The sequence below is a fragment of the Lygodium microphyllum genome, chromosome 27, assembly GCF_053477565.2.
Source record: "Lygodium microphyllum isolate KBCC chromosome 27, Lygodium_microphyllum_v1.1.10, whole genome shotgun sequence".
Classification (NCBI taxonomy): Eukaryota; Viridiplantae; Streptophyta; class Polypodiopsida; order Schizaeales; family Lygodiaceae; genus Lygodium; species Lygodium microphyllum.
The window spans coordinates 3,741,671-3,813,759 of NC_141161.1; the positions used below are offsets into that span (position 1 = coordinate 3,741,671).

Consider the following 72,089-nt stretch of genomic DNA (forward strand, 5'->3'; position numbering starts at 1 on the left):
GGCACAAAAGCCAACAAAGAATGCTGAGCAAGAAGATCTGGGGCCACTGGATGGCCATGAGTTGTCATCTGAAATGGAAGGCAGTGGGTGTGAACAGCAATTGGATGAGCCAAAAAGAAATATTGACTCTGATAATGCGGTTATTGTAGCTCTTTTTGCAGCAACATCTCATGATGCACTGCAATTTGTGGCGTTGAGCGAAAAATCAATAGGTGTTGAGGGGCAAGATGACATAAACCCTGATGCACTGCAATCTGTGGCGTTGAGCGACAAATCAATAGGTGTTGAGGGGCAAGATGACATAAACCTTGCTAAGGCTGGAGACCTTGATTACACATCCAATGAAACAATGATAAATCAATAGGTGTTGAGGGGCAAGATGACATAAACCCTACTAAGGTTGGAGACCTTGATTACACATCCAATGAAGCATCGGCTGCAACAAAGAAAAAGGACTTTGTCCTGTTGGAAAATCAAATCCCTATGTTCTTGCTTCTGGAGGTCATTATAATAAGCATGACAAAGGACAACAATGCGTAGGACTCAAGTGCAGAAGCACTCGAAGTATCATCTGCAGTTGATCTTCACAATTGTGGTATCAAATTCCAACCTATAGTACCAGGTTACATTAACTCAGTCAGTTTCGATGCTAAGAAGGCCATTTTGTATTTTCCCAAAATAAGAGTGGGAGATGATACAGAGAGGTTGTTTAGAAACCTAGTAGCTTACAAGAGCCACTTAGTAGATAAGCTTCCTCTCTCTCTCTCTCTCTCTCTCTCTCTCTCTCTCTCTCTCTCTCTCTCTCTCTCTCTCTCTCTCTACATTTCAACATCAACATTACTTTTGGATGTTGATATTGCCATGCTTCATGATTATCTTCCTCGTTCGTTATTCCATTGATGAGCGTCTATATTCTAGCTGATGATACATTGTTTCGTTTATATTCTTTCCAGCTGATGAGGGTCTATATTCCAGCTCATGACACATTATTTCGTTTATATTCTTTCCAGCTAATGAGCGTCTATATTCCAGCTGATGACAAATTGTTTTATTTATATTATATTCATGGGGCCCCACATGTGTTATGTTGTCTATAGAGCGGCATTGCGAACTGTCTCTATAGACCTTGTGTTGTTCTAATATCACTGTAATGTTTTTCTTTAAGTTTTGATGTGACAGATATACTGCTTACATCCCAAGTTCAGTTGCAGGAATTTCTTGGAGATTTTATCTTTTGCAGTGATGTCACTTATCCTTATTTTACATGTTGTATATTTAGGAGTGATAAAGCTCTTTTGATGCCTTTGAATAGACTGTTGTAATTCAGGAGTGATGTAGCTCCTAAGTGATGTAGCTCAACAGAATGTTGTAATTCACAAGTGATGTAGCTCCTTTGATGCCTATGAATAGGCTCTTGTAAGTTCAACTTTGTAATTTTATATTTTGAATATTAATATAACGGTAGGCCTATATAGAGATGTGGGTTTTTCCCTTGAGCCCTCGAGGGTTTTTTCATCTATAGTAAGGGACCTTTATTTGAGTGGGGGTGTTAGCTATATATAGTCTGTCTATATATAGCGCCTGTCTATATATAGCACCCCAGGTCCCCTCTATATATTCCTATCATGTGTGCTCAATTGACACACTTCTGGGGTTCCACTTTCGGTGTCTCGTGTCTCTCTTCGCCTCTCTCTTCCTCCATTCCTCATCTCCCACTTGATACTCATTTGAATGTAATGGAACTATCTGTTTGAGCCATTGTGAGTGTCATTGCCCATCTTACACAAGAGTGTCTTTATGAATCCAAGCTTCCATCTTGGAACCTAATTCATTTGTGTAACAATTAATCTATCTAAGTCCATGTCATCATGAGTAGTGTCTTCATCTTCCATCCTCCATAGCTGCCATGCTCTAGATACGTGTCTTTTAGCACCTTGCTTTATCAATCAAGAACAAAGCTAAATGTTCCCTAGCCTTTAGTGATGAGTTTTGGCTATCACAAAAGGGATTTGAAGCTTCTTCGAGCTATAAATAATACGCTATAGCAATGAAAAGAATATGGTAGCTTGCTATCCTTAGAGTTTTTAGCTCTAGTACTGACTCTACAGTCTTTGGGGTGCATATCACTCCCTATCATTTAGGAATGATTTTTCCTTGTTTGAGAACAAGTTTTAGGAGGATCTGAAGTAGAATATGAGTCGTTATTTGTTGCTATAATGAATAGTAAATTCAAGGATGAGGTGGTATTTTGATACTCGTAAAGGGATTTGACAAGGTTCAAAGCTTCCTACTGCTTGGTATAGTGCTCGAATGGTAGGAGCTACCTCATGCCACATAGATGCATGAATAGAACATGAATTTTGAAGCCTACATGAATTTCTAGAGCTTACGTATAACAAGGATTTGATCTATGCTAGGGTATATTCTAAGTTATAAACTCATAGGTTTTGGGCAATCATCTCATCATAATTGCTTGATTAGTTACTTATAGTGCATGCATCAATCTTGACCTATTGTACAAGTTATCAATGAAAAGGCTCTGATTTGGCTTAAATTGGTATGTTTGGGATCTTGTAACTCATAAATTTTCTTTCTTTTTTTTCTTTCTCTCCCTATTCTCCACATACCTTTTGCCTTAACCCCTGTGCCTAGGCCCTCAACCGTACATGCTTCAACTGATATGAAGGCTATCAAAAGGATTGGAGATCTAGTAGATTCACAAAGTTTTGCTTCTTATGTAGAAAGTAATGATGATATGAGACAACTGCTATTACTACTACAATAGTAGTGGCAACAACAACAAAGATCAAGACTTTGATAAGCTTGTTATTGTGGCCATAAATCCTTTGTAGGCAATTGAGCATGAATCAAAACTATTTAATGGTCATAATGTATTGGCTTGTAGATGTATGTTACAAAAATGGAATTCTTGGGGGTTCCATAGTATGCATGGAGCTAGTACTTTGCTCATCTTGCTATGTTGACACTGAAATATTGATTTGTAGATTTATATAGGAAAGATTCAAATTGGACTAAATTTACAAAAGCTTTGAGAGAAGAGTTTTTTCCTGAAGACATCGGTTTAGTCATGTGCATGGCATTTCTAGATTGGGTTGAAAGATCCAAAAGAGATCTTGTAGCTACTCCTTTGCTCTGAGAATTTGAGAATTGGAATCCATAGTTGGATTCTATTAAGCAACAAACTTTAGAGGGTCAAAAATTAGATTCGCTTTGAAAAGCTACAGATCCAACCTTGTAGGAAAAATTTGGGGGACCATTTGGAAGATGAGACAACAAAAACTTGATTGAAAACTGAGTGGTTGCACATAATAGAAGCTATCGATATGCTTGTTAAGATGGAAAGAACCAAGAAAATGGGGAATCTAGTGTAAGAAAAACTATCTTGTATCATCAACAAACATCTTTTTCATATTCTATGCGACAACAAGGAAAAGAACACTAGAAACAAGAAATCTTCACGCAACTTCATAGAAACAATTCTCCCAAGGCTTTAACTTGAATAAAATTGATTATGATATTCATATTCTTCATAGAATTCATCAAGAAACCACAAAAACATAAGAGAATACACCACTTTGAGTGGAAATCATCACATAGTATTCTTCTTCAAAGGTTCCATCTCACAATCTCTCACTCATAGATACATTGTTTTGTAGAAATTTTGTTCTCTTTCACTCACACACTCTCTCTTTCTCTCTCATACATGCTCTCTCTTAATAATACAATGAGATAATCAAGAATAATAATCCATAACCCCTCTTTGGTCGTGGATACCCGTCCCAAGAGATATATTTGGTATGAAAGGTCACCAGAGCCACTACAGTGTCCCTTGTTGAGAGCTCACTATTGTCATTGTCACTTCAGTCTTTATGTCAAGTCTTCAGCAACTACTTCTTCCACTTCTTTGACCTATTTTGAACTTATATTCATCTCTTTACAAAGCTTAAAAACTTCCCCAATCTACACATTCATCCCTTATCAAACTTACAAAGGCATACAAAACAGAACATAATAGAGAAGATGAAGCTCTACGCAGAGGGTTAACAAATAGTTATCAGAAATCCTTTAGCTCAACTTAAATCATTCAAAACCATCAAGAATCAATCAATAAGCTTCCAAACACTCTCAAACTTCATCAATCATCATTCTAACCCCTCATACAAAAGGAAAAAAGAGCAAAACAGAAGCTCAACATACCCAAACAGAACCAATTAGACACTAACAGGACATTAATAGAGCATCTCAAAACATCATATCTCCACTATAAAACATCATAAGCTTCCAAAACCTAATCAAACTCATCCAAAACACTTTTGAACACTTCCAAAACAACTAAAAATCATTAAAAATCCGTAAAAAGTCAACAAAAAACACTTTAGATATCCTTTAGTTATCAGACATCCTTTAGCTCAACTTAAATCATTCAAAACCATCAAGAATCAATCAATAAGCTTCCAAACACTCTCAAACTTCATCAATCATCATTCTAACCCCTCATACAAAAGGAAAAAAGAGCAAAACAGAAGCTTAACATACCCAAACAGAACCAATTAAACACTAGCAGGACATCAATAGAGCATGTCAAAACATCATATCTCCACTATAAAACATCATGAGCTTTCAAAACCTAATCAAACTCATCCAAAACACTCTCAAACACTTCCAAAACAACTAAAAATCATTAAAAACCCATAAAAAATCCACAAAAACAACAAAAATCAACCAAAAAATCAAGTCATCTCAACCCTCAACATATCCCCACACTTAATTAGGGAGTGTTCTCGCAACCTAGAAAAAAGAGAATAGAAGTTCAAAATATAGCTTAACTTGATCTTCCTTAGCATTTTCAAGAAATGCCATCCAAACATGACCCCAATTCATAACATGTATCTAATAAAGAATTGCAAAGAAAGTAAAACACCTTTATCCATTATCACAGCTTTGAAAGATAAAATCATAACAAACTTTAAAGGATATAAGAGGTTTTTTTTCTTCCACCATAAGAAACCATTCCATAAATAGAATCACGAACCACCATTAGTCATCTTCTCAATCAACTTTATATTTATCTTCAACTCCAAGAAAAGGGGATAAAATATCACATATACACCATAAAATATATATAAAACTCACATGGACACAAGATAACGTAGCCTGAATGGCACATGCTCCCAAAAACTAAAGAGCAAGGAGAAAGATTTTTATTAAAAAGGATCAATACATCTAGGAGAGTATTCATAGGCTATGTAGGATGAATATATTTTTTCTTGAACTTCATACTTAGCTTGAGACTTTCTAGACTCTTGTTCTCATCCACAAAATGTAGAGGCACATTTTGAAGAAATTGTAAGCAACACATCCTTTCCAACAAGATAATAAACCTAGTAGGAAAAGCTTGTGCGAAATAATAGAGAACATCCATCTAAGCACTCACATCCTCATTTGGATTAATCATCAAGTTTGGAATACTCTTCCTAGTATTCAACTAAGACTATTGATGCATAAAAGCAAGATACTAGCAAAAATGAGACGTCAAGCATATTGAAGTATCCTTAGAAGAAGTATCTGTTGTAGCAAATTGTAGATAAGAAGTGGAACATTGCGTTGAAGTATCCAAGGAACCAGGAATGATAGGCCAATTAAACACTGGTCCTGTTAAATAATCATTCAATGTCCACTGCGGTCAACAGAGGATATCACTATTATATCCAAGAGTATCCATCACTAACTGGGGAGGAATATTAATGTAATCAGATGGAGATGGTAGAGGGGTAATAGGAGAATAATGAAGAGGAGGGTAAGATAAATCATAGAATGAAGATATTTGAAGAGGGTGGGAAAGAAGGGAAAGAAAGTAAAAAATTCTGAAGAGAATCTGTTGGAAAAATAGAAGGAGTAGGTTGAACAACAGAAGTGGATTCAATAGGAGTAGGTGAGGATATAGGATCACCAATAAAGGGGCATGTAGTTAAAACTGGAATGTGAGGGGAAACTATAGGGGTAAAAGATAAAAGAGGGATACTATTTGGATTAGATTGGAGAATGCAATATACAATGGTAATCGATAGGAGATTAAGAAATACGATAGGATGTTATAAGGATCATAAGGATAGATGGAACAAAGAAAATCAAAAGCAGAAAATAAATCCGCAATGAATAAATGATTGTTAGCAATATGGTTTAATAGTTGGAATCCCAAGGGCTAAATATCTGACTTGTGAAATACACTCTGTCCTCGACAACGAGGTTCTAGAACATCATCCTCCAAAGGAGGATGCCAAGCATAGCCTTTACACCACAATGTTTGCTAATGATAATTCTTCAGGCCATCAACCAAATTCATTTCAGTTGAATGGACATACATGATGGCCTGCAAAATCACATCTCCATAAAGCTTCATATCCTCCTCATCAATCATAAGGCATATATCTATGGTGCAGTTAAGTGGTTGCATGAAAATTACACCACTCATTTTATTAGATGACCAATCATTATTAAATTAGTATGTTAATGCATGGTGAGTCATTTGTGTATCCCAACCCCAACGTATATCTACTTGAATGGATTGGGGATCTCTACAAATGCAATTCATTTTTAAAAAGTTACATGATCTATGGAGCAAAGCACATGCACGCGTGACTTTCGGGATTTCATTATTAATTAAAAATTAATTGGATGTATAGTGCATGTGCGTGTGCACTTGTGAATGGATTTTAAGTTAACAAATTAAGTGAGTTATGGTGCTATGTGCTCCTGTAATAGCGGGGTTCTTTTTATAAATTAATAGCCCGTTCTTTTTTTATTAAAAACTTAGGATGTGCATTCTGTTAATTTTGTGGGTGCAACGGTTGGTTGATTTTTAATTACAATTACATGTGTGTGACGGTGCATGTGAAGGAGGGAAAGAGAAAAACTTGGCAGTGTGTGGACACTCGCAATGTCTGACGTGCAAAATCCTACTTTTAAACATTCCAAAAAAATAAGAAAATCCTCATTTGCAAATAATAAGGCGGCCAAGTGGTAGTTGGCCTCCTCGAAGTTAAGAAAAACCAAAATACTAATATAAAAAGAATGGGAAAAAAAGGGTTTTGCACTCGGGTAATTATATGTTGGGATTTTGTTTCATTTTGTTTGCTTTTTTTTTAATTATAAAAAAATATTTGGGTGTATATGTTTTAAGTTGGGTTTGGTTTTTTTTTTCTTTGTCGATTTTGGTGTTTGTTTTTTATTATGAATAAATAAATAAATAGATGTGAGTACCCACATGGTAAGAAATATTAGAAATATGAAACAAACTTTTTGGAAATTTTTAAGGCATTAAAAAAACTATTTTTGGAATTTTTCACAAAGTTTCATTGGTGAAGTTGTTTTTTTCTTCAAATAAATCCTTTCAAATATGTTTTTTAATTTTTATGCATTTTTAAGGAGCCATAATCATAAGGGAAATTTATTTGAAAATATTAATTTTTTTAATATTTTTTTCAAAATTTAATGAAATTTTTATAACATAATGAAGTTTTTTACTTTTATGTTTTTAAAATATTGTAACATTTTTCTATTTGTTATTGATTTTTTCATTAACTTGAAATAATCCAAGTTTTTGAAAAATTTTGGATTTTTATATGATTTTTCTATAATTTTCTTTAATTTATTTGAATTTTTATTGATTTTAGACAATTTTTAAATGAGTTTTAGTTTTTTTAAAGAATTAAAAATGAGGAAAATATGATATTCAGTCAAGGACAACGTGGGTTGAGTGTGAACAGCTGCAAGCTCTCGACCACGCAGACAAAATCGCATGCTCGTCCTCGCGCTGTCGCAATGCGTAGGGTTGAAGGTCACCACAGGGGTTTTGCAAGAGAAGAATATATGGGGATTCAAGAGCTTAGACTTCGGAGATGCTAGAGAGAAGAGAAGGGTTGAATGTTTCAAGCCAAGTTCTTGAAGATAAGAGACAACAGGGTGTAGGTAGATTCAAGGAGAGGAGTAGACGGAAGAGAAGGGATTCGAAGAGATTGAAGATGTAGAAGAATACTCCCAAAAAGAATTAGAAAATATAGAAGAATACTAACAGAGATGAAGCCTATCAGTTTCTTTCAGCATTATGAGAAAATATAACTCTAATAGATAAAAATGTGTACAAAATAATACCTTCCTCTATGCTGCTCAGATCGCCAATCTGATGCTTCCAATGGCTCCGAAAGGGGGGTTAAATACCAGGACACCTGGCCAGAATCCTGCCAGATCACTCCTTCATCTCCCACTTTCGGAGTGCTATTCACTGCTTGAAAACAGCGATCATGCGTCGCGCGATTTCGCTAATCTCTTTTTTTACATAAAATCCTCTCAAATTGGCTGAAAGCTACATGCTTTCTTTTACATGTCCTCCTAATCTAGATGTTATCTATAGTTTTATAAATTTTTACAAGAGAGAATATCTAGAATATAAAAAATTGACTAAAAACTTGGCCAAAAACATCTAATATTTTGAACCATGGATACTGATACTAATGTCTAAAGTGGCATTGGCTCTCTAAATCTAAAAGGAAGCCACACTCTAGATTTTTTTTTTACATGGTGTGTGCGTAGCGGCACGACATTCACCCCCTCCTAACCTGCACATCCTCTGGCATGTGCCAAAGTCTTACGGATTTGCACTGTCAGAAGAAGTATCTTCTGCCATGTCAATGTCTTCATCTTCTGCCTCTTCAAGTCTTACGGATTTGCAGTGTCAGAAGAAGTATCTTCTGCCATGTCAATGTCTTCATCTTCTGCCTCTTCTTCTTCCTCTATGTCTTCATGCTCTTGAATTATATTCAAGTCTTCTAACTCATATGTTGAACTTTCTCTTCGTTTGAAGAGCTTGATTCTTTTTCCAGCTATGGGTATCTTCATGCTTGTTCCATCCAATTTAGCCAATGAATATGTGGCATTGTCATGAATGACCTTTACCACATATGGGCCAAACTAACGCTTTACCATCTTCCTAGAAGCATTGTATTGATTGTCTAGGCTACTGTCATAGACAAGCACCCAGTCATTTTCTTGAATTGCTCTTGGTCGAAGTCGATGTCGCTTATCAAATCTTCTTTTGTTCTTTAGTCTTGCTGTCTTTAGCTTCTCAATAGCTGCTTGAACATCTTCAGGCCTTCTTTCTAGCTGCCATATGCGCAAAGTCGGCAACTCTTCTCTACTGATGCCTTCCTCCCAAGGTAGAAAACTCCATGTGAGAATAGATTCTTCAATTGGCATAATTGGTTGTTGTCCATGCATAAGTTTAGATTGCATATAGCCACTCACTGAACTATGAATAGTAGTCCGGTCAGCCCATAATGCAAAAGGTAGCATTTTAGGCCATTCTTTGATCTTTCCTCTACAAGACTTTGCTAGAGCTTTGAGAATAGGTTGATGACCTCTCTCACTCTTTCCATTGCCTTCAGGCTGTTGTAGCTAGGATGAAGTTAAAGCCAACTTAATACACAATTGAGCAAAGAAGTTGCGTGCCTCATCAACATCTAACTCTCCTCTATCTGCGTTTATTTTACCCACACAACCATACCTACAAAACACTTCTTCAAGTAAAAAATGACAAACAACTTGAGTGGATTTGGTTGTTAAGGCTTTGCCTTCAACTTGATTGGTTAGATCCTCTCTTGCAAGCACTAAATACTGCATATTCCATATTCCTGTAGGCATGGTTACAAGATCAATAACCCATCTATAATGTATAGACAAAGGATAAGTCCCTGTTGTTTTCAGCTTTAGACTAGTATATGTAGTAACTGAAAAGGTATTTTTCAGTAGCCATGGAATGAAATTCAGCAAGTATAGATTCTTCAACTTCATCTTCTTCCATCAACTCTTCTTCATTGTTATATGTCCATACAGTCTTGACTCCTATAACATCCCTCGTGCTTCCCCCTGGCCTCCCCCATGAGAACCCCCCCTTTTAAAAGTTTTTCAAAATTTTTTGAATTTTTTTTTTCTCTCTCTCTCTCTCTCCCATTGCCATGTGCATGGCCGAGAGAGAGAGAGAGAGAGAGAGAGAGAGAGAGAGAGAGAGAGAGAGAGAGAGAGAGAGAGAGAGAGAGAGAGAGAGAGAGAGAGAGAGAGTAGTGAGAGAAGGGAGGGCATGCAGCCCCCCCAGATGGCAGGGAGCACTGTCTCCTCCCTCTCCATAAGCCATCTCCCCCCCACCTTAAAAAGGCAATAAGCCCTCCCCCCCTCGGCCTAGAGAAGTGCCCCCCCTCTGTGTTGGTATGCAATGGCCCTCGTCATCCTAGACAGCCCCCCTTTTTTGTCGTCTGCAATGAAACCCCCCTGATCAGCACGGAGAAGAAGAAGAAGAGGAAGAAGGAGAAGAAGAGAGAAGAGAGAAGAGAGAAGAGAGAAGAAGAAGAAGAGGAAGAAGGAGAAGAAGAGAGGAAGAGAGAAAGAAGAGAAGAAGAAGAAGAAGAAGAGGGAGAAGGAGGGAGAGAGGGTAAGAGAGGAAGAGAAGAGAGAGAGAAGAAGAGAAGAAGAGAAGAGAGAAGGAGAGGAAGAAGAGAAGAAGAAGAAGAAGAAGAGGAAGAAGGAGGGAGAGAGGGAAGGAGAGGAAGAGGAGAGAGAAAGAAGAAGAGAAGGAGAGGGAGAGAGAGAAGGAGAAGAAGAAGAAGAAGAAGACGGAAAGAGAGTAGGAGAAGGAGAGAAGAAAAGAAGAAGGAGAGGGAGAGAGAGAAGGAGAAGAAGAGAAGAAGAAGAAGAAGAGAGAAGAAAAAGGAGAAGAAGAAGAAGAGGAAGAGAGAAAGAGAAGGAGAAGAAGGGTAGAAGAAGAAGAAGAAGAGGAAGGGAGAGAGAGAAGGAGAAGAAGAGGGAGAGAGAGGAGAAGAAGAAGAAGATGAGAAAGAAGAAAACTTGAAGAGAAATCAGAAGGCCAAGCACGAAGAATCATTCGCGGCCATCAAGAAATCAAGGACACTTAGGGTTACGCAGACGCATGAGACCGGAAGTCTGTGGATGGCTCGTGACACCTAGCAAAGACGACATTGACCACCCCCTCGAAAATGGTGTCCTCTAACCCTCCCGCTATTCTTATTGCTTATTGTTCATGGTTTTCTTCCATACTTAAAGTGCATGATTATGAAAAGTCAAGTGCATGAGTTGCATGAAATATTGACTAGCCTAGTACATGAAAGATTGTTGCACAAAATATTGCAAATACGGGATGATTGTATGGGAGTCAAGTGGACAAATAGAATGGATCCTACATGGATTGACGCACATGAACTGATAAGGTTTTTATAAATTTTTACATAAAATGATAGATGATGACACCCAAAAGAAGCATAAAAACAAGGCACAAAAGAATCCAAGCATGCATTATATTTTCATTTTTTGTCAAGAGAATAATACTAGATTGTTACAAAATCACTAAAATACACACCTATATGAGGGGGCCACATCCACACACACCATAATAAATAAATGGTATACATAAAAGTGTTACGTGCATGCATTTGTGAAGGGTAGGAATACTCAAAATTAAAGGCCAAAGGCCTTATAATATCAAATGTATCAAAGTTTCAAAGAAATAATAAAATATGAAGGGGTGTGCTTTTTGGGGAAGAGGTGGGGTGGAGTGCACGAGTGGTTATGTGCCTCTTTCCCTTCCCTCTCTTGTCCAATGGCACATTCTCCTTTTTGGTGGTGCAAAAAGTTGTTCTCTCTCCTCTCTCCTCTGTATTTTGTGCAGAAATTCTTCTTTTCCCTTTTGTTCTTGCATAATGGTTGAAGCTATGGATGAAGATGAAGATAACGAATCAGTTGATTATTAAGTGGAAGATTTATGGTTTCTTTTCAGTTTTGAGATTAATGGCTCAGCCATGTGCATAGATTTTACATGCTTCTACCTTGGTTTCATGTTCATTTCCTGCCATGGGAGGGTTGCTGTCATTTTGGTGCGCAGCCGGGGAAGAAGCTGATCTCAACAACTACAATTGCTGAGAGATTCTATGGATAGTAGTACGAAGAAGAAGAAGAAGCAAAATCAGGAAGAATAAGGAAAATAGATAAAGATGGTGATGCAATCTGCAAGAATGCAATGTTTCTCTACATATTTCGATAGCCACAATTGAATAGTTATCTTCTGTTGTTGTGAACCTGCCCACAAAATTCATGCTGTCTTCAAGAATACGATTTTTCTTTCATGGTCCCTTGCAATGAAGATCAAGCAAGGGGTTTGAGAGTAGGCGATCAAAGTCCAGGGAACCTATGCAAGAATTGAAGCATTCTTTAGATGTTGGAAGTGGGGTTGAAAGAGCAAGGCAACCTGAATCATGACATACACGAGACAACCGCGCTGAACTAGAACGTAGGCGTTCAAAGTCAAGAGATGCTCTCAAACGCCATGGATGTGGGGAGGATCGGCTTGACCGAAAGAGGTCACCGTCCAGGGACCACAGGAGCAGTTTGGATAGGAGGAGGAGATCCTTGTCGAGGGACCGTAGGGATGGCTTGGACAGGAAGAGGAGGAGATCATTGTCTAGGGATGGTAGTAGTAGCTTGGACAGGAGTGGGTCGATCCCCTGTGCGTGCCTACCATCAATGAGTCTTCGTGTTATCGCAGACAACAAAATCCTGTGTGCTGATTGCCAAGGTTTCTAGATTCCTTCACCCTTTGAGTGATTGGGTTCTCAATAGGATGGCGGCCATGGAATCCTTCCTGGCGCCTAGATTGTGACAATGATAGATGAAAGCAACCTGCCCACTAAAAATCAGTGCCCAGGTGTTATGCATGTAGCACTCTTTGAGCACAACATCGATGGCCCACAAACTAATGGCCAAGAAGATGCAGAAGACAGCACCCTTTCTTACCAATCACAACCTCTGAGTCGATGTGCCGAGTGCCTGACCAAGTTGTTCATATTCAAACCCCTCTTTTCCAAATTCCCACTCACCAAGTCATCGTGCTTCTAGCATCAGACCTGGGGTTTCTCTGTGCTCATGGTCCAAACTACGCAATTTTTTTCACCCGTAATATCTCCTATGTGTGCGCTTGATGTCTACTGGCAAATATTCCCTTTTAAGCAACACATGCATTGGAGATTTCCACCACCATGCTATGACAATACTCCTCATGGAACAAACACAATCAAGGTAGACAAGGAGTTTGTGCTAGCTTCTTCAACAATCAATCTGGCACCTGGCTCATCTCATCTAAAGATGCTTTCAGTCTGGGAGATATAGGAGATCATGTTGTTGATTCAAAAGAAAATGTTGCTGCGTGTATGGATACGAAGAGTGATGATGCTCCGTTCATGGATTCTCCTTCTCAAGATCAAGGTTTCCCTGCGTACTCTGTGTCCTCTCTATATTATGGAGGCTCTTCTATTTTCTACACCTTTGCGACACCCCTTCTCTATGTGACACTTCAACCACATTGGCGAGTGACCTAGAGCACTCTCGATGAATCGACCTTGCCAGCAGCCACCCTCAGGAGGCAGAGGGGGTATGCTCGTGTGGCCACCTAGAGTTGGACTCAGGGATGAAGATTGCAACAAAAGCATGAGACAGAGAGAAAGAGAGAGAGAGAGGTTTGTCATTCCTCATTACCAACCCAAGCAAGCAGTTTCCATGGCTTCCCAGCACCGCGAGCACTCCTCTGAGAATCAGAAGAAGGCCCATGAAAGTGCTGTTGGATACAACGTAGATGACACCACGAATCGAGTTAGCGAGAAGGTTGGTCTCCAAAAAGACACATAGACAGAAGGAGAGAGAGAAGGCAGGTATTTGTGTGGCCACCCCTATCGAGCAGCACAAGACCAAGGAGAAGAAGGGCGGGTCCGTCTTCATGGTCGACTTTCTGATGGGCGGGGTGTCAGCCGCCATCTCGCTCAGGCGGGGTGAAGCTACTCATACAGAACCAGGACGAGATGATCAAGTCGGGCCGCCTGAGCGAGCCATACAGGGGCATCGGCGCGGCTGCTTTGCCCAGACCATTAGAGAAGAAGGGACATCGTCGTTATGGAGGGGCAACCTAGTCGATGTGGTGCGCTACTTCTCCAGTTAGGCATTTCAATGATGAGAAGAAGCACCACATAGACACAGGGACATACGAACAGAAAGAGAGAGAAGGGGGGCACAAGGCATAGGCAGAGGTAGGGCTTGTTGAAAAAGAGGATGAGCAAGGCAACCAAAACGACCTCCTCTTCCTCATTATCCAAAAGAATCCACTCTTCTTCCATTGCCCAACTTTCTAGAATGCCTCTTACTTTAACCCAAGATTTGGATTCTGCACCCCTTCGTCCTCTAGTTGCAAAACCACTCACAGGTTTGAACCTTAAGGTTATCATAATTTTAAGACAAACTCAACTTAAAAAATTAAATAAAAACTTCATGTGACACTCGTTCCCACACCTACTACAATCCTCTTTTTATTACACCGGTGAATTGAAAACCTTAGTCCTCTTTTTATTTTAATCTTTAACTTTAAAAACAAAAATTCACATAAGTGATCATTCCCATGCTCTACTTTTACTTGTCTCACATAGTCAAAGCTTTGTGTGGCTAACCTTAGCCTTGCCTCCTCCTTAACAAACCCTCCCATGGGCCTCATATATTTACCCTCACCATTTTGCCAACACAGCTTCACCCCTCTTTTCCTTATTATGTCCACATAGCCAACCCTCAATGCCCTTTTAAAGAACAAATAATGTCACCAATCTAAATTGAGACATAACATTATCAAAGAAACAAAAAGCTAAAAACATCAAACCTAAGCGCGTCTTCTAAAATTCTAAAAAATACCCTTGTTATACCTATCCCTAGCAATCACAATGCAAACCCTTTTCCAAGGGGATAACTAGCTAAAACAATTTTATCATCGTAGCTAAAAATGCTAACAAAATGTCAAGTGTGTTTGGAGCTACATGATGGGATCATCTTTCTTTTCCTATGGGATGGAGAAATTGTGCTTATGATCCCTTGTTGAAGACAGAACCCTATCCTTCAACAAGTATGCAAACTTTTCAGTGTGGGAGTATAGTGGAGGTAGGAGTTCCCTTACTCGAGTGGTCATGGATTTGGAGTCCCATACCCTACCATGGCTAGGCCTTGTTTTACTAACAATTTTGGAAGTTGTTTTTTGATAGACAATGGTTCTTCTTTGGCAAGGTTCACGAGGACGCTTCACATTTCAGTGTGGGAGGAATATGATGACACCCAAAAGAAGCATAAAAACAAGGCACAAAAGAATCCAAGCATGCATCATATTTTCATTTTTTGTCAAGAGAATAATACTACATTGTTACAAAATCACTAAAATACACACCTATATGAGGGGGCCACATCCACACACACCATAATAAATAAATGGTATACACAAAAGTGTTACGTGCATGCATTTGTGAAGGGTAGGAATACTCAAAATTAAAGGCCAAAGGCCTTATAATATCAAATGTATCAAAGTTTCAAAGAAATAATAAAATACGAAGGGGTGTGCTTTTTGGGGAAGAGGTGGGGTGGAGTGCACGAGTGGTTATGTGCCTCTTTCCCTTCCCTCTCTTGTCCAATGGCACATTCTCCTTTTTGGTGGTGCAAATAGTTGTTCTCTCTCCTCTCTCCTCTGTCTTTTGTGCAAAAATTCTTCTTTTCCCTTTTGTTCTTGCATAATGGTTGAAGCTATGGATGAAGATGATGAAGATAACGAATCAATTGATTATTAAGTGGAAGATTTATGGTTTCTTTTCAGTTTTGAGATTAATGGCTCAGCCATGTGCATAGATTTTGCATGCTTCTACCTTGGTTTCATGTTCATTTCCTGCCGTGGGAGGGTTGCTGTCAATAGACCTTCGCATAGAGCAATGCCTAAATTAACCAATAAAAATCACGATTTGCATCTGTATAAAAATTAAACACACAAAATGTTAGTTTCCATTGATAGGATGCAATTGCACCGATGGATAGAAACCTAGACTTTCATATACACAAGTCACATGAGATCCGGTGCATTAGGAATAAGTATAATTGCCTGCTAATTGATTTATTGATCTTGATGTAGACTATCGCAAATGGATACGTTCCTAGATTAATAGAAGTTGGTGACCTAACTCTAAATGGACTGTTGACCCAAGTTATGCTTGATTGTTTGAAAAGGATATCTCCAAGTGAATATCGACTGATTGTGTTGGTAAGAGGAGAGAATCTTACTAAGGATAGGTGGGTCATAAGCAAGGTGATTGGTTGATGTGGTTTTGGATGCTAATCCAAGTTGTTTGTGATTTATGATTTCATGGCCGGGTCTATGATGACTGATTGCCATGGGAACAAAAATGATTTTTTCCTAGTTAAAGGATGTTAGGTTGGTTGTTTCAGCTTGATAGTTCCCGAAAGGATACTTGAGGATTGGCCGTGGTTTTGGATGAATATCCAAGTGATTACATTGTCATGGAGGGAACTGTAAGGATAAATTGCCATGGGAACAAAAGGAATGTTTTCCCTGGTAAATGCTATTAGACTGGTTGCTTCAGCTATGGATGATTTCCTAAAGGGATAATTAAGGAAGGATGGCGCTACCCCCCACGAACCGCCAAACCCTAACCAAGGGGGTTATGAATCCACGCCGAGAATGTGGACTGAACCCACCGCGAGAGGTCTCTCCATGGAAATTACTTGGTGTAGGAGGATGCTTGGGTGCCAGGGGGGCTCTGGCCGTAAATCCCAATGCCTCCGGACCTTACAAAAGTGTTCTACGTGACTCTAGATGGGATCTCGAGGCCTTGATACTAGTTACAAGTCAGAATCTTGGTAGGATAAACCTTCAGGTTTTTATTGCCGAGAGGCGGAAGGATTTTTCTGTGGAGGCAGAAAGAGACACTTAATTCTCATGTATGGGCAGGAGACAAACATTAATTTGAAGATAAGTTAAGGAAGTGTTTGATCTTGTTTTATCTTGTCTTCCTGTCTCAGTGCCCTAAATTACGTAAAGGAACCTGTGATTAATGGGTTAATTAAGAAAGCTGCTTTTATGTGTCAAACATAATGTGGTAGGTAATTAGATAACTAAAAAAACCCCTGAGAGAAGCGTGGTGGATGTGACCAATGGGTCTATCCTACGGAAGGGTGGTCTCGGTTAGCCAAGAGCTTTCCCCAATGGAATTTATTTGATGCAAACGTTAGTTAGAAAAGGACCCTAGAACTTGTAAGTTGAAACCCTGATTCATACCATTTTAGGGGACCGGAATGGGACTATGCCCTATGGGCAGAGAGGTCGAGTGATGCCTCCCTCTCGTTTCCCATTCTATTTGAACCAAGTGTGGTATGAGTCTTCTTTGGTCCTGTTGTATCTGCACAAGGTGGAGCTGTTAGAAAATCAAGCTCTTTCATGTGTGTTGGACACAGCTAGTCTAGCTATATTAGTCAGGTATATTAAATAAGTCGGTACTCTAGTCTTTATGGTTGGTGTGAATGGTCCTTCGTGACTCGTAAATACTTGACTTATGTTCTTTCAGTAAATGAGAAGAATGAAGAGAGGAAGCATGTTGCTTCACTCTGTGTGTTGCTCTCTATCTGCATCTATGAAAGCGAACATGGTATCAGAGCCATGAATGGGCTCACTGGTGGAATGCACTGGAAAAGAAGACTTGAAGCTTGAAGACAAAGTGTCTCTATGAAGAAGAAAGGATGCCATTGTTACTCTATCAAGGTATATGTCAGGGTTTATGCATTCTATCTATGCAAGAGCTTGCTATAGCTTGTTGGGCAGTCTCTCAGGGCCTCACTGAGTACTAGGGTGTGCTCTATGATCATCATTGTCATCGAATGCTGCTACTGCATACTCCAGATAGGTCTGCATGTTTGCGCCTGTTGTGGCTGAAGACATATCTGACTGCAAAACAAGGCATTGGGAGCTTATCAAGCAATCTACATCTTGCATATACACCTTGGAAGGTGGTTGAAGGTCTTGGCATACTAATACTTGGATGTGTGCTTAGTTATGAGTTACAGATCTGATCTACAAATCTGAAACAGGAGTAGTCCAGCTGTAAACAGTGATAGGGCAGCTTGTATTTGATCTTGGTTGGAGCTTGAAGCTCTTTGACATGCTTTGTGGACTTCATTGAAGCCTAGATGCACTCTGGAAGACATATGTATCGGTCTTCATGCCTTTGAGCTGAAATTCCTTGAAGAAAATACTCAGATCTGGAAGTGTAAACAGGCTGAAAAATTGTCAAAATCTGTGGGCAACAAGCATTGTCTTCATTTGAAGCATTGCATTACATTAGTTGGTGTCAATCGGATGTATGACTTGAAATATGTCTTATGGTTACTATGCAACCTAAGATGAGCATTGAATGCTCTTGAAAGACTGAAATATGGAGCAGAGAATAAATGTAATAACAATGTATGGGCTGGGCTGGTTACAAACAACTGATGCATCTTCTGACTTGGTTCCTTCAAGACGGGTTTGACTCCTTGAAGACGGGTTGTCTGTGGTTACCCGAATGCTCATATATTGAATTGGTCATCAAGTACTGAATGTATGGAATGTATTTGGAGTTCTTGGACTCAAATACACGCACTGTGATTGAATGTATTTGATTGATTGAAACCTGCAGCCAGATTAGTATGCTTTTGTACTTGCAGTACATGTATACAGTGTCAGATTGACTTGTTTGGAACCTCGTATGTAGAGGTTAACATCTGAACTGCTGTAGGTGTATTTTGGATCATATACCACTTAGTTTTGGGCTTGAAACCACTGCTGGTCACTCACAGATTATAGTTTTCAGACTGCATGTATGTACCCTGGTAGTGAGGTTGCAGGAGTTTAAACTGAAGCAAATACATAGCATATGTATTGACTATTTTACCTACATGTTAGGCTACTTGTTTGTGGGCTATTTTGGGTTGTCAGTGGGCTGCAATACCCTGGTTTTTTACTACAATTAAATGCAGAAAACTGTCATAAACAGTTGCGGGCTGAAACTGAACTGTTAAGAAGACCTTGGTTTGCAGGTAGTTAGGCAGTGTCTACAAAATGGCAAATGCAGATAGAACTGATAGCATAACCCAGATTGTGGGGGAAAAGCTTGATAGCAACAATTATGCAATATGGAAGTTCCGCATGGAGAACTTTCTGATAGACAAGGGATACTGGGACTTAGTGATAGGCGTTGAGGCTGAACCTGAAGTTCCAGAAAGGAATCCTACAACTGATCAAAGACGAGCGCATTGAGCTTGGACGGAAAGAGCTCGCAGGGTTTTACATTGGCTGTCATTATGCATCTTAGATGCTATGGTGATGCAGATCATGAACTGTAAGTCCCTAGCAGATGCATGGAACATATTGGCCAAATATTATGGCACAACCACAAGTGCCAGGAAGATACAATTGAAGTAGAAATTCAATAACATGGAGAGAAAGAGCAGATCCATATAGGATTATGTCACAGAGGTTAAGACCATAGCAAATCAGCTGGCATCTGTTGGTTCACAGGTTGAAGATGAAGATATGGTTGCAGTGACTTTGAATGGCTTGGGTCTTGAATACAATTCTTTTGACACTTCAATGTCTGTGCGGGCTGAAATGCCTGACTTTAATGAGCTGGTTGCATTATTGATTTATGAAGAGGTGAAGCTTGGCTTAGCTACAGGGTCAAGCAGTTCAAAGAATAAGGATGCAATTTTTAACTCGAATCAGCATGGCCATGGTAGCCGTGGTAGGGGCTATGGATCTGGCAGAGGAGGCCAGCGGAATGCATCCTATGGTAATAGCAATCAGCCATCATCAAATGCAAGAGGTGGTGGAAATTTTTGAGGCAAGGAGAGATCTAACTCCCATGGCAGAGGCTCATGGTAGCAGCAACGTTGGTCTGACAATCCGAACAAGGATAAGGATTGTCATTATTGCGAAAAGTATAGGCATATTGCAAAGGACTACTGGAAGAAGCAGGAAAACCAGAAGGGCAAACAGCATGGACACTATGCTACGTCCAGTCAGGCAGATGACTCTGGTGATAGACTGTTTGCCATGCAATATGTCAAAAATAAGGCTGCTGAAAAATCATATGTCAGTGAGGGGGAGATATGATGTCTGGACAACAAAGGAAAAGAGAAAGCTACTCAGGATGCATCTGCTATGATGACACCTGGTAGAATGACTTCTGGCTATGAGTCTGGTGATACTTTAGACAACAAACTTGGTATTCCGACTGTCTATACGCCTGGCACAAGGCAGAGCAGGTATATTTCGCCTCATGAGAGAGGGGAATAGAGTAGTGCACCACAGCTTAGATGATCACAGAAGGTCAGATACCCTGTTGACAGGTTGACATACAATGGCTACTCCGTAAAGCATTATGCTTACATGACAAAAGTGATGGAGGTCAAAGAACTAGGTACATATGCTGAAGCAGTGAAAGATGAGAACTGGTGTGTAGCCATGGACGAAGAAATGAATGCATTGGCTGAAAATAAGACATGGGATTTAGTGCCATTGCCTGAAGGGAAAAATACAATTGGCTGAAAATGGGTCTACAAAATCAAATGCAAGTCAGATGGCAGTGTGAAGAGATACAAAGCCAGGCTGGTCGCAAAGGGGTATGCCCAACAGTATGGACTTGATTATGAGAAAACATTCAGCCCTGTTGCCAAGATGGCAACCATACGTACTGTGATTGCCTTGGTTGCTGCTAAAGGCTGGAAATTGCAGCAGATGGACATTAAGAATACATTTCTTAATGGTGACCTAGCAGAGGATGTCTATATGGTTCAGCGGGAAGGATATGTTCACCCTGATTTTCAGCATTATGTATGCAGGCTAAAAAAAGCATTGTACAGGCTGAAGCAGGCTCCGAGAACTTGGCATGCTAGGATCAATAACTACTTGCAGAGATTGGGTTTTGTTGTTGGCAGGGCTGATCATAGCCTATTTACAAAGAAGACTGACAGTGGCTTGGTAGTGCTGGTCATATACGTTAATGATTTGATAATCACTGGTGATGATGACTTGGGCATACAGCATTTAGTGAAGATGCTGAAATCTGAATTTGACATGAAAGACCTAGGAGAACTAAAGTATTTCTTGGGCATTGAGGTAGTTCCAGCTGAAAATGGTTTATGGATGATGCAGAAGCACTATGCCATGGAGATGCTGAAGAAGTATGGCATGGCTGAATGCAAACCGTTGGATACACCTCTTGATCAGAATGTCAAGCTAGACATGAACACTGGGGCTGAAGTAGAGGATGTGACTATGTACAGGCATATGGTTGGCAGCTTGATTTACTTGACCATCACTAGGCTCGACTTGAGCTATGTTGGAGGGCTCATAAGCCAGTTTATGCAGAAGCCTAGAAAGCCGCACTTGGATGCAGTTAGACGCATTATGAGATATGTTAAGTCCATCGTAGAGTATGGGCTGTTCTATGTCAGAGATAAGCCCTTGACATTGATTGGATACACGGATGCAGATTGGGTAGGTTGCTCATATGACCGTAGATCTACGAGTGGATATGCATTTGGATTTGGTAGCTGTATGATTAGATGGAGCAGTAAGAAGCAGCCTACGGTTGCTTTGTCGAGTATTGAGTCAGAGTACAGGGGTGCTGCATTGGCAGCATGCGAGATTTCATGGCTGCTCAAGCTTATGGTGGGGCTGATTTGGACATACAGGTAGATGCTCCAGTGAAGTTAATATGTGGTAATCTGAGTAGTGTACTCCTGGCTATGAATCCAGTCTATCATGCTAGGATGAAACACATAGAGGTACACTACCATTTCATCAGAGAGATGGTTCTTACAGGACGAGTTGATCTTATGCATATAAAGACAAATGAACACGTTGCGGATTTCTTTACCAAGTCCTTTGGTAAAGATAAATTCTGTGGTTTTAGGCAGATGCTTGGTGTACAGATGGTGTCTTGAGCTTGAGGTGGAGTGTTAGTAAATCAAGCTCTTTCATGTGTGTTCGAGCTGGACACAGTTAGTCTAGCTATATTAGTCAGGTATACTAAATAAGTCGGTACTCTAGTCTTTATGGTTGGTGTGAATGGTCCTTCATGACTCGTAAATACTTGACTTATGTTCTTTCAGTAAATGAGAAGAATGAGAGAGGAAGCATGTTGCCTCACTCTGTGTGTTGCTCTCTATCTGCATCTATGAAAGCGAATAGAGCAGTTGCAGACTGACACTAGAAGGCTGTTAGGAAGACCCGACTACAAGGAACCCGGACTTCAGGTCAATCCTAGTGGGAACGGCCGGATAAGTTCCGCTGCGAGGCAGACTCGAGAGACCCTAGTTGGCAAACCCCATGTCATTCCTTGGGAGTGCCGGGTGGCATCTTCTAGATATATCTCTCGATGGACTGCTAAGACATGTCCCGCGATTTGAGGAGTGGGCACATTACAACTCCTGATTTGGAGGTAGCATCATCTAGGTGATCAGCAAGCTTCTCTTGTAGAAGAGGATCTGCAGCCTTAAGGAATAATTCAATCTTCTGACCTTCCATACTTTGTTGGTCTTCAACATCAAGTTGTCCAAATTTACTTTCAAACTCATGGTATAGAGCTGTTGTAGCTAAACCTTTGTTGGGTTTTTCAACCCATTCAGTGAAACTTTTCTTCATCACTAGGCCAGAGTCTTCTAAGAAGAATTCTTCGCACAGGGCTTTTTTGAATGCAGCCCAATCCGCATCTTGTTGAAAAAGACCATGGATTCTTTCTTGAAGACCATGCTTGGCTAGTCTGGCAAAATAACAACTCCATGCATGTTGTGGTACACCAAAGAAAAGCATTTTTTTCAACATATAAGCGAATAAAAATAGAGACATTTTGACCATTAAATTGTTTTAATTCATGCCCAACTTCCTCTAGGGCCTTGATAGTTGTGGAATCAATCTTCTCTTCGTCTTGCCTTTGTCGTTGTTATTGTAACATTTGGATTTGTTGTTGATGAGTCTGCTGCAATATGCACATCATTTGTTGTAGAGTATCTCCTGAAGAATCCCCCATCTTGGAGTTCTCTTATACTGACCTTCATGCCGGGTTTACAAATGTCGCAATGCTGTTGAAGGGTTTTCAAAAGCAAAGTCACAACCACAGAGGTTCTTGAGAAATTCCAAGATAGAAGATCAATCAAGCGAGATCAGGCTATGCAGCAGTAAACTCTAGAATCTTCATATTGAATGCAAAGATTGTTGATTTAACATGCATCTGAGAGATTTCCCAAAAGAAGAAGACCAATTCTAGTTTGCACAGTGCAGCTTAGTCTCAATTAAAGCTTCGAACAATGAGTCCTGCTAAGAAGATGCTTAGGTATGTCCAAAACCACGCATATACATAATGTCAAAGTGATGTAATGAACAAGAACTAGAAGATTTAGGAGTCCATTCCTAATTATTGCTTGGATCCAAAGTGCAGGAAATCTAGATTTGAAAGCAAAGAGGAGGCACTTTAAGACTCCAATCGTGCAAGATGTTTTGCAAAATTCCTCAATCCCGAAGGTCTTTAAATGCAGGCGCTTACTTCCTTAGGTGCTAGAAGAGATTAGGATGATGACAATAAATCTCATGTCACTGTTATACCTATCTCAATCTGAAAAATTCTCATAGCTGAAGACTTGCTTGACCCTGCTTACACCTTTACTAACAGGCTGTGTGGAAGAAAGTATCTTGGGCATAGCCTCTTAGAGCACCAAAGATCCATCAGCACGATTAACGAATCACAAATACATTCCAGAAGAAATCAATGGCATAATGTATCCCTCTTACAGAGTCAATGAGCCTCCATACATCAGACCTTTGCCTCAGTTCTTGCCTTGCCCACACAAAGAACAGCCCTTACGTTACTAGTGATACATAGATACATCAGGCAAACTTGGTGCACGGCAAATAAAACTGATCTCCTCAATGCGATTGTGTCATTGCCAAACCCAGCATATATAGAACCTGTGCAACCACTACATTGTGTGCAGACTGCCCAAGCCTGTGGACCAAACTTTGGACTAGTACCAGCTAAAGCACAAACCCCAAGAGGACAAAAGTTCATGCGGTCCTTGCAATCACGTAGGTACCCAATGTCGCGCTCAAGCTGTTCCACATATGCCAGTAGAAGGTGAGAAACAAGTATCGGTTGAGCCCGTTGAAGGTGTGTATAACTAGGTACAATTAGATCTTGGTACTTTGTAGCCAGCTTGATTAAAGCAACCTACAGTCCAAAATCTGAGCTAAAATAAGATCGATGGCATCACGGAACCATAGTCGAACATCTGTGACAACTTGATCATTTCGACTCCTTCCAGTATGCAACTTCTTTGCAAGCTCATCAACCAAGTGCGTGGGCTAGAACAAACTCATCCATTGTCTCATAAAGATTTATGAACCTACTTGGAGACCTCTCCGTCATTCATCTTTCATGTCATATGGTGTTTGAGCTTTTTTCCTCTGCCCCATTTTTCTGGTCTAGTCCCCTTCTTGATCGCTCTCTTTGCCAGATACACTGCGCTTTTCTTCCCCCCCCAGGCGGAATTTTTCTTCTGGTGTCTTTTTTCAGCATACCACACGCCGTTCTCTCCTGCTTTTTCAAAAATAGCAGGCTAATTTGCTCCTTCCCCTCCAGAAATTCTCATGCTTGCCTACAATAGTCTTCAAGCTCTATGTGGCAAAGGAGCAAGTGCATATGTATCATCGTCTTCAACTATAACAAGGATTTCATCTCCTTCACCTAACTGGTAGTCATCTAAGGGATTCAAATTTATTTTTCCCATCTGAGCTGCAACTCTTCACACCACAAGGTGTAGCTTCAGGAAAACTAATTAAAACCTCTCCTTTGAACAATTTGCCATCTAGTTATGGCCATCTCTTGAGGTAGAATTTAGCATTATCGAAACCAAGAATATTCTCCTAGATCTGCGCAAGGCTCGGTTGACGAGCACATTGGATCATCAAACGCCCAATGACATCATGAGCAACAACCATTTCAACCACCTCCCCACCAACTAGCTTTACCAATGGCTCATTATCAAGGTCACTCAGCTCCACTACTATGTGGCCTCTTAATCCCTCTTTGACTATTGTTAAACTTAGAACTACTCGCAAAGCTCTTGCATCACTCTGATCCCCATTTTCAACCTCAGCAAGCACAGTAATAGAACGTGCCTTTGAAACAAACACCTTCTTCAGATCTGCCATTATAAGAGGGCTTCCACTGCGACAAATGACTGATGTCCCCATGAAATCAAACTCAAGCTTTGCAATGTCCATTTTCATTTCCTCCTTGTCTCTTTCAGTAAGAACTACTACTACACCTCCACCCAAACTCTGATTTGCAATAGTTAGCTACTTGAGAAGGGATCCCTATGGCCAAATTTTATGCTGCTAAGTTCCTTAAGGTTTCCAAATTAGAAACTTTACTGAAAATTCCGTGGTCTTCTTGAACTCCCTTGTTGATACCATTTGTATCTTCAGCATAAGCAAACAACTTGAAAAGCTCGGGAAATCCATACTCATTGCAAATCTAGAGCCCATTCTCCTTCTAAATTGTTTGTAAGAAATACTAGATTCACTCCCAAACAGCACTTGTCTCTTCTATGAAATTGAACATGAACCAACTGAAGGTAAAACATTCAGGCAGAGCAAAGCACAACGTCTAAGTATGTACAAAGTAACAAATGTCACACACACAAACTTTTTGGTGGATTCCACACCATGGATGCGCATCATACGACATCCACCCCCTCTGATACTACGCATCCTCCGGATGGGCCAACTACCCATGATCATTGTCGTCAAGATCCATGTACAGATCAATCTCTTCATTGTGTGTTTCCGGTATATCAGCAAGGTTATCTGTCATATCATCTGTCTCTTCTACTGGAGTTTCTTCTTGTTGCCCTTCTCTTGCGAATTCTTCCAATGCATAATCCTCATCATCTCTTTTCTTGAAAATCTTGATTCTTTTTCCTACAATGGGCACTCTAAGCACTGTCCCATCCAATTCTGTCAGCTCATATCTTGCATTGTCAAAGTCCCAAACCATCTTTTCACCATCTTCCGAAGTGTAGTATGCTGATTTTCAAGGCTGCTATCAAAGACTAATACCTAGTCTCCCTCTTCTATTGCTCTACGTTGCAAGCGATGCCTACTATCAAACCTGTCCTTATTTCTAAGTCTAGTAACCTTCAACCTATCAATAGCTAGCTGAATATCCTCTAGTCTTCTCTCCAATTGCCAGATCCGAAGAGCTAAGAGCTCCTCTCTCGTCAAATCCTCCTGCCAAGGTAAAACTGACCAAGTCAAAGCACAAGTCTCAGTCGACATAACCGGTTTCTGACCATACATCAACTCTGCGGGCATATATCCTGTGGTAACACTGTGAGTCGTATGATCAGCCCACAAAGCAAATGGTAGAAGTCTCGGCCATTCTCCAATCCATCCTCTGCATGCTTTGGCTAATGCTTTCACTATTGGCGGATGCCCTCTTTCACTCTTTCCATTTCCCTCTGGATTGTATGTTGTAGTTAGAGCCACCTTGATTCCTAGTTGGGAGAAAAACTCCCTAGCTTCATCTGCATCTAATTCACCGCGATCTGTAATGATCTTACCCACACAGCCATACCTGCAGAAAATTTCTTCCAATAAGAACTTACACACTGCACTAGTGGTCTTCGTTCTCAAAGGTCTGCCCTCAACATGATTGGTAAGATCCTCTCTAGCCAAAACAATATATCTCATCTTCCATAGATCCATAGGCATAGCAACCAAGTCAACTACCCACTTATAATGAATGCATAGCGGATAGGTTGGATGAAGCTCATCTCGATGACGCAACATGGAATACATCTGACAGCCTCTGCAAGTCTCTACAAAGCAAGAAACATCTTTGTACATGCCTTTCCACCAATATTTTTCCTTGATTTTCTCATAAGTATCCCACACTCCTCTATGACCAGCCCAAGGACTCTCATGAAACTCTCTCATCACCTGTAACTGGGTCTCTTTATTGCAGACAACCCGCAAGGGTAATCCACCTCTTTTCTTCGGGTGCTTCCAAAGAGATCTGTCCTTGAGAAAATAACCATAAGCTTTTCTTCTGATCTTCTTGAACTCTTCATCTATCCATTCATCTTTTTTGCTTAGTGTACTAAGGTACTTGCCAATCTCCAACCAATCTCCAACATAGAGTTTCTCTATGAAAGCCACAATATCATAGACATGGCAAACATGATCAACCATAGTGGCTGAAATTTCTGCATCATCCTCTTCTGCAAGTAGTGTCTCCTCATCATCATATCTAGCTCTAGACAACATATCTGCCCACTGGATTATCCTTCCCTACTATGTGTTTAAATTTTGGATTTAATGACTTGATGTATGCGATCCGTCTCAGCATAGCTATATCCGGAGTAGAGCAACTCGTAATCATACCTATCAATGGCAAGCAATCTGTCTCTACCACAACTGGGGCTCCAATAAAGTACTCCTTTTCACATTTGAGAGCCATAACAATTCCCAGTAATTTCCTCTTGATTTGGGGATACCTCCTCTGTCTCTCGTTTAGGACTTTTGCCCCAAACCGAATAGCGTACATGTTTCCATCTGCATCATCTTGACCCACAGCCAACCTATGCCAATTGGACTAGTATCAACTGTCAATACAATAGGCCTTCCGCAATTATAATCCACTTTCCTGAGAGTAGGAGCAATCTGCAATAACTTCTTCAATTTCCGCATGGCTCTCATCCCAATAAAATTTTTGCCCCTTTCGAAGTAGCTGATATAAACAATTTGCTATGTGTGCAAAATGGGGTATCCAAATCATATAAACACACAAGCTCTAACGAATCTCCGTACCTCTGAAGTGGTAGAACAATACTCCGTAATCTTTCCTATAGCATCCACCTTCTTAGGTGAAGGTTTCATGCCATAATACCCACACATATGTCCAACAATGACAACCTCATTTACTCCAAAACAGATTTCTACCCTGATAATGTCAAGTTCACTTCTTCTAACCTGGTCAAAATCTTTTCACAAGCTGCAATATGATCAGCCACAAAGTATTTGCATCCCTGCTCATTTAGACTCTCATTCTTCTCTTCTTCTACACACCCTTTAATGGGCACATCATCCAAGAAAGGCATGGTAAGCTGAGGTATATACTCACGAAGGACCTTATGCATGGGATTCATTATATGTGCAACAGAATTAGTGGCACCTTGAGGCAAGGTACACATCCTGACAAGCCCAATAGGAGTTCTCATAGTGGTTATGTCCCTGCTTTCCAAGGCCAGCTGAAACTCATCATATCTCGAATACAAGTCACCTAAAGAATAGATGGCACGTCCAGCAAATGCTTCTGCAAACTCATCCACAACTAGACCTATACGAACATTCCTGATAGTAACTCTATTTACTGGCTGCATGTCCTGTATAAATTGGAGAGTACCATTCTTCTTTGGAATCGTAAACCACCTATTTGAGTATGGTGTAGATAATGGCTCTAGGATTCCCATCCTGATTTTCTCATTCAACAAGTCAACTAGCTTTGGCAGGTGTGCCCTAGGCATTGGAATAGGTTGGAGGTTCCATGGAATATGAGGAATAGTAAAGATCACCATAGGAGCAACAATATCCGGATTCACACATCCAATCTCATGCGAGAAGAAAGCAAACCCCCTTCCATGTCGCTCAAGCATATCCTGAAAGCACTGCTTCTATGAGGGTAGCAAGAAATCACCATTTCCAAATTTTCATTTAGCAAAAGTCTCTGCTAAAAATTTATGGCCTATATGCTCTCGATTTCTCAAAATCGGCTGCATGGCAGCCCTCTCTATTTGCTGATCACTGTTAGGTGGAAGCGGTCCAGCTACCAGCTTCACCTTCTTATCCATAATCTTGTATTTCATGTCAACCCTGGCTTCATTATGATCCTCTGCATTACTCAAATCTTACTGTAAATCAGCAATTCTGCCCTTTGGTGGGGCTCAATATCCTCAGCCCTCTGCTCTATGGACTGCATAGGAACAGCCCTAAACTCTGGATGCTGAAATATTTCAGCAGTAAACTCTGTTGGCTGAAAGTTTTCAGCCCTCTATGTCTATGTAGGCTGATCATAATCAGCCGGAAACTCTGTTTGCTGAATTTCTTCAGCACTCAACACTTTTTGCTGAGTCACCTCAGCCTCTGACTCTATCTGTGATACAAAATCTGAAATTTCATGAAACATGTCTAGGGACTGCACTGATACATTACTGTGACAACTCTGCATATCAGTTTTCAGCATATTTTCCATCTCTGTCATCGTATCTGCACAAACCATACTATCATATATCCCATCTATATACTCATCATCCTCTAAAATACTCGTATTTTTCAAATCTTTCTCCTTCCTGCATATGTACTGCCTCTAGGAAACTTAGAAATCTTCAGATAACTCATTGAACTGTTTGCTGAAATTCCAACAAAATTGGAGGAGAAAACACTGCTGCCAGGAGGCAAGAACTCCAATCTCCTCTGCTCTATACCACTGTCGTCTCGCGGGACAGCGGTAGCTAATGAAAACCTGAATCCCTCACAGTGGGCAAAGGTGCATCTCGAAGAGTATCCCTGTTTCTAGCATGATTTACACACACAGTCATAAATTGGACTGCTCTCATACCATCTTTATTGCAAATCCGTGCATAAGCAGATCCATCATCCATTACTTTTGTCTCCATGCGCATCTCTGTGATGAATGGCTGTCCTAGGATTATGGGGTAAGAGCATAAATCCTGCACAAAGAAATGGAAATGCTCCTCTACATCTCCAATAGAAATCCTGACATTGGGACATGCAGCATACAAATCACTTGTAGTGTTGTTGGCGGCTCTCATACACCACCCATGCTCTGCATCCATAGGCCATCTATTACTTTCATAAACTCCATGAACTATGAGATTAATCTCTGAACCATGATCCACCAAAGCAACATAAGGCACCTCTTTCTCACCAATTTTTACCATTGTTTCTGTAGTTGCCCTAGCCCAATGACTCCGCGAAAAATGACTACACGGTACCAAGATAGGCTCATCAGTTTCAACATAATGCATAGGCTGAGCCCTCTTCTCTATCTGCGGAAAAACAGAAGCATTCTCGACCATAACCTCATCCTCATCCTCATCCAACTCCCCAATCAAAAATCCCTGTGTATCACTAGTAGGCAATGTATGTCCTTTTCTCTTCAGGACTTCTTGGAACTGATCTTGAAACTCTCTTTTCGAGATGCCCAAAACCTCAGAAATAGTAAAAGTCACCTCACTGTCAAGTATCTTATCATTAAAGATTTTCTTCATGTCTGTAGATGTCTCAATATTGGACATTAATCTAAATCCTGGCTGCTTTCTCTGTCTAGGTTCCTGCATCTTTTCTTTCTTTTGAGCATCCTCCATTTGTCGTTCTGGCCCTAGTCTCGAAGACGGCCCTGCAATAGGTGGAGTAACAAACTCACCCCCTCTATTCTTTTTAGCTGCATTTGGATTCTCTTCATCTCCCTTACACTTCTCCTCAACAAGTACATCTGCTCCCTGAGACTTAGCCAAGTAGGCATAAATAGTGTACCTGTCAACAAGCGAATCCCAACCTGTCTCAGGATCTGATGCTAAAACCTGCACTAGTCAAAATGGTCTACTGGATTTTCCCCTTGTTTGTCGCCTCCATAGCATAGGTCCATAATGCTGACTGACTCTCTAAACCTTTCTCAATCCAGACTCCATATGCAGAAGCATCTCCTCTAGCTGCCACATAAGAAGTACGCGCAGTCGTGTCATCTACTAATTTCTTCATTCCGCCTTTCCCAAAATTGGTAGCAAGCGGAGCTCTTTTTTCAGTCAACCAGATCTTGCCATCTTGTCCCCAAAATACCAAATTCTTCCTCCTTGCATCTTAAAAATATTCACAATCCTACAATGCTGATGGTCCGTACTATCACACCAAATACATCTTCGATCTCTTCTAGGTACACTAGGAGCACTCCTAGGTGCAATAGGAGCACTAGAAGAAATATTAGGCGCGGTCGAAGCAAACTGCTCTTTCAAAATTTCCACCAATTCTGCTTTAACTGGCTCCAGTGTCAAATCCGTTATGCCTTTGATTATATCATCAAGAGAGGAAGGAACCAAAGGAGCAGATGATTTTGGAGTAGAAGGAGCCGGCATCGGTCTTGGAACAGGAGGAACAAGAGGATTAGAAATAGTAGGCACTAGCATAGGCCAAGTAACTGGCTGAGGAAGAGAAGAAATGACAGGGGTAGAAGCAGACATAGGAGTAGAAGACGGTGTCGGTGTCATGGATCCATTCTGTAGGCGAGTCTTCCATATCCGCCTCTTGGTCAAAGTTGAGACCGCATCTTGGGCATCTTGCCAATCTGTTTTAAGACCCACAGGCTTTGTGCAATCCTCAAGAAGCTCTCCTAATTCTTCCTGAAGAGCAGGATCTACAGCTTGCAAGAAAATCTCAACTTTCTCAACATCCAATGATCTTTTATCAATAGCATCAAGCTGACTATACCTCTCTTCAAATTCTCGTATCAATTCTAAAGCAGCTAGACCTTTGTTTGGCATGTAGATCCACTCGCGGAATGACTGTCGTGTAGCCAACCCAAAGTCCTCAAGAAAATACTCCTCTTTCAAGGCCTTCTTAAAATCTTGCCAATGCGAATTTTGAAGGAAAAGATCAGTCACTTTTACCCTCAAGGCGGGTGTGACAAGGCGAATAAGCCAATACATTACGACTATCAAATAACTTCTTTTCATTCTCAACTGCTTCAATCGCCTTAGTCGCGCTGATTGCAATCTCCTGCTTCGAATATAGTTGCCTTTGCTGAGACAACTCTTGTTGATGTAACTGCTCTTGCTGCTGCATATACAATTGTGTCTGTTGATTTTGAAGCTGTATATACATAGACATATTCTACAAAATCTACTTTAAATCATCCGTAGAAGTACTTGAAGCAGAAGTCGATAATGAAGCTAAAGTAGAGGACAAAGCAAGAAGTAGAAGGGGCTAAAATTGATGCTGAAGTATCTCCCATCCTTAAATTTAAATGCAAAGCTTTCATGTTGGGTTCACCAAAGATGTCGAAGGGTTTTCGAAAGCAAAGTCGCAACCATAGAGGTTCTTGAGAAATTCCAAGATAGAAGATCAATCAAGCGAGATTAGGCTATGTAGCAGTAAACTCCAGAATCTTCATATTGAATGCAAAGATTGTTGATTTAACATGCATCTGAGAGATTTCCCAAAAGAAGAAGACCAATTCTATTCTGCGCGGTGCATCTTAGTCTCAATTAAAGCTTCGAACAATGAGTCCTGCTAAGAAGATGCTTAGGTATGTCCAAAACCACACATATACATAATGTCAAAGTGATGTAATGAACAAGAAGCAGAAGATTTAGGAGTCCATTCCTAATTATTGCTTGGATCCAAAGTGCAGGAAATCTAGATTTGAAAGCAAAGAGGAGGCACTTTAAGACTCCAATCGTGCAAGATGTTTTGCAAAATTCCTCAATCTCGAAGGTCTTCAAATGCAGGCGCTTACTTCCTTAGGTGTTAGTAGAGATTAGGATGATGACAATGAATCTCATGTCATTGTTATACCTATCTCAATCTGCAAAATTCTCATAGCTGAAGACTTGCTTGACCCTACTTACACCTTTACTAACAGGCTGTGTGGAAGAAAGTATCTTGGGCATAGCCTCTTAGAGCACCAAAGATCCATCAGCATGATTAACGAATCACAAATACATTCCAGAAGAAATCAATGGCATAATGTATCCCTCTTACAGAGTCAACGAGCCTCCATACATCAGACCTTTGCCTCAGTTCTTGCCTTGCCCACACAAAGAACAGCCCTTACGTTACTAGTGATACATAGATACATCAGGCAAACTTGGTGCACGACAAATCAAACCGATCTCCTCAATGCGATTGTGTCATTGCCAAACCCAGCCTGTATAGAACCTGTGCAACCACTACATTGTGTGCAGACTACCCAAGCCTATGGACCAAACTCTGGACTAGTACCATCTAAAGCACAAGCCCCAAGAGGACAAAAGTTCATGCGGTCCTTGCAATCATGTAGGATCCCATAGTCGCGCTCAAGCTGTTCCACATATGCCAGTAGAAGGTGAGAAACAAGTATCGGTTGAGCCTGTTGAAGGTGTGTATAATCAAGTACAATTAGATCTTGGTACTTTGTAGCCAGCTTGACTAAAGCAATGTGCAGTCCAACAATCTGAGCTAAAATAAGATCGATGGCATCATGGCACCATAGTCGAACATATTTGACAACTTGATCATTTCGACTCCTTGCAATATGCAACTTCTTTGCAGGCTCATCAACCAAGTGCATGGGCTAGAACAAACTCATCCACTGTCCCATAAAGATTTATGAACCTGCTTGGAGACCTCTCCATCGTTCATCTTTCATGTCATATGGTGTTTGAGTTTTTTCCCTCTGTCCCGTTTTTCTGGTCTGGTCCCCTTCTTGATCTCTCTCTTTGTCAGATACACTGTGCTTTTCTTCCCCCCCCAGGCAGAGTTATTCTTCTGGTGTCTTTTTTCAGTATACCACACGCCGTTCTCTCCTGCTTTTTCAAAAATAGCCAATGACTTTGCTCCTTCCCCTCCAGAAATTCTCCTGCTTTCCTACAATAGTCTTCAAGCTCTCTGTGGCAAAGGAGCAGGTGCATATGTATCATCATCTTCAGCTATAACAAGGATTTCATCTCCTTCACCTAACTGGTAGTCATCTGAGGGATTCAAAATTATTTTTCCCCTTTGAGTTGCAACCTTCACACCACAAGGTATAGCTTCAGGAAAACTAATTAAAACCTCTTTGAACAGTTTGCCATCTAGTTGTGACCATCTCTTGAGGTAGAATTCAGCATTATCGAAACCAAGAATATTCTCCCAGATCTGCGCAAGGCCCGGTTGACGAGCACATTGGATCATCAAACGCCCAATGACATCATGAGGAACAACCGTTTCAACCACCTCCCCACCAACCAGCTTTACCAATGGCTCATTATCAAGGTCACTCAGCTCCACTACTATGTGGCCTCTTAATCCCTCTTTGACTGTTGTTAAACTTAGAACGACTCGCAAAGCTCTTGCATCACTCTGATCCGCATTTTCAACCTCAGCAAGCACACTAATAGAACGTGACTTTGAAACAAACACCTTCTTCAGATCTGCCATTATAAGAGGGCTTCCACTGCGACAAATGACTGATGTCCCTATGAAATCAAACTCAAGCTTTGCAATGTCCATTTCCATTTCCTCCTTGTCTCTTTTAGCAAGAACTACTCATTAGGGCCAAAAACGCTTCAAAAAATGCACTTTTGTTAATCACGGGATTAAGGAAAGGGCCAAAGAGAGTTCGCCACGTGTGCAAGAATATGGTATTCTTGTCTCCTCTTTTTTAGAGATAGTGGAGTCCATTTCGTGATTCTCTCTTCTTTTTTAGCCAAAACCCCTAAAGTCTGACATGTTTTGGAGTCCCAAAGACGTTATTTACTTACAAATCTGACAAAATACATGACAGAGATGTGATGAAATTAATAATGAGTTTTTTGAAAGTCGGGAGATCTTTCAATATTGTTTTTGGCGCCCAATACATACTCATTTGGGTTCTTGGCGCTACTTTTTAGTTCATTCACCCCTCTTTGAGCTTCTTTCTCTGCGCTTTCATTCTTTTCATGGCTTCCTCCAGGCGCCCTTCTCGTTTAATACACTCTTGCACAGTCTATAGCCAGGGAGTAGATGGAAATTTTGAGCCCAAAACCTTTGCTGTAAATGATTGGGTTACCATGCTGCCATCTTGCAAGGGCTCCCATAAGGTGAAAAGAAGAAAACGAGAAGATATAAACCATCACTGGAAGGGGCGTATCATTGCCTTCAAAATTATGCCCGAAGGCTGGTTTGTCAAGGTGCAACATGTTTACATGGTCAAGGATATGCACTTGCCTCCAAACGAACGTGTTCCCCAACAAACACATTGTAAGTTATAAGTTGAATAACGTATATAATTCTTTTCCATTTATGCAAGTTCTAACAAACGGTTTGTCATTGTAGATATCTTTCCGTCAACAAGTATTGAATGGCAACCTGTGGAAAGCCTAAGTGGGACTTTCCATGCCATTCATAAGGTATTGGCAGACATTATTTATGCCGATCAAACTGTGTCTTTTTATAGTGAATGCAAGGTTTTTATATATTATGCACAGTATGTGGTTCCCTCTAAAGCGGATAGGTACGGGAATATTGAAGATTTGCCATTGCCAAGTCTTTCATCTCTAAATTGGGAGATTCCTGACAAGGTAACAGTGCAGAGTTTCAAATTCAAAATATCTCAGGATATTAAAAAGTCCATGACAGCTGGAAGGATCTCACGAAGAATACGTTTATCATGGTTTGTACCCCTCCATATCTTCGTCGCTTGCTTCAAAACAGCAAATTTACAAAGAACGAAGGTATCCTGGTTAAGTAGAAACTTTTCGGAAGAGGATTTGGACAACACTATAGGGACGCATTGGAAATCTAGAGAGTGCGATCATAAAGGTGATATCTTGAGGTGCAGTGCATGCCCTCAATCCTTGGCTTTGGCTTACAGTATCCCTCGCCAAAATCTTGCTTTGGCCTTTGATTACAGGCGATACAAACGAAGATTGGGTATTTGGGTTCCCTTGGATTCTGATACAGAGAACACAACATATAAACTTGTGGTGCACGTTTTTCCGCATGAAGAAGTAAAGAAGGTGAGTGTTACTTCCAATTGGAGTCTGAAAGATGTGAGGGATACCTTGGAATTGCTAGACAATACATCCCCTAGATATAAGTTCAAAGTGAATGGTGTAACAATTGGTAAAAGAGCCGAGCGCTCTTTCTTTTGTACGAGTTGTTTGTCTCCCACAATTGTGAGTTTGGGACCTTAAGAATGAAAACTTGGCAGGAATTTATCTTAACAGACTATCCTCAAGATATTTTTTAATGGGAACTTCATAAGCTATCGTGAAGCAAGTCGCCTTTCGAATGTGTATAAATAAAATGTACATTGCATCCGATTTACAAGTGAAAATTTTCATTACACAATGAGGTACAAAAATTGCATGAAAATGTACAAGGCCAAAATAATAAGGCTCGTGTATAAAATGTACATTACATTCGATTTACAAGTGAAAATTTTCATTACACAATGAGGTACAAAAATTGCATAAAAATGTACAAAGCCAAAATAAAATGGCTCGTGTATGCTTATGTTTGCTATTTTCATTCTTTATCGATTTCTTCAAAGATATTTTTCCTCACAGGGCCTTTCTTTGATTGTTGAAAAAATTTGACCTTTACAGGTAGTCTCCTTTCTTGGGGCTTAAGAGGGGATGGATCAAATTTAAGAGGAGAGAGCACTGGCATTCCTTTTTTCTTAGACTCTGCAGCAGTGGTCCCATTGCCTTTTCCCTTGCCCTTGTCTTTACCATTACCATTGTCCTTACCCTTTCCCTTGACCTTTCCCTTGCTTGTGCCCTTTGCCATTGAAGTTTTGGGAGGAAGAGGGGAGTCAGGATCATACGGTGTGATTGCTTTGTCTAGAATCAGCTCGATGCATCTCTCCCTTATCCACCAAATATATGATTCAGGATAGTCTCTACACTGTAAGAATAAATGTTATAAGTTAGTGAAAAGACATCATGATAAGGGTTACACAAACATCAAATGAAATAAACTTACATTCACTCCTTCTATTTGTAACAGCTTTGAATCCACTGTTCTGCAAATGTTTGAGATAACTCTCCATCCACAAGAATGCGCATCGCTTTGCAATGGAACTTCTTGTAGAAGAAAAGTATACGGCCTTTGAGGATCAGCAAGATCCTTGTATGTTGTATCCAAAAATGTAGAAACGAGTCTAGCAGCACTGCAAAAGGAAGCTTTGTAAGTTCAAAATATTATTTATAAAAGAAATTAAAGTAAGTAATTTTCTTCCAACATACATTCGTGCTTGACCGTGAACACCCCTGAGAGAATTCATAAAGATAATTTCCCTTGAAAGAGTATTAATGTAGATGAGACTCCAATGCCCTCTGCAAATTCATAAAAGAGGTGAGTAGAAGGGTGAAAGCAAATGAACATAAATTCTCCTCTACAGTAAAAGAAAAATACCTTTCTACATAAGGGAAAAAGATGTGGTAATTTCTCACACTATCGAAGCTACGAAAAAATGGTGAAATATTAGAACCAGATTTTGCAAAAAGTCCCACAGAGAGAAGTGGATCAACAATGTATATGGTTCTTCGGATATCGAGAGTGAGAGAGGACACCAATGCCCTGCAGATAATAGCAAAAGCTATTCAATACCAATTTCATCCAAAATATAATTGAAAAGACTTAACTTATGCAACAAAAAACCTTACCTTATGCAACAAAATACCACGGAGTCAGATAGTTGGAGATCCCTTTTTTCCAACATGGGCTTGTCCTCGGGAGATATACTAAGATATTCCTCCTCAGATTCCCCAGCAACATTCACAAGAATCTGCCCATACACTTTGCCCATCCTCTCGCTGTTGACGGGAGCAAGTGATGCGGCTTTCCTCTTGTAAACATCGTCTTCAGTTTCAAACACCTCCTGATTTTTTTCACTCAAGAAAGCCTCTTGCTGGGTGGCACCCCTTGTAGGGTAAAGGTCAGTAACATCTTCAACATTTAGCTTTTTCTCTTTCCTGGACAATTTTGGGGGAACGTTAAGGATTTCAAAGGCTTTTTGATCATTGGAAGGCAAGGGCCTCAGGACTTTGTCAAACCTATACCTCACTCTGCTAATGATGCTGAAATCTTTATTCATAAGGGTGATCCTATGAGCATGGGCAGTAGCAATGTAAGCGTCGTTCATGAAATCAATAACAAAATCTTCTGCGGCCTCTTGCAGGGCAAGAATGGCTGAGAGTTGCCACTTCTTATTTAGACCAGAGACAGTTGCCACTTGAGACAATCTATCAGAGATCTCTTTAACCACCCTTATAAAAGCAGCTTTTGGAATGACATGCTGTGTAGCTCTCTGGGCTTTCCTGATCTCACTGAAACATCTTTGCATATAGAAGAACCTGGACTTCCTCTTCCTCTTCTGTGGCTTGGGGTGTTCAGTGGCTTCAGCAGATGTGGGCTCAGGTACCATTGTAGGGAATGAATCTTTCACAGGGTTAGCCTCATCCTTTGCTTCCTCAACTTCAGGTGAAGAAACATTTATGGAAGATGTAAGGACAACACCTGGTGTAGGAGGGATTTCTGTTGTAAAATGCTCTGGAGCCTGTGATGGACCAGCTTCTTCTACCCCCTTAGATTCATCAAATTTTAACTTTCTTCTACCCCCACTGTCCTTCCCATCTAAATACACTCTTCTTGCAGTTTGCTTTGTCCTTGCCATCCAGAAAAGGTAAAATAATAACCAGAAGGACAAACTGAAAGACAAACTGGCGAGGAAAGTGACGAAATGAGCAATTCCGATATGGCACGATATGAACAAAGCGAGCAGAATGGAACAACGCCCTCGCTCCGTATCAGAGATGAGAAGATGATACGGCGCGAGTAGGAGAAAACGACCACCACGTTTGCGCGCCCTCGCTCCGTATCGGAGATGAGAAGATGATACGGCGCGAGTAGGAGAAAACGACCACCACGTTTGCGCGCCCTCGCTCCATATCGGAGATTAGAAGATGATACGGCACGATTAGGACAAAACGACCACCACGTTTGCGCGCCCTCGCTCCGTATCGGAGATCAGAAGACGATACGGTGCGATTAGGAAAAACCGAGCTCACCGTTTGCACGCCCTCGCTCCGTATCAGAGATCAGAAGACGATACGGTGCGATTAGGAAAAACCGAGCTCACCTTTTGCACGCCCTCGCTCCGTATCGGAGATGAGAAGATGATACGGCGCGATTAGGAGAAAACGAGCTCACCGTTTGGACGCCCTCGCTCCGTATCGGCACACCTCTTTTTGCTAGCGAAGAGCTCGAGAATTGAAAAGTGTACACGTCGGACAAATGACCACTTATATACCCAGGTAAATCATGACACGTGTCCGATACTGATTGTGCCACGTATCTGCATTTATGGTCCGTATGCTACGTGTCAAGTAATGACCGGTCCACTTGTTCGCCACGTGGTTTTCGGCCACGTGTTGCCCAACGGCTACTGCCACGTGTATGACACTAATGGGTACTGCCAGGTGGCATAATCCGCGCCTACATAAGGGTGTGTTTCTTATCTGTACGGCTTTTTTCGATTTCTGACCTTTGTTTCTATTGCTGATACGGCGCGAGGGCGACTGTTGGTTTTCTTCGCTTTCCTCTCTTCGCTTCGTTTTGGAGGTTCTGTAGATCTAGTCTTTTTTCAGCGTTCCTGAAGCTCGTGTGACCACCTTTGTTGTGGCTCTTGCGCTTCTTACTGGGATCACCGATACGGCGCGAGGGGGCCTTTCCGTCTGAATCGTTTCTCTCTTATCGCGCCGTATCGTCAGAAGTTGGAAACATGTCTGAACCCATACAATCCAAGGTTTCTTCAGGAACTGGTAAAAGAAGAAGGCTTTCAAAAGGGTCAAGTGCATCAACAGCTAATCAGCCTGTGCATTCTTTTTCCTCTCCATCCTCTGCCACCAGTGTGAGAAAGCCAAGTACATCTCCAGGGAAGTGAACGCCAGTAGTGAGAGGTCAAGGAGTATCAGAGCTCATTGATATCACTCCATCAGAGAGGCTACTTGATTTTATGCTTCAGAATGGAATTGATCTCTCATTCTATGGAGTTGTGAAAAATATTTTTAATCCTGATTGGGAACTTGACAAAGTTCTGAAATCTTGTGAAAAATATATTATGGAGGACTTTTTGGAGTTTGAAACTCTTGTAGGTCCTTCTGTTGAAGTTGGCACAATTGACTATGTCCATATTCCCATTGGGTCAACAGGAAATGAAAAGGCAGTATTTACTAGGAAGTCCAGGGCCCACTCTATGGAGAGGTTTCATTCAACAGACATATTTTGCTGCACTCATTCCAAAAACTGCAAGATGATGAGAAAATCTGCTGCTTTTATTATATTCATCCTTGTTAAATACCCTATGAAAGCTGAGGAGCAACAGTTGGAGGGAGCAAAGAGTGCCAGCTTTTGCATGTTGGATGATCTGGCAGATGAAAGGGAAACAGAGGAGGTTGTAGATACAGATTTTGAGGCTTCCATTGCTGAGAATTTGGATGTTGCTCACTTCAAAGCTGAGACTATCATTGAGGAGAGCCAAGGAGATACAAACCCTCAACCTGATGAGAGTTCTCACCATATTGTTCCTTCCCTGCCATGTATACCTTTCAAGGACAAGGAGTACATTTTACTATCAGATATTCCAAAACTTTTTAATCTCAGGGAAGATTATTGTCTTGCAATTATTGCAGAGGCATCTGATGCTGCTAATGGGATAATTGACACAGAAAATGAAACAAAGGAAGAGATTCTGAAACTTGATAAAGAAACTCTAGATGATAAGTTTATTGATGCTGGTGAGGCATTCTCTCTTTGTTTTGAAAAGGCCAAAGAAGCTGAAAAGGAGTTGAGTATTACTGATGAGGACTTCGATCGCATTCAAAGCGAGCTCGGCATTTCCAATTTTGGAAGAGAGGAGTCTGAATATGTTAAAGAATTGACTAACACCAATGAGACAGCATCATCAATTAATTTATGGAATCCGTTTAGATTGGAGTACGATGAAAATCAAGTGGTAAGATAATTTTGAATTTGCTTTTACACATTGGTAGGCTTACATTTCATGCTCATTCAGTATGGCTTTTATTTGCAGTTGGAGATTGCCGATACAGATAACTTCTTGGGGCGTGGCAAAGGATCGAGAGCTGCTAGTAACACCACCAAAGACATTGCACTCGGCCACTACTTGGCTAGGATTGACCCTGAATCCTTTTTTGTACTTCATAGTAGTTTCTCAGAGGACGCAGCATGGCCGATACTTTGTATTAAAGCTCTTACAAGGCTTCTAGGTTTCTCAGGATTACAATATAATGCCCACAAAATAATGTTTTTGGAAAAGACTGCAGCAATTAGGATTTTTGGCTACGGTCCAGGTTACTCTGCTTCTAGAGCAGGATACTTTTTGGCGTTTTCATCCTACGCCTTAGCTGCAGACACAACTGATGTAAAATCTATAGTTGGCTACAAGAGAAAAAAATTTCTACGTTATAGAGGAAAGATTCCTGAGGAGGAAGAGAATGTGAGGGTTTTGGAAAACTAGCTTTGTATATATTCTTTCTTATATATAAAAGTGCGATTGCTCATGTGTCATTGCCGTCTTTTATTTGCATTCTTTGAAGTTGTCGTCGAAAAAACCAGTTGAATAGCTCCTCCAAAGCATTGCTTTTTGTAACTCCTCCCCCATGCCTTGTGCTTCGAAAATAACTTGTGCGTGCTTGATAGTGGGATTTTTCCATGCCTTGGTTGCTATAAGTTGCTAAGGGGCCATGCTCCTCCACAAAGAAAGGTCCATGAATATGAAGAATATGCTGCAATACAAAGTAACACAAATTTTATACCAATTGAAAAACCTGTCAAAATAAGCTGATATTAAATAATTATTACTTTACCAGATAAAAAGTGATATCTTTTTCTCCCCATGCCTCTTTTATCGCCTGAACAAGCTTTGTGATTGATCTTTTGAACTCTTCCGCATATGTATATGTTGTCTTATGTTGCCTGAGGAGTTTCAGAAAAACATCAAGGTGTATCCAGACCTCCATTCTAAGAAACGCAAGCCTCGGCGTGCTTGCAACATTTGTTGTGATCTCACATAGCTCTCTCCAACACTCCCAAGCCGCATTCACCTGCTTTCCTGAATGATTTCCTAAGAATCGTCTAGCTTTTGAGCCTCCCATAGAGACATCGGCCAAGATATCTCTTGTTTTTCCTGAAAGTATTGGATCCTTTCTTAAGTGAACTTGGCCCCCATGAAATCCCATTTTCGATAGCAATGCCTCGCATTTATCAATACACTCATCTGATAAAGATAATGGCTTAATGGAATATACGTAGTCGAGATGCAACCTGAGAAGCTTATCGATTATTCTAATCTCTGCATGCAAAGTACAAATATGAACATTCTTAAGAGAGATGGAAAGAATGGGATCCCAGATGTCTTCTATGTTTTTAAATTTACTCAAATCTATAGAGTCTCTATTTGGGGCTCTTCTTACTGGTCGCAAACTACTCCAATCTTTGGATCCAATACTTTCCATGCAACAAATGCAAGGATATTTTGCATTTGCACCATTACATATTCCAAGCATACATTTGATAGTTTTCAAATCAGCACTCATATGCCATTCCACATTAAATTTACCAACCCCATCAACTACCAACATTTCGCCTTCACTTTGAGACTTAATGATATTTGGAATACCTGTATGGTTGAACAACCATTTCAACGTTTGATGATTTTCAATTGGTACCTGGGCTGCACCAATCCACCAAATCTCCATCTCGGATTGGATCTTATGCAATGGAGCTTTGCCCTCGCCATTGCCATGGTCCAATGCCATGTTCATGAGGCAAATGCTAATTCTTTCCATCTTCTGTCCCTTTTGAATCTGTGCTTCATCCAACTTCAAGGCAAACTTTAGAACACCATAACTTTCTTCTACTGTGATTTTATACATGTGAACCATTGCAATTTGCACCTTTTTTAGATCAACCCATATATTGTTAAACTCATTGTAATCAAAAATTGCCTGTTTTTTTTGTTTTTCATAGGACATAGACCTTTCGATGTGAAAGTAATCTCCAAAAACATGTGGAATCTTGCGATTCATGGAAATTCTTGCAGTGGAAACTGCAAGGGCTCGGGGCAATCCAAATATAGTTACCCTATTGCGTTTAAGATTTTTAAACCATAATCTAGAGATAGCACGGTAACCTTTTCAACTTATACCCACAGTATCGCATGTCTCTACAATTTCATTTGCTTTCACTGTGCCTTTTAAATCCTTCACTAACTCTCTCAGAGTTGGACCTCTCAAATCCACATTTTCTGGTGACTTAAGAATCCTCAAAATGTCTTTCTTATTCATGGTTTCCTTCAAAAGTTTGATTCTTTCCTCATTCTCTCGGATATTTATGCCTAATATGTTAGAGACATATTTCTTTGTAAGATTTAGTCTCCTTTTCTTTGCTCTCTCACACAAGCTGGTTATATTTTTTAACGGTCTCTTCCTCTCTCTAAATCCTACTAGAGTTTCTCTCAAGCGTATTAGCTTATTCTGCAATGAATTATTAACATTTTTCAAAATATCAATCTGACTTGTCAACTCTAAAATTTTTGTTTGTGTAGTTTCTAGTGCTTTTTTCATTTCGTGCACTTGGGCTATATATGTGTAAGATGCAGAGTATAACCTCATACAGTAGCCAAGCATTCCATTATAACCTTCTCCAGCATATCTTATATAGTCATGGACATTCAAAAAAGGAGGTGGTTTACCTGTAGAAGGATCCCTGGGATAGATATTTCCATCCACCCACAAATCTATATGCTTCATTCCTTGTGTTCGCAACCTGTTGGCTTCAATCTCATCTATCAATACTCGATGATGTATACTTCTCCAAGATGTGTAAGTCGGATCTAGCTGAATAGATAGCTTGTATTTACGTGTGCTTGCGCCTGTGTTATTTGAAGTAGTATTGCTAGACATTCTAGCAAATGAACCGAGCAAGAATCTCACAGTGATAGAAAGCAAGTGCAGCAAAAGGAATGGTAAAAGAGAATAGTGTATAGAAAGAAAACGCGGGAGCAAACAAATGCGAAGTTCGTACGAAAATCTCGAAAATACAAAATCTCTCGAGTTCCAAGACAATAAACGGCCGAAAAGGTGACCCCTGACCTGGATTAAAAGATGAGGGCAATTAATGGCCGACCTCTTCAATGAACCAAATATTCTCTCATTAATCACATCTGGACAACCAAATTTAGAGGTTTTATTCTTCCTAAACCTCAACTAATTAGCAACTTAATCACTTTCTTACAAGTGCCATTTTTGAAGCGTTTTTGGCCCTAATGCAACCAAAGCATCAAAGATAGGAAAAAAGACTCTTAGAAAGGATGTTTCTTCTCAAAAAAAAAAGTTTTGCCTCAGATTGTAAGCCCTTGTGTATAAGTCATGGAGATGGCTGACAAAAATTTGTACATGTATTTTATATTGATAGTAAAGAGATCTTTTCTTCAATATCCTTGCATTGTATATTCTTCTCTCTCCTCGTTGATATCTGGTTTAAAAAAAGTTACAAATGTTTATTAATCAAGAATTGAAATTAGATATACACCTAAATGAATATAATATGAAATAAAAACTTACTCGTTTGTTATTATGTTGGAACACAAATGAGTACGGTAGTTCAATATCTTCATTCTGTAAATCCATCCTCACTTGATGTAGCATACATGATGATCTAACCTTTAGGAATGCAATAATGTCCTCATTGTACCAAACATCAAGATCCACTATATGATATTTGCTAAAATTATCAAGATTATGGTCTAAAGCAACCAGACTCTTGATCTATCTTACATATAATTTTCCCTTCTGTCCTAGTGTTCCATCTCTCATCAACAAATTGTATAACATGATCATGTGTTAGTCTCTTCACTGAAAGCATAGCCTTTTATTTTCTTATCTCAGTATTAGAAAAGAAGTCAACAAAGATATTAATAGGCATGAACAAAGTAACTTTGCTTAGCCTACTTGAGATACTAGGTTTTAATGCTCGCTCTATCTCAGAAAATATTTACATCTATATCCCTCACTAGTAGTAGCTAGACTTGGCAAAGGCCACTCAAAGCTTGCAAAATCTGGCAAAGGAAGGGGGGATATTGATTCCCATTGGCTACGCTGCATGTGGACAATATAAGAATGGTCATAGAAGAATATTCTATTCTCTGCAAGATCTATCTTCTTTCTACCTTTGTACATCTCTTCTCCAATCAAGCCATGCATCGCATCAATCACATCAACAATAGACTCAAGCGGTTGCTATTCCTCAATATTATAGGGATAGACATCTACAAGACAAATGAATAAATGTTATAATGGAAAACCTTAAACCAAGTTCAAGAAAAGAAAGAAATCCTTACAATTTGGTTTATGCATTGGAAGAATTGAAGTTCTAGGTTCTAAATATAGCTCTCTATGCATAAATACATGTTGCACCAAAACCTCTTTTATACTATTCTTATTTACTCCAAGCTTGAAATCTCAAATTCTACCCTTCCAAGCAGAGATGAACGAGCTCTCATACCTTCGCCTTTTCCCACATTTTTCCTATTGCATGGTGATCCAACTGCCTTTGCTAATGATTGTAGGAATCCATCTTCCATATTTTTGGAATGAGTTAAATATTGATATGGATGTGATTTGGGAGCTTGGATGCATTATTGAAGGTCAAATTTCTATATCCATAGCACACGTGCACACGCACACACACACACACACACACACACACACACACACACACACACACACACACACACACACACACACACACAGAAGACTAGGCTACCATGAGAGGAACAAAAGAAAGGAGGGAAAAACACGAGAGGGACAAAATAAAGGAGGGAAAAAAATATGTGTCAAGATTTTTACTAATTTGAATTTAGAGTAAACATGCCATTATCATTAATTAAGACATATCATTAAATAAAAGAGACCGAGACTGTATATCATTAATTCAAAGAACGTCATAATCATGAATATAAGAGGCTAAAAATATATATTGATAATACAAATTCATAATATTATTATGAATGTACCTTTTTGTAAAATAATTTCTTGCCTTTTTTAAAATAGAAGTTTTGTTACGGAGGCTTTGCTCCTATTGGTCTACAGCACTCTCTTTCTATCTCCTAAAATGCATTTTCGAGACCTCAAAACTCCCCTAATGAAAGGAAATCGGGAATCATACACTACCTATCTCAATGAGAGGTGATAGGATGATGCCAAGTGGCCGCACTCTCTATTATTAGCCATTCAGAATAAGAAGGGGGTTGGCTACCAATTCATTCGCCTAAAATCCTTGCAAGTTGCCATAGTGATGATGTTGACTTGGGATCCACTATCTAGTAGAACATTGTTGATGACCTCTATAGGGAGATGACTAGAATGGTAGGATTAGACAATCATCTTGAAAGAACTAGCTCTTACTATAGCTTTCAAACTTCCTCTTCTAGTGCAGATATGTGAAGGCTACCTCTTTGGGTTTCGGTACTATTAGAAAATTGAGTTGAATCCTATGTAGCAAGTGATCCTTGAAGATTGGGACTAGATTGAGTAAGTCTCCTAAGGGGATAATAATCGAGACTGGGCTCCATGTAGTTTGTGTATCTACTTGGGTTGGAACCATTTGTGAAGAGAATGAAGCCTTGGCTACTATTGAAACAGCTAGTTCCAACCCAACCTAATTTGGAAGGTTGTTATTTTGGACCTAGCATCAATTGTAGTCTTTACTATGTTGTCGATGGTCATGTGGTCCCTTTCATACATGTGGGACTTGAATTTGGTATAGGAAGAAGTTGTGGGTCTTTTAGCACTATTGTTTTCTTTCCCATCGATGCAGCTACTTGGTGGTAGACTTTCTCTAGTCCAGGAAATTCATGTGGGCTTCCTTGTTGTTTCTTTTAGCTTTTTGTGTGATGGAGTAACTACATTGACCTTTGGCTTAGGTAACTCTTTGATTTCCATTGTATTGATAGAAGTTGATGGATTCTGATCTTAATTCTATTGTTTCTGAGCATCATACTACTAAGGTTTCAAACACTCTGATCTCTAGTGGCCTCCTTGCATACAAAAGAAACACTCTTTATTTGGGGGGTGATGATAGTCTCCATTGCCTCCCCAATTTCTTCCTCATCCATCTTAGATCCTTTCTAGGAAATGGATGGTCTTGTTGTGTGTGATCCATTGCTAGAACCATTGCAGCAACTTACGATCTAGGTTTATTCCAATGGCCCAGCTACACTCCTCTTGCACCTTGCCAAGTCCCAACTTGTCCCATCCTGAATCCGAGCATTATACCAATAGATTTCTATATTGTGGTTAGCCATATGTAAAATGCCACACCACCACTAATTAAGATTGAAATTCATAGCCAAGTTACCTACATTACTACACTTGGTACACTAGAGGATTTTGATGGAAAAATTTCAGGTGCCCTTTGAGGGTTTGTGGACCTTGTCCTTTCTCTTGGGCTTTTTGGGCTTCTCACATTCCTCTCCCTTAGATTCCTCTTTCTCACTACTACTCTCTTCATTTAAGTCTAAATCCATATCGGAGTCACTAGGTTCCATATGATGGGATTTGTAAGCAGGTTTGGCCAATTTCCTCCCTTATTTTGGCGTCTCCAAAGCCAAAAACATCTCAACTTGGCTAGTGCACTGATAGAAATACTCTAGATTATTATCAAATAGATATTTCAAAGTGAAAGCTTTGCAAAAATCCTATTCAAGCCTTGCACATATAAAGAGTGCCAAAATTCACGAGTGGGTTGGATGTTTTCGGACATACATCATGTTGAGATTAGAAAATGATGCCTGATATAGAGGCTTGCCCATAAGAGGCTTTGTATGAAAGAGATGACAAGATGTATGCTCTAGTAGCTCTAGGAAGAGACGTCCAAAATCCCATAAGCATAGAGAAGAAAAGTTGTGATATCCAAAAAACTATAAAGGCATGTATTTGACACTCATTTCTATGAAATGGTATAATCAGTTTGAGCCACTCAAGATTGTGTTTATGAGTCCAAGCTAATCTATCTTGGAACCTAATTCACTTGAGTTACAATTCCTCATTTTGATGATGTATCATGTGTTTGACTTGCGTCCACACCATAGCCAATCTAGTTCTAGGTCCATGTTTCTCAACATGGTATTAGAGCCATGGCTGAGCTAGATAGTTAGTGGACGCATCTTATTTCTTCCTTGCATTCTTTAAATCCTTCCTATTTTGATTTTTCTCCTTGTACATGCTGTCAAAATCATATTTCCATCTCAATTTCTTCAAGCCATCCACACATCCATTGTCTTGTAGGAGGTAAAGGAGCTCAAGGAAGGAGGTGTTGCTCAAGAAACTTGGTTCGAGATTCACATTTGAGGTGCTAAGCAAGGGTTCAAATTTTTTGTCTGAGACAAAGAGAGAAAAGAAAGAAGAGGTGGTTCTGGGAAGAGCTCAAGGCTCTAAGTTTCAATGTGTGGTAATAAAGTCTCAAGTAGCTCTGTAACAAACAAAGAAAAGATAAAGGATGCATGATATCTTCCAAGGTTCTGTGCATCTCTTGGGCTCATAGCTCAACAATACGCTTCTACAAAACCAACTCAGTTCCCTCTGTGGAAGCCTTTCCCTAACCATTGACATCCCCTCTTGCTTCTACAAACTCTCTAAATGCTATCCGGCAACTGTAGAGAAGAGATAGGGACAGCTCTGCAATATCTTTGTGAGAAATTGCCCAATAGATGACTTGGGCTACAGGGGAGTAATAGATTTGCTGCTACGTTGGGTGGTGGAGTGGTAGAAGAAAATATCCAAAACTAGCCGCTTGTTGAAGGTGCTGTGAGAAGGCGGTACCTATAAATGACCTACGACAAGAATAGCACTGCTTGCTAAAGAAGCTCACCATATTCATCACTTATTGCTTGACATTATCATTGTTTCCTTTCTTTCCTAAAGTCTAAACTTTAGGTTGAAAAAAGAAAACCTTACGATTAAATCTCTCCTTTCACACTCAAGCTAGTTCTTTTAATGTGCATTCACACTTCAAAGCATTGATCAACTGGTTAAGTTCCCTAGCTGTGACTCATACTGCTTCTGTTGGACTATTGAATATCTGTAGCATATTAAAACTAGATACCATTCACACTTATCAAGTGTCCTTTGACACTAGCATTGTGTAACTTCTCAATATTTGTGAAGCACCTTGTACAAGGGATTGATAGCCTATGTAGTCTCTCTAGATTTTGGGCACCTTAAACCAGAAGCAAAACGCTACTTGAGCATCGTCAAATGTTGCTCAGTTGTTTTGTGCCATGAGCCAAGCTATCATCTCTTTTCGCATCCATGACTCTAATACGGCCACCTTATGGGTGGGATCCACTTGGGCATGGAATTTGACCATATATGCCACCTTGAATAGCCTAAGAAAGGCATTTGGGTCCTTGAATTGATGAGCCAAAAAACTTCAAAAATGAAATTTATGCCTTGAGAGCCATCCAAGTGGAAACTAGGATACGATAAGGTAGAATGGATAAAACCAGGACTACTTTAGTTGACACAAATAATCACCTTGCTAGCTTTAACAACATCACAAGAGTGATTGCTGGACCTAGATGTACCTCTCGAGGTCCAGGAATAGAGTACGAGTGCTATTTGTGGGGTGCAGAATGCACCGCTCTAAAAAAATTGCCATCATTAAGGAATGAAATAGCCTCAAGAGACAAAATTCAATGTCGCTACTCAAGCCCAAACCACTATGAGAAAATAGGTTGGATGTCCTCTGGTGGACTTGAGAGGGTTTGTGCATGTAGGCCTATACACATGGGAAAGATTAGCATGGCTGCCATGTGTAATCGGGTCGAAGTTCTGATTTTGGTTGGTAGGTGCAAGCACGTTCCACTAGCTCTGTAGGATAGCAAAGCCTTATCATATTGAAACTTGACACAAGGTTATGCTAGCATCATGGGCTCAACACTACAACATATTGAAAGAATAGACTTTCATATGCCCTAGGCAAGACAATACTTAATCAAAGAAAGAGGAGTTCTCATATATTCCAACAATGCATTATAGGGTTCAAAATGGGGTCAGAGTATGAGGTACATTCAAAAGGGTAATCACTCAAGAAAATACATGGAAATGGGCTAGACAATCATAGCTACCATCACAACAATACAATAAATGGAAGAAGGTTGAAGGAGGTGCTAAACAAAGAGGCGAAGAAGGATGAAAGAGGTGCTAAACACAACAATTATTCTCTACTCCTTTTATAGCTTCTAGTGCCCATGGTGTCATGAAGTCCATCTACCATAATCTATGGGGCTGATCCATCGTTCTCCATTACTATGTTGCTACAGTCAATATTGATAGCCTCTTTTAGTTGCCATTCTATGCATGCTACTTTTGGGCTGCTAGTCGAGGCCATGCTCTACTTGATAAGGGAGGGATTTAAATTTTCTTTTTTTTTTGGGGGTGGGGGAAAACAAGGCTAATGATAAGGTGATGATGGGGTTGGGGGGGATAGGGCGGAAACCCATTTTGGTGGCTGTTTTTGGTCACCTCATACCCTCCATTTTGGTGGTTGTTTTTGGTCACCTCACACCCTCCAATACTCCCCTTAGTCCCCATGTAGCCATTAAACCTTAGGAGCCTTTTTTTTCACTTTATTAATTATGTAGGCTATGTCTTAGTTCCTACACATTAGAGGATTTTGTTTCTCGGATAAATCAAATCAAAGGCATGCTTCATATAGTTTGAATGATGTCGTGCTACTACGCATTCGAGGTGTGGAATCCACCAAAAAGTTTGTGTGTGACATTTGTTACTTTGTGCATACTTAGTCGTTGTGTTTGCATTTTTTTTGCGTGGGTTAGAGATCAAACCTCACTGTTTAATAGATGATTTGATGTTCACCCAAAAGCACACCTACAGACCCCATGGAGGTGGGCAGCATAATGATGAGCAAGAGAGAGCACATCAACATGATTTATTTCAAATGAAAGCCATTGTGAAAATAAGGTTTGTAAAAGATGCCAAGGAGCATATGGATTTCCAAGGCTCCAGAGGTGATTGAAAGGCTAATTAATGATGGTAAACGTCTAGAAGCTCTTTCGTTTGCTTGTACCTTCAGACATTTTGAGTGCTGTCATCCTATAGACCTGCTTAAGGCACATCTAAATGAAGCTAGGGAGGCAACAACTGCAATCATAAACAGGGGTGAGAAGGGTGCACAGAATGAAGCAAGAAAGATGGAACTGGTAGCTACAAAAAGAGGTCTATAATATGAAGTTCACTAAAATACTCGTAGTTGAAAGGATCATATGCAAAGTTTGCAAGATGAGCAGCGATTTGCTATTTAGAATCTTCCTTCGCAGTATTTTGGAACTCTGTGACCAACTCCTGAAGCTGAATGGTGTTGCTGTTGGCGTGGATGGCATCTTCATGGAGGTACATGACAACCCTTTGAATGCTCCTGTTGATGGTCCAACACAATGGCCTTTGAGGAATCTGAAAGGTTTGGTGGACGAGTTCATTGCTATTGCGAAAGTTACCAAGGGAAAGCAAAATTTTCCCATTGATTTAACTCCTGTTGAAGAAGACTTTTGAATCCAGAAATTCTGCAATCAACTTACGATGCACCTTCCTGGTCAAGAATTTTATGTTTGGCATGCCAGTAAAAGATTCTGATGCAGTTCATTTGGTTAATTCTGATTCTATATTGGGTAATGGTTCATCCCAGAATTCGGTCAAGTCTGCAAAAGAGCCTCTGCCTATCTTGTAGAAAATCGAAGAAAACCACCTGTGAGATCTATTTATTTGCAAGGTTCAACCAAAAAGAATTTTCAGGACGGAGAGGGAGATATTTATGTTTTAAGTGTAAACTCTATCGTGTTGGCAACAATAGAGGGAGAAAAGCAGCAACGGACGACTGGCAGAAAAAAAAGCATAATGCTTGCTGGAGACAATTGCGTGTTGTATGCTAAAAAGCCACACCAGAAAAACTCCGCTGGGAAGAAAAGCTACAACATCATATTACATGAGAGGATGACTACAGTAGGGGAAGGCAGAGTTGGAAGAAGAACTCCCTTATTATGACACAGCACTCATTTTGTTGAACCAGCAGCAGGGCCCCAGAATACATCAGATGGGAAATTTAAGATTTGAGGTGGCGATGGAGATATATCAGTTATTGTTTGTTCACTAAGACCAAAAGCATGAACGCCATTAACACTAGGAGGAGAAGCTCTGAATTCAGCACTGATGACAGGTGCTTAAGTCACTGCAATCACTGAAGTTAGGCCATCTGATCAATCTGGAGGAGATCGAGGACCCAAAAAATACGTACACAGGGAATAGCCAGAGAAGGAGAAGAAGGTTGAGGAGTTGATATAGCTACAAAAGAACATGTATTTCATGACCGTGAGATAACAAGCATGTGAAAGCCTGTTCAGTCGGAGTGCAGCTGATTCAAGAGTCTTCTGAGATGTGTAGCTAAACTTCTGACTACCATTGATGCCCGAGATTTGCACTGGTCTGTGGGAGTAAAATAATGAAAGCTAATTATCTCTGACATGAAGGCACTCTATACATGAAGTTGCTGCTATTCCTCTAGTTAAAACTCTGCTTGGACCTTACTTGGTCTTCTTGTGCACCACAGTGAGTGGTTATGAAAGCATAGGGAGATCTTAATCATTGAAGCTAATTCAACAGCTTAGAGAACAGGGCCAGGCACACTCTGCTGAAAATGGCCTGTGTCAGGCTAAAGCAATCGTCACCAATTGTAGAATTGGATAAGAGACAATCTCCAGAAGCATTCTGATTGATTTGTGCAGCACACTCCGGTACAAGAAAAGCAATTGAAAAAGCTCGGGATTAGTTACTGTATATGCCCAGAGGCTGCTCGGGTGTCTTCTTCTTGTACCTTGTATTTGTTATTGATAGAAATTAAACAGAGTCTTGGCATCATTTTCTCGTCTTGCTTATTCGCTTGATTGATCTTCTATCTTGAAATTTGTCAAGGTCCTCTGTGGACGTGACTTTGTTTTCGAAAACCCTTCGACATCTTTGGTGAACCCGACATGAAAGCGTCGTATTTTAAATTTTTTTTTAGGATGGGAGACACTTCAGCATCAATTTCAGCCCCTTCTACGATTCCTGCTTTGTCCTCTACTTCGACTCCATCATTGACTTCTGCTTCAAGTACTTCAACACATGATTTAAAGCAGATTTTACAGAATATGTCTATGTATATGCAACTTCAAAATCAACAGACACAATTGTATAGGCAGCAGTAGCAGTAGTTACATCAACAACAGTTGTCTCAACAAAGGCAACTATATTTGGAGCAAGAGAATGCAATCAGCGTGACTAAGGCGATTGAAGCAGTTGAAAATGAAAATAAGCTATTTGATGGCCGTAATGTATCGGCTTATTTGAAGATATATGAGATTAAGAAGTGATTTTTTAGAGTACCGATAGGACTTATGAGTAAATATTTTCTTCGCCTTGTCACATTCGCCTTGAAGATAAAAGTGACTGATCTTTTCCTTCAAAATTCGCATTGGCAAGATTTTAAGAAGGCCTTAAAAGAGGAGTATTTTCTTGAGGACTTTGGGATGGCTACATGACGGTCATTTTGAGAGTGGGTATACATGCCAAACAAAGGTCTAGCCGCTTCAAAATTGATACGAGAATTTGAAGAGAGGTATAGTCAGCTTAATGCCATTGAACAAAGAGCATTGGATATTGAGAAAGTTGATCTTTTCTTGCAAGCTGCAGATCCTACTCTTCAAGAAGAATTAGGAGAGCTTCTTAAGGATCGCACGAAGCCTATGGGTCTTAAAATAGATTGGCAAGATGCCCAGGATGCGGTCTCGACTTTGACCAAGAGGCGGATATGGAAGACCCGCCTACAGAATGGATCTATGACAGCGATGCCGTCTTCTGCTCCTATGTCTGCTTCTACCCTTGTCATTTCTTCTCTTCCTTAGCCAGTTACTTGGCCTATGCCAGTGCCTACTGTTTCTAATCCTCCTGTTCCTCCAGTTCCAAGACCAATGCCGGCTCCTTCTGCTCCAAAATCATCCGCTCCTTCGGCTCCTTCCTCTCTTGATGACATAATCAAAGGCATAACGGATTGACACTAGAGTCAATTAAAGTAGAGTTGGTGGGAAAAAGAAAAGAGTAGTTTGCCTCGACCGCGCCTACTATTTCTTCTAGTGCTCCTAATGCACCTAGGAGTGCTCCTAGTGCACCTACGAGAGATCGAAGATGTATTTGGTGTGATAGTACGGACCATCAGCATTGCAGGGATTGTGAATCTTTTCAAGATGCAAGGAGGAAGAATTTTGTATTTTGGGTACAAGATGGAAAGATCTGGTTGACTGAAACAGGAGCTCCGCTTGCTACCAATTTTGGAAAAGGCGGAATGAAGAAATTAGTAGATGATATGGTTGCGCGTACTTCTTATGTGGCAGCTAGAGGAGATGCTTCTGCATATGGAGTCTAGATTGAGAAAGGTTCACAGAGTCGTTCAGCATTATGGACCTATGCTATAGAGATGGCAAACAAGGGGAAAATCCAGCAGATTGTTTTGACCAATGAAGGTTCTAGCATCAGATCTGAGACAGGTTGGGATTCGCCTGTTGACAGGTACACTATTTATGCCTACTTGGCTAAGTCTCAGGGAGCAGATGTACTTGTTGAGGAGAAGCGTAAGAGAGATGAAGAGAATCCAAATGCAGCTAAAAAAACTAGAGGGGGTGAGTTTGTTACTCCACCTACCGCAGGGCTGTCTTTGAGACCAGGGCCAGAACGACAAATGGAGGATGCTCAAAAGAAAGAAAAGAGGTAGGAACCTAGACAGAGAAAGCAGCCAAGATTTAGATTAATGTCTGATATTGAGATATCTACAGACATGAAGAAAATCTTTAATGATAAGATACTTGGCAATGAGGTGACTTTTACTATTTCTGAGGTTTTGGGCATCTCGAAAAGAGAGTTTCAAGATTAATTCCAAGAAGTCCTGAAGAGGAAAAGACATACATTGCCCACTATACTGATACACAGGGAGTTTTGATTGGGGAGTTGGATGAGGATGAGGATGAGGTTATGGTCGAGAATGCTTCTATTTTTCCGCAGACAGAGAAGAGGTTTCAACAGCCTATGCATTATGCTGAAACTGATGAGCCTATCTTCGTACCGCACAGTCACTTTTCACAGAGTCATTGGGCTAGGAAAACTACAGAAACAATTGTAAAAATTGGAGAGAAACAGGTGCCTTATGTTGCTTTGGTGGATCATGATTCAAAGATTAATCTCATAGTTCGTAGAGTTTATGAAAGTAATAGATGGCCTATGGATGCAGAGCATGGGTGGCGTATGAGAGCCGCCAACAACACTGTAGGTGATTTGTATGCTGCCTGTCCCAGTGTCAAGATTTCTATTGGAGATGTAGAGGAGGATTTCCATTTCTTTGTGCAGGATTCATGCTCTTACCCCATAATCCTAGGACAGCCATTCATCACAGAGATGCGCATGGAGACGAAAGTAATGGATGATGGATCTGCTATGCATGGATTCGTAGAAAAGATAGCATGAGAGCAGTCCATTTTATGACTGTGTGTGTAAATCATGCTAGAAAAAGGGATACTCTTCGAGATGTGACTTTGCCCACTGTGAGGGATTCGGGTTTTCATTAGGTACCGTTGTTCTGCGAGACGATGGTGGTACAGAGCAGAGGAGATTGGAGTTCTCGCCTCCTGGCAGCAGTGTTTTCTCCTCCAATTTTGTTGGAATTTCAGCAAACAATTCGATGAGTTATCAGAAGATTTCTAAGTTGCCTAGAGTTGCCAGGTAGTACATATGCAGGAAGGAGAAAGATTTGAAAAAAGTAGGTATTTTAGAGGATGATGAGCATATAGATGGGATGTATGATAGTATGGTTTGTGCAGATACGATGATAGAGATGGAAAATATATTGAAAGCTGATATGCAGAGTTGTCTCAGTAATGTATCAGTGCAGTCCCTGGATATGTTTCATGAAATTTTTTGATTTTGTGTCACAGATAGAGTCAGAGGTTGAGGTGACCCAGAAAAAAGTGTTGAGAGATGAAGAAATTCAGCAAGTAGAGTTTCCAGATGATTGTGATCAGCCTACAAAGACACAGAGGGCTGAAAACTTTCAGCCAACAGAGTTTACTGCTGAAATATTTCGGCATCCAGAGTTTAGGGCTATTCCTATGGAGTCCATAGAGTAGAGGGCTGAGGATATTCAACCCCACCAGAGGGTAGAATTGTTGATTTACAGCAAGATTTGAGTAATGCAGAGGATCATAATGAAGCCAGGTTTGACATGAAATACAAGACTGTGGATAAGAAGGTGAAGCCGGTAGTTGGACCGCTTCCACCTGACAGTGATCAACAAATAGACAGGGCTGCCAAGCAGCCTATTTTGAGGAATCCAGAGCATATAGGCCATAAATTTTCAGTAGAGACTCTTGCTGAATTAAAAACTGGAAATGGTGATTTCTTGCTACCCTCAGAGAAGCATTGCTTTCAGGATATGCTTGAGTGACATGGAAGGGGGTTTGCTTTTTTCTCGTATGAAATTGGATGTGTGAATCCGGATATTGTTGACTCTATGGTGATCTTTACTATTCCTCATATTCCATGGAACCTCCGACCTATTCTAGTGCCTAGGGCACACCTGGCAAAGCTAGTTGACTTGTTGAATGAGAAAATCAGGATGGGAATCCTAGAGCCATCATCTGCACCATACTCAAATAGGTGGTTTACGATTCCAAAGAAGAATGGTACTCTCCGATTTATACAGGACATGCAACCAGTAAACAGAGTTACTATCAGGAATGTTGGTATACGTCCAGTTGTGGATGAGTTTGCAGAAGCATTTGTTGGACGTGCCATCTATTCTTTAGGTGACTTGTATTCGGGATATGATCAGTTTCAGCTGGCCTTGAAAAGCAGGGACCTAACCACTATGAGAACTTCTATTGGGCTTGTTAGGATGTGTACCTTGCCTCAAGGTGCCACTAATTCTGTTGCGCATATGATGAATGCCATGCATAAGGTCCTTCGTGAGTATATACCTCAGCTTACCATGCCTTTCTTGGATGATGTGCCCATTAAGGGGTGGGCAAAAGAAGAGAAGAATGAGAGTCTAAATGAGCAGGGATGCAGATACTTTGTGGCTGATCATATTGCAGCTTGTGAAAAGATTTTGGCCAGGTTAGAAGAAGTGAACTTGACACTATCAGGGCACAAATCTGTTTTTGGAGTAAATGAGGTTGTCATTGTTGGACATATGTGTGGGCATTATGGCAGGAAACCTTCACCTGCGAAGGTGGATGCTATAGGAAAGATTACAGAGTATTGTTCTACCACTTTAGAGGTACAGAGATTCATTGGAGCATGTGTGTTTTACATGATTTGGATACCCCATTTTGCACACATAGTAGATTGTTTATGTCAGCTGCTTCGAAAGGGGCAGAAATTTTATTGGGATGAGAGCCACACTAGAGCCATGTGGAAATTGAAGAAGGTATTGCAAATTTCTCCTACGCTCAGGAAGCGGATTATAATTGCGTTGCGAAAGGCCTATTGTATTGACAGTTGACACTAGTCCAATTGTCATAGGTTGGGCTATGGGTCAAGATGATGCCGATGGAAACATGTACGCTATTCGGTTGCGAAAGTCCTAAACGAGAGACAGAGGAGGTATCCGCAAATTAAGAGGGAATTACTAGGAATTGTTACAGCTCTCAAATGTGACAAGGAGTATTTTATTGAAGCCCCACTTTTGGTAGAGACAGATTGCTTGCCATTGATAGGTATGATTACGAGTTGCTCTACTCCGGATATAGCTATGCTGAGATGGATCGCATACATCGTCATTAAATCCAGAATTTAAACACATAGTAGGGAAGGATAATCTAGGGGCGGATATACTGTCTAGAGCCAGATATGATGATGAGGAGACACTACTTGCAGAAGAGGATGATGCAGAAATTTTAGCCGCTATGGTTGATCATGTTTGCCATGTCTATGATATTGTGGCTTTCATAGAAGAACTCTATGTTGGAGATTGGCAAGTACCTTAGTACATTAAGAAAAAGAGATGAATGGACAAATGAAGAGTTCAAGAAGATCATAAGAAAAGCCTATGGTTATTTTCTCAAGGGCGGATTTCTTTGGAAGCACCCGAAGAAAAGAGGTGGATTACCCTTGCGGGTTGTCTGCAATAAAGAGACCCACTTACAGGTGATGAGAGAGTTTCATGAGAGTCCTTGGGCTGTTCATAGAGGAGTGTGGGCTACTTATGAGAAAATCAAGGAAAAATATTGGTGGAAAGGCATGTACAGAGATGTTTCTTGCTTTGTAGAGACTGTCAGATGTATTCCGTAGTGCGTCATCGAGATGAGCTTTATCCGACCTATCCGGTATGCATTCATTATAAGTGGGTATTTGACTTGGTTACTATGCTGATGGGTCTATGGCAGATAAGATATATTGTATTGGCTAGAGAGGATCTTACCAATCATGTTGAGGGCAGACCTCTAAGAACGAAGACCACTAGTGCAGTGTGTAAGTTCTTATTGGAAGAAATTTTCTGCAGGTATGGCTGTGTGGGTAAGATCACTACAGATCGCAGTGAATTAGATGAAGATGAAGCTAAGGAGTTTTTCTCTCAACTAGGAATCACGTTGGCTCTAACCACAGCATACAATCCAGAGGGAAATGGAAAGAGTGAAAGAGGGCATCTATCGATAGTGAAAGCATTAGCCAAAGCATGCAGAGGACGGATAGGAGAATGGCCGAGACTTCTACCATTTGCTTTGTGGGCTGATCATATGACTCACAGTGTTACCACAGGATATATGTCCACAAAGTTGATGTATGGTTAGAAACCGGTTATGCCGACTGAGACTTGTGCTTTGACTTGGTTAGTTTTACCTTGGCAGGAGGATTTGACAAGAGAGGAGATCTTAGCTCTTTGGATCCAGCAGTCGGAGAGAAGACTAAAGGATATTCAGCTAGTTATTGACAAGTTGAAGGTTGCTAGACTTAGAAATAAGGACAGGTTTGACAGTAGGCATCACTTGTAGCCTAGAGCAATAGAAGAGAGAGACTGGGTATTAGTTTTTGATAGCAGCCTTGAAAATCAGCATACTGCACTTTGAAAGATGGTGAAAAGATGGTTTGGGTCGTACATAGTCAGACATGTCTTTGACAATGCAACATATGCGCTGATAGAATTGGATGGGACAATGCTTAGAGTGCCCATTGCAGGAAAAAGAATCAATATTTTCAAGAAAAGAGATGATGAGGATTATGCATTGGAAGAATTTGCAAGAGAAGAGCAACGAGGATAAACTCCAGTAGAAGAGACAGATGATATGACAGATAACCTTGTTGATATACTGAAAATAGACAATGAAGAGATTGATCTGTACGTGGATCTTGACGACAATGATCATGGGTAGTTGGCCCATCCGGAGGATGCGCAGAATCAGAGGGGGTGGATGTCGTGCTGTTGCGCATCCAAGGTGTGGAATCCACCAAAAAGTTTGTGTGTGTGACATTTGTTACTTTGTGCATACTTAGTCGTTGTGTTTGCATTTTGCTTTGCATGGGATGGAGATCAAACCTCACTGTTTAGTAGATGATTTGATGTTCACCCAAAAGCACACCTATAGACCCCATGGAGGTGGGCAGCATAATGATGAACAGGAGAGAGCACATCAACATGATTTATTTCAAATGAAAGCCATTGTGACAATAAGGTTTGTAAAAGATGCCAAGGAGCATATGGATGTCCAAGTCTCCAAAGGTGATTGAAAGGCTAATTAATGATGGTAAACACCTAGAAGCTCTTTCGTTTGCTTGTACCTTCAGACATTTTGAGTGTTGTCATCCTATAGACATGCTTAAGACACATCTAAATGAAGCTAGGGAGGCAGCAACTGCTATCATAAATAGGGGTGAGAAGGGTGCACAGAATGAAGTAAGAAAGATGGAACTGGCAGCTACAAAAAGAGGTCTATAATATGAAGTTCACTAAAATACTCGTAGTTGAAAGGATCATATGCAAAGTTTGCAAGATGAGCAGTGATCTACTATTTAGAATCTTCCTTCGCAGTATTTTGGAACTCTGTGACCAACTCCTGGAGCTGGATGGTGTTGCTGTTGGCGTGGATGGCATCTTCATGGAGGTACATGACAACCCTTTGAATGCTCCTGTTGATGGTCCAACACAATGGCCTTTGAGGAATCTGAAAGGTTTGGTGGACGAGTTCATTGCTATTGCGAAAGTTACCAAGGGAAAGAAAATTTTTCCCATTGATTTAACTCCTGTTGAAGAAGACTTTTGAATCCAGAAATTCTGCAATCAACTTACGATGCACCTTCTTGGTCAAGAATTTGATGTTTGGCATGCCAACAAAAGATTCTGATGCAGTTCATTTGGTTAATTCCGATTCTATATTGGGTAATGGTTCATCCCAGAATTCGGTCAAGTCTGCAAAAGAGCCTTTGCCTATCTTGTAGAAAATCGAAGAAAACCACTTGTGAGATCTATTTATATGCAAGGTTCAACCAAAAATAACTTTCAAGACAGAGAGGAAGATATTTATGTTTTAAGTCTGAACTCTATCGTGTTGGCAACATCAGAGGGAGAAAAGCAGCGACGACGACTGACAGAAAAAAAATCATAATGCTTGCTGGAGACAAGTGCATGTTGTATGCTAAAAAGCCACACCAGAAAAACTCCACTGGGAAGAAAAGCTCCAACACCATATTACATGTGAGGATGACTATAGTAGGGGAAGGCATAGTTGGAAGAAGAACTCCCTTATTATGATACAGCACTCAATTTGCTGAACCAGCAGTAGGGCCCTAGAATACATCAGATGGGAAATTGAAGATTTGAGGTGGTGATGGAGATGTATCAGTTATTGTTTGTTCACTGAGACCAAATGATGCCAGGAGGCATATTTCACAGTAGGTTCTGTGCCACGGTGAATTCCGTGAGGTTTTACGGTGGATTCCGTAAACTTTGATGACCGGGGCTCATACACAAAGTGGATTCTTTGTGCGAGAAGTTGATGGGGACGCCTGTCCTTTTCGGGCGTTTCATTAATTTAGTGCTACTGATTCAAGAGTATTCTGAGATGTGTAGCTAAACTGCTGACTGCCATTGATGCCCGAGATTTGCACTGGTCTGTCGGAGTAAAATAATGAAAGCTAATTATCTCTGACATGAAGGCACTCTATACATGAAGCTGCTGCTATTCCTCTACCTATAGTTAAGACTCTGCTTGGACCTTACTTGGTCTTCTTGTGCTCCATAGTGAATGGTTATGAAAGCACAGTGAGATCTTTATCGTTGAAGCTAATTCAATAACTTAGAGAACAGGGCCAGGCACACTCTGCTAAAAATGGCCTGTGTCAGGCTAAAGCAATTGTCACCAATTGTAGAATTGGATAAGAGACAATCTCTAGAAGCATTCTGATTGATTTGTGCAGCACACTCCAGTACAAGAAAAGCAATTGGAAAAGCTCGGGATTAGTTACTATATATGCCCAGAGGTCACTCGGATTTCTTCTTCTTGTACCTTGTATTTGTTATTGGCAGAAATAAAACAGAGTCTTGGCATCATTTTCTCATCTTGCTTATTCGCTTGATTGATCTTCTCTCTTGAAATTCGTCAAGGTCCTCTGTGGATGCGACTTTGTTTTCGGAAACCCTTCGACATCGTGGCAAGTCTTAGATAAATTTTTCATCAATGCCACTTAAATATTTGGAGCATAAGCATTGAAAAATTTCAAGATTTTTCAAAAGTAACTTGATAGAGAAATGTATATTAGAAGAATTGGCACATAGCTTAGAGAGAACCTAGTATAATACATTCTATTGTCCTTATGAAAATTGAGATATCCTCATCTCATAAAAAACTTGGAATGGTCTTCCTAGAGGATGGACTCCTTATTAATCCATGTTGCATCTTCTTTTGGAAAATCTATCCATTGCACAAGGAATTTATGAAGACTTTGGTTTCTATGGGCCTTCTTCCTAACTTCTAGTATTCTATTTGGTCGTAATTCAAGGATTCCTTGAGTTGGCATTAAAATCTATCCATCATGATTCACTAAGGATATAATCATGACTAGGGATGCATGATTTTAGGAGTCCCTCTGAACTCTCTTGCTCTGATCTCACAATGAAAAGCAAGAAGGAAAGTACAAAATTTTGTACATAGATAAATAGCCTATTCTACTCTTTCTCATCCTTTCAATACATGAAAATTAGGGTTAGGGTTTCCCCATCTCCCTTGGGTATCATGTGTCTTTTGTGGTCCTTCTAGGTAGTCATGGTTATTGTTTACATGCAATTGAATCTTACTCTTCATGCAACCACCAAAGCCCACTACATCAACTATGGAGCTCTATTGCAACCATACATTCACTATTGTCACTGCTACTTTGAGGTACCAAATAAGCACTACACCACTTCTAATTGTTTGCCAAGCATCACTGGTGCTTTCTATATATAAGCACATGGACTTTGCAAAACCGCAATTGCAATTCTATTGAAATGTCACAAAAATATGATGGTCTATGCTTCGTAGTAATTTCTTTGTATGCAATGCTATGAAGAAATTTCAAAAAACTTTATTATATTATGTGCCATCAAATGCCAAGGATTGATACTTCACAATGTGGACATACCCATGAATTTGCCAAAGCATTGGTGCACCATACATGCAAGTAGTAGCAAAATAGCCAAATAGTAGCAATGCCCCACAATTTTTAATTTTTTGTAGCATCCAATTGTAATAACTTCCTAGATTATACCACAAGAAGTTAGTAGTTTTGCATCTACCCAAACATGCCAAGCACTAGTTCACCATCATAAAGTATATGCTAATAGTGTGTATAGTAGGACTCCTGCATTTGAGATGCCAAATGCTAGCACACCATCATACTATTGCTTATGCCTAGTGATCATACAACAATAAATTGGATGTGCTTGTTGATATTTCAATTTGCATTGGCATCTTCTTTGAATGATTGTTGATGAGTTGAACAGTCAATTAGGTTGTGAAACTTGCCTAGCATGAGAACTCTATTCTGCACATTTTGATTCATTTTAGCTATGAAGGGGGTAACCTTGAGAAGCTGGCTATGTAATGGATAATCCTTTGGCCATTCCAACCTTTAACAAGACATTGGTGCTTTTGTGGACTTGCAACATCAATGTGCAAGCATTGACACTTCATGTTTTCCTATCCAACTTGAACATGGTAAGCATTGGTGCTTCTGTGGAACAACAACCTATAAAAGCATCCATCACTGTCACTTTATGCTTAATTTTTTTAGTGACTATTGAATAAGGAAAGGTCGATCACGCATTGTGATAGTAGGAGTTCCCACTTAAAGTATCTCTCTCTCTTGCTCTCTTGCTCCATCAGCCATAGTTCTTGCCTTGATCTTGCTTCCGCTTGTGTGCTTCCACTTAGGTCCCACCTTTCAAGTGGTATAAAGTAGGCATCTAAGGAGCTTCTTCATTCTTTGCTTCAATCTAGATTCAAAGCTTCGGCTCAAGATTTTATAGTAGCCATTTTTCTTCATTCCCAAGGCATGTATGCATTGAGTGTTTCCTTTTGTGAGCTTATCAAGGAGCTTTCCAAGGCTTAGTTGAGCCTTTTTGAGTGGTTATTGAGCTAAGAAGAAGCCACGCTATCCATTTTGAGTAGATATAGAGCCTATTGCACAAGTCATGGATAGTTATTGTAGCTTGAGATCACTTTTATATTTATGCTATAAATTTTGCAATTTTGGATTCATATCTAAGTACTCATAGATCTACAAATAAAGAGCGTGAAGAGAGCTACATATCTAAGAACTACAAACAAAGAGCGCGACAAGAGCTACATATCTAAGTACTCATAGAGATAGAGGTGATTTTGTGTAGTTTTTTTTTCAAATTTGCACAAAATAGAATAGTTTTGGTTTGGACAAGAAGCATTTGATTAGTTTATGCTCTATGGATGGTTATGGGAAGTGTTTGCAATGCTAGGATGATGCGTTGATGCTCTGAAAGGGCTTCTGGGCTGATTAGATCTTGATTAGCTCATTCATTTAAGTATTAACTCACAGATGTCTTAGTCTTGCGAGTAGTCTCGCAACAAGTCCCATGGTTGTAAGTCCTCTCTGACATGTCATTACTATAGGAAGCAAGGTCATATTCAGCAACAATGCTATAAGATGTGTGATGATAAGTGCAAAGAGAAAGGCAAGAGCAAAGTGCAAGGAAAGTCCAATGATCGCAATATTGTCCCTAGTAAGTCCAATGTAAAGATTGAAGCAAAAAATGTAGTGTAGTCAAAGTTAGATGATGAGTAAATCTTAGTAGATTTCTCTCTTGATGCTTCTCATTTGAGTGATACTTCATCTAGATATTCTCAATGTTGGCTACTTAATTCTAAGGCTTCCTTTCATGTTATCCCTCATAGAGATTGATTTTAATCTTCTCACAATATAATAGGTTTTGTGTGATGACTTGGCATTGGATATTATTGGCATTGGAAATGTATAGCTGTAGTTTCCTTCAAGTAGCTCTTTTATTTTGTATAATGTACATTATGTATTGGCTTTGATCAAAATCCTTCTATTTGCTAGATAATTAGATGATACATGCTATTAGGTATGTTTTGGTGATTCCACATGGAAGATTACCCATGGATATGTTGTTTTTTTTCGTGGTAACAAGGCTAGAAACCTCTATCCTTTATTTATATTTGGGTCTCTTGACCATGTTTTGATTGACATACCACATATTTGATTGTTGCTTTGGATATATGTCCTTAAAGGGAATGAAAATGCTCACTTGTTTGTAGTATCTTCAAGCTCTTGATTACAAATGTCTTGATCCTTGTGATCATTGTCTGTATGGCAGGAAAATCCACATTTCTCATAAGAAGTCTAGCATTACACATATGGGTGAGCCTTTGGCTCTTGTGCATTCTAATGTATGTGGTTCCATGTCTTGCCAGTCATTGGGTGGAGTGAAGTAATTTATTGTGTTCATTGATAATTATTCACATAAGGTCTAGGCGTATTCTATTAATCAGAAACTGGATGTCTTATCTACATTTTAGCATTGACTTGCTTTTGTTGAGAACTAGTCTAAGTATAAGCTAAAATGCCAAAGGTCTAACAATGGGGGTAAGTATGTTCCTAAAGCATTTGAATAGTTTTGTGATGAGAGGGGTATCAAGCATTTATTGTCCACCTCATACATTCTACGCCAAAGTGGTATTGCTAACCACATGAACAAGAGTATCATTTAGAAATGACTCAAAAGTATGCTTAGTCAGATAGGCTTACTATAATATTTTTGGGCTGATGCAATTTCTACTACCATACATTTGATAAATAGATCCCCTATGCATTGCTATTGGTTGTCAAGATGCAAAGGAGGCATAGTATCAAAAAAATCCCTCATATGAATATCTTAGAGTCTTTAGATTTGAACCTCTCTACCATCATGTACCCAAGGAAAAATGCAATAATCTGGATCTTAAGTCAATGAAATCCATCTTTCTTGGTAAAGAGGATGTACTAACTCACCTATGGGATTCGCAGGCTTGTAAGGTTATCCACAACCATGATATTTTTTTCCATGAGGAGAAGTTGCATAAGTAGCTTGAGCAAGTAGTTGACGTACACAAGGTGGCCTTTCAAGAGGAGCCTCTTGTTACCACATACAGCCAGCTAGATAGTCTACAATTGATATTCTAGTGGTCCATGATCATGATATTGAATAGGATGTATATGTCGCATAGCCCATTTTGAGACGATCTACTAGAGATAGACATCAGTTTGATCAGTTTGCACCCTTCATGGACTATCTTATGATGATAGATTCTAATAAGTCCCTTACTTATTAGGAGGCCATACATAAAGATGCTAGCCACTTTTGGAAGAGGGCCATGTATTTTGAGTTTGATTCACTATAGAAAAATCATACATGGGATTTAGTTCCTTTGCCTACTAGTGAAAAACATGCATTACCATATAAGTGGATGTGCAAGTTGAAGAGTACCCCTAGATGCCCCAAGCCAATATACAAGACTAGATTAGTTGCTACGAGTTTTAAGCGGGTGCATAGTATTGAATTTGATGAAGTATTTCTCTTGTAATCACAAAATGACTACCCTACATTTGGTTTTTGGCCTTGGTTGCATAGTTAGATTTGGATCTTTATCAGATGGATATAACAACAACGTTTTTGCATGTGGACTTGTATGAGGATATCTATATGCAACAGCCTAATGGCTTTATGGAAAAGGATAGGGAGCATGTAGTGTGCAAGTTGAGAAAGAGCCTTTATGGCTTTAAGCTGGCACTTAAAGAATGACAACATAAGTTTTATGCTTTCATGCATTCCCAAGGATATACTCACAGTGACATGGATTTATGTATTTATATGAAGAAGGCTCTTGATGAGACAACCTTATTATCTTTGTACTTTATGTTGATTATATGTTGATTTCAAGGAGATATCATGATGATGAGTGGACGCATCGAAGACTCAGCTCAAGAAGAGCTTTGAGATGAAGGACATGGAGCAAGCCTCACATTTCTTAGTATGTGCATCATGCGTGGTTGCTCTAAGGGGTTCCTTTACCAGTCATAGTAGATGTACATATAGAAGATGTTTGAGTGATTTCATATATAAAATGCTAAGCATATTGGTTTTCCTTTACCTTTTCATGTGAGGGTCAGTCAGGCTAACTGTGCCCAATCACGTGAGTAGAAGGCTAAGATGACCAATTTCCCTTATGCATCCACAATGGATAGTTTGATATCTACCATGATAGCCACTTGCCTTGATATAGTATTTTCAATGGGAGTTGTGGCATGCTATATACTCATATAAGTTACTCATGAATATATGTGTGCATTGCATGGGTTCAAAATAAGGTATTTTTAAAATACCATGTTTATACATTTTTTACATACAGAAGGGTGTAATACAAAGGGGTTATTTACAAATTGAATAGAAAAGGGTTATCTTTTATTTAGGGAAAACTCATGGATAAGGATATTTATAAATAGCCCTTGAATGCACATGATGTAGAGGATATACATATAGTAACCTCCCCGAGGCTATATATCTACACCTAGTCAAAAACATTGAGATATTGTCAAGGGTATCAAAAGTACCTAAAAGGCCATGCACATATACGAGAATTTGCTATGGTTGCCAAGATACTACAATCATGGGTTACATTGACTTTGATTATTCAAGTCATACAAAGAGTACAAAATCCACCTCTTTTCTATATCTTCACTTTTGTTGGAGGTAGTATTTCTTGGATGTCTAAGGTATAGAAGTGTATGGCCTTATCACTACTAAGGCTAAGTATATTGCAACCATTAAGGCTTGTAAGGAGGCCTTGTGGTAAGGTTACAAACCTCAGTATTATTGTTACTTCTACACTGTATTTGGATTCTATGTGTGTTATTTAGTTGGCCAAGAATACATCTTCCATGTGAAGACAAAGCACATTGTGATGCGCTATCACTTCATCAGGGAGGTGGTAGAGGACAAGTTTGTTGAGCTTGTTAAGATCTTGATTGATAAAAATCTTGCAGATCTACTTACTTTTTTGCCTTCCTCAAGAAGATGATGGGTGTAGAAGGAGATGACCTCTCATCCTGTGGTAATTTATGTACATTTGTACTTTGTCAACTTTTTCTTGTTTTCTCCTCACTCAAGGCACATTTTCCTTTAAGTAGGAGGTTGTTGCTGTAGGAAATGACAGGGTTCCACCAAGAAAATTGGATGTTGAGTTAAGGAGGTGGAGGATAGTTTTGGTCATAACCAATCTTTGTAAGTGTAAACATGCATCTATGATGGTAGTTCTTGGATATACTGAGTAAGTTATCTTGTACTCTACTTATGCTATGGGCCTTACAATGTCAATTGGTCATAGAAATCTGTATGAAGCATACTTGATGGGAAGATATGAGGGCTCTAAACCGAGTCTTAGAAATATACACAATAGGTGTATGGTAGGGGATGAGAGAGTGTTGTGTAAAAAGAATTTAGTGGATCGTCAAGTGGATCTAACATCAACAATACTAAAGGAGTACCAAATAACGATTGACCTACGAAGTGGTTTCAAACAGATAACTATTGTGCAAAAAAGAGGAGAAATGTCCATGCAAGCATTATGTTAGACAATGATAGTCATAGGCTTGAGTATGAGAATGTAACTATTAATCAACCAAAGGCTAGGGGAGGACTCACACTTGTTGAAGGAGTCCCTAAAGAAATCGATGTTTATGTGAAGGAATGGGCTATTTGCGAGACACTAGAAAATTGTCAATCCACTGGTTGGGAAGCATTGGACGGGAAAAGCAATGCAATGTGAGGCCTTTGTTCAAAATGGGAGAGGTGGGAGGATTAAGAGTATGCATGCACCACAATTCAAGGGCCAAAGATTTAAGGATAAGGAGGGAATCAAAGAAGAAGACCTACATACTTTCTACGCACATATATTTTGTGTTCATTGTGGTGAATCTTGGATTGGGGTCCTCAATACATAAATTTATGCATCAAGAAGCACTGACAAGGTTGGCACTACTGAGGCATCATAGTCTATCCTTTATGAGTGGTATCCAGGTGATGATTTATATTCAAAACTAAATTTTGAGTGCACTAACTATGATGATATACTTCACATTTTGGTCTTGTTGGGGCTCATTGATTGACTTTGAAGGGAAAGCCCACACTATGCTGCTTTGCATTTTCTTTATACACTATTAGCAAATAGTTGTTTGACATGCCTAGGTTGATTGTAGCTCTAACACTTGATCATTTTGCATGGTTGACTCAATAAAATTATCAAGTACAAATGTTAATTTATATACTATCGTAAGCAATTCGACTTGAAGAATAACTTCATTAAAATTCCTTGAAATTCGTTTGCATCACACAATACCCTAATGTTAGCTTTTCATAAGACCAAGAGCTTGATATTATAGGTATATCATGGCACAGCTTGCACACCATCTTTAGAGTTATATCATTCAAAACTTTCCATGGCACATCCCAAGGTGAACACCAAAAGTGAAAGCCTTACATAAGACCAATGATACAAAAAAAGAGTTGAATATAATTTGCCAATTTGCCTACACTCATACTTCGTAATAAAGACAACTTCCACTTTACACTCCTTCCAAATAGCATGCTGGCCTTGTGTAATTCAGTGAACGTGTTTTTCTATCGGGTCACCACTTCACTTACAAAAACAATGTGCACCATAGAAACCTAATGGTGTAGCAAAGGCATGCAAAGTCATGGGTTGCCCATGATGTGGATAAAGACATACACATGTAAACACGCATTGTGTGTACACATGCTTATGCGTGCATGTGTGTCCATCAATGTCCAAAGAAATCTACTTAGCTCCACATGCTTGTGTGTATATACATATGTGTGTGCATGTGTGTTTGCAATTGACAAGAGTAATCTCTTGGGGGTGCACCTATTAAAAATCATCTATATAATGCGCATTCAAACAATATTAAAAATATACCCTTTCTTTACATGTTATAAGGCCATACAATGACCCATTTTACTTTACTAAATTTACGTTTTTTTTTCTAAATTATAATTTAAAAATCCCTTTTGTAAATATAATCATGTAAATTTTACTAAATAAATACTATTTTCTTTGAACTCACGTGGTATCTTACATATTTTATAAGACAGACTCCCCAGGAGTAAACTGGTCACCATCATATGCATGTGTATACATGGTTATGTGGACTATCATGACTCTACAACATGTCCATAGAAATTTAGTGTTTCCCTTAATATGGCAGGCTTGCACACCCTCTCTAGAGCTAACAACGGTCAAACTATCCATGGATGATGGCACATATTGAAGGTGGACCCCCAAAGTGAAGGCATTAATTACATAAGACCAAGAATACAAATAAAGAGTTGTATCGTTTTGGTTAATTAGCCCACGCTCTTACTTCTTAATAACATTACTAGGTGGCTTGGACTTTAGAATCTGCACTATGTAATTTACTCAACATATATTTTTTCATTGGGTCATGGCTTTTCTCACAAGCAAAGTGCACCAAACCTAATGGTGTGGCAAAGGTATGGCTTGACCATATTGTGGGTACACATACACTCAATTGTGTGTGCATGCGTGGTGATTTCGTGCGCATGTGTGTCTATCATGGGCACGGTCAATCTAATTATCTACTCGCCTTCATAGGTATGTGTGTAGACAACATATCCAAAGACTTGGTGATGTGATGGGCCATCATACTTTTGGGGAGACGAGAGAGAGAGAGAGAGAGAGAGAGAGGTGTGTTTAAGATTCAAATTTGTGATTGTGAGTTTTGACGAGCAATCCTCACCTTGAAATTGAATAGGAGAAGCCAAAACCTACAAGTTGCCCATGGACTTTGTCTTTGTTCTTCCGCATCTTTAGTCTTAGGCCTTTGAGGATGGTTGCACGCTGCCAGACTTGCGGATCGTTTCTAGGCTAACTAACGCGTGTAGAAAGCAAGGCAAAAGGAAAACGAAGACAAGGGTTGCATGGCACATCTGACGTTCTGAGCCTTGAGGGTCCCACTAATAGCCGAACATGCGCCGTGGCGAATCTGGTGATATCAGTCACTGTACAAGAGGTAAAATTGACGTTCTGAGACGATTACCTAGATGGGAGTGTGACGTGCCGAGGTGACGTGTCGTGTCGGGACCACAGCCGTCAAATTTGATTCTCATTCGTTACTTCCTTTTAGAAAGCTTGGAAAACCAGGCGACTGCGGAATAAGCTCGGGAGTCGGGAGTCGGGAGTCGGGGAAATGGCGCAGACGCCCTTCTCCGTCTTCGTCATCATCATCGTCTTCTTCTTCTTGTCACTGTTTGCAGGTCTCTCAGTGTCGCCATTAATAGTAGCAGCAGCAGCTTCTTCTTCTTCTTCTTCTTCCGGCCCTCCGCTCCGCGTCCTGATCCCATACAAGGTCGGCTTCGAGGAGTTCGTCAACTGGACAGGCCCCCCTCATCATAAGCCCGCCCTCAGCACCACCTTCGATGGCTTCTGTGTCCAAGTCTTCCTCCAAGCCATGTCCCGCGTTCACCCTCGGCCCGCCTTTCATTTTGTTGGACACGGCGACGGTCTTTCCACCCCTAGCTACAATGACATGGTCGACATGGTTCACAATAGGGTCAGTGCCTCTCCCTGCTTTAATTGCCTGTGTCCATGCTTGTAATATAATCTTTGTGATGCTGGTAATAGTCATCATGGTGTTATCCATCGAGCTAACGAATTCCTAGCAGGGGATCATTGGTTTCACCCAAAATGTGTGTTTCTGTGTCTGTGGTTTTTCTGTGTGTGTGTGTTGTGGGGGGGGGGGGGGGCGCGGGAAACAGGGAGGGGGAGGGTTTCACAGGTAATTTTAGCAGAATTCCCATTATAATTACACCTTGTGAATTACATCAACATTAGAAGTCACTATGAGGGAGGGACACCATACCTAGTGGGTGGAGGCATCGGGCTGTCGGACATCGGTGGGGGTGTGCAGCCACCAACCGCACCTACCTAGGTATGTGGTGCGTGCTCATCAGAAGCTCATGATGTTGAACATTCTATGGAAAAAGGAAGGGAAAAAAACCCCTTTTCCCAGACAACTGTCAAAACTTCTTGTGTGTATGTGCACATGCTGCATACACATCCTTGTGCAGGCGCATGCATATGTGCGTGCGTGCGGTGTTCACGAAAAACCAAGGTTTTATGTCGACCAAACTGCGAAGTTTTTAGAGCAGCTACCAGGAAGTTTGAAATTTGACAAAATATAACTTCATTTTAGTTATACATTTGAGAAGTGTCGTTCAAAAGCACTGGGGGAAACCTGCAACTTTCAAAATCGAAGGTGTTTGGATCATCTGTTTAAATGTCTTAATGTTTAAACATATTGCTCTGATGATTTAGTTCTAACACCTTGCTGTGCTATCGAATTGATCCCAATCATCAGGAGGCAGACATCATTGTGGCGGACCTTACGATCAACAGAGATCGAATGGACAAGGTGGACTTCACTCTGCCTTACATTCAGTCCTCACTTGTGATGGTGGTACCTCTCACACATGGGAAGCCCACCACCATGTGGGACTTCCTGCATCCCTTCTCATTGCAGCTATGGCTGGTAAT

General features: G+C 40.2%; 2 protein-coding genes and 2 pseudogenes across 2 annotated transcripts in view; 1 reads left to right on the forward strand and 3 right to left on the reverse strand.

Moving 5' to 3' along the window:
• Nucleotides 1–24,642: 24,642 nt before the first annotated feature.
• Nucleotides 24,643–25,504, reverse strand: LOC148012018 (putative ion channel SYM8 pseudogene; annotated as a pseudogene).
• A 7,522-nt stretch (nt 25,505–33,026) lies between these two features.
• On the reverse strand, nt 33,027–33,380 carry LOC148012019 (argininosuccinate lyase, chloroplastic pseudogene; annotated as a pseudogene).
• A 308-nt stretch (nt 33,381–33,688) lies between these two features.
• On the reverse strand, nt 33,689–50,972 carry LOC148012020 (putative ion channel SYM8). Its single transcript, XM_087668727.1, has 2 exons — nt 50,948–50,972; nt 33,689–34,332 (listed from the first exon to the last, which is right to left on the reverse strand). The coding sequence occupies exons 1-2, from the start codon at nt 50,970–50,972 to the stop codon at nt 33,689–33,691; spliced, it is 669 nt and encodes a 222-aa protein (XP_087524853.1).
• Nucleotides 50,973–70,689: 19,717 nt separating this feature from the next.
• The window catches only part of LOC148012021 (glutamate receptor 3.3-like), a 4,061-nt gene continuing 2,661 nt past the window's right edge, over nt 70,690–72,089 (forward strand). Inside the window, exons 1-2 of the mRNA XM_087669531.1 lie at nt 70,690–71,106; nt 71,914–72,089. The exon at nt 71,914–72,089 is cut by the window's right edge and continues 393 nt beyond it. Coding sequence (XP_087525657.1) covers nt 70,744–71,106; nt 71,914–72,089 — 539 coding nt within the window. The 5' untranslated portion in view covers nt 70,690–70,743. The remainder of the gene's footprint in view (nt 71,107–71,913) is intronic.

Coding starts and splice junctions, on each gene's coding strand:
- LOC148012020 (XM_087668727.1), bottom strand. CDS start 50,972: ATGACAGCACTCAAAATGTCTGAAG. Junction 34,333..50,947: donor AGCACTCAAAATGTCTGAAG/GTACAAGCAAAC, acceptor CCTAATGAGTAG/TTCTTGCTAAAAGAGACAAG.